Below are 70,308 nucleotides of genomic sequence, written 5' to 3' on the forward strand. Positions count from 1 at the left end.
TATTGATAAAAACTGTTTCATTAGGCCATCCACAATAGGAATAGCCCAGCAATAGCCCAGCAATAGCCCAGCCATAACCTAGCCACTGCCACATCATCAGCACTAAAAATCCTCCTGCCACATCATCAAAACAAGCAAATAGCCCAGCAATAGCCCAGCCATAGCCTAGCCACATACTATCCACATCACTATTAACAAATATATACAAAATGAAATAATTAACAATCACACAATATACGGAATTAAATTTACGACACAAAAACAAGAAAATTCACTAATATTAATAAAATTTAAAAAATACATTAATTAAAAAAAATTACATAATTAAAAAAAACTAAAGGCGGTCAATCCTCCGCGCCCATAACTCTTCAATTAAATCCTTTTGGAGTCGAATATGAGCCGTCGTTTGGCGCATGTCGGCATGTGCTTGTAGGAGGCCGGCTTCATCGTGAGGTACCCCACTCCGTAAGTTGGGGGCGGCCACGCCGTGGCTTGGACCGGCTTCATTATCGTCGTTGACCCAATTGGTCAGTTCGCCACCTTCATATTCGACAATTATGTTGTGCATGATAATACAGGCGTACTCCTCAGCATCCCCTCCGCTACCACCATCAGCGTTATTCATTTCGCGTTGTTGCTCTTGTACAGAAATTAAGATAGAGAGAGTACTCGTTAAAACAAGTGGTGCGAATGAAAATGACGAGCAAAACGCGTATATATAGTGTTTCGGAAAAAAAAATTTAAATTTCGCGCTAGGCGGTGCGCTGGGCGATCCGGGCGCTGCAATATCGCCGAGCGGATCGCCCAGCGCCACGAAACCGCCCAGCGCTGCGCGGTTTCTCTTTCCATTCGTCCGCTGGGCGACTGCAATAGACCGCCCAGCGCCGGCGCTCGGCTGGGCGGTCCGCTGGGCGCTATTGTGGATGGTCTTAGGGTTTAGAATCTAAAGGGTGTTTATACATTTATTCCCAAAGATTTTTCCACGGCGTTATTCTTCACCACACTGACAACGGATATGGCGGCTAGTACACTCAAATTTTACACATTTTTAAAGGTTAGACTTAGCTTGATTTGATTGAATATTGCATAATATTAGTCGAACATCTATTACTTTTATAAGTTTGTTGACTTTTGAAGGATAAAAAATTTAAAAATATTATGAGTTACAATTACTTTTAATGTTGATATTGTCTTCGTCTTTTTTAGTCGAACATCTATTACTTTTATAAGTTTGTTGAGTTTTGAAGGATAAAAAATTTAAAAATATTAATATGAGTCTGATAGTAAAAATTATGGTCATTTTGCTCAAATCTCTAACAAATTTCATTAAATTACTTTATTGTTGAATAGGATTAATGATTTAGATTGGATTATTAATGGACACGGTTTATGTGAATATTTCATGGTGAATTGGATTGAATTGAAAGAATTTTCATGAAGGTTGACGGGGCACTCGAAAATTCTTATGGTTAACTTTCTTGAATATGTTATGTGAGTTTCAGTTCTGGGAGCCTCCGCTCCATCTGAGAGTTGGATGGACTTGATTGCCTTGGAGAGCAAATGACCAACAAATTCTCGAAGAGTAGTTGTCCTCGGACAAAGAATCAACTATGTGGATAATAAATTTTAAGGTTTGTTTTCTAGTAATATTTTATAATTTTATTTGTTCTATAATTTAAAAATTAGCATAAAAATTATCAAAATTCGTGAAATGAATTATGACTGAAAATTAGGCTGCTTTTATTATGTATTTGTGGCTGAAATAAAAAGTATTGAATGTAACTAAAAATGAAGCTAATTTTTATGCCCAGAATGGAACTTGCTATGTCATTGCTGCAAAATGTGAAATGATTATTTTTAAATAATTCTAAGGAGATGGTTTACCTTCTAGGACGAGCAAGGACACGTGGTGTTCTTGAAGTCTGTATCATGAAAAGTCCATGACTCCTTTTTCCATATTCTATGCACTAATAATTGCTGTTGTTTTTTTGTTTTTTGCCTAATTTATTTTTGTTCTTTTTCTACAGATGCATTGATTGGAATTAGATAATTGCATCTACACGTGTCCAATGAAGATGTAACGCAATTAGTAAATGCTTTTCCACAGCTGCTCCAACTCCCTCCCTCTCTCTCTCTCTCTCCTCTCACCAGCTCAAAAATGAAAACGAAAAATTGAAAAATTAGCTGAGGAGGAGCAATATTGCTGAGCATGCTTTCAGCCCTTGAGTTATTGATTTGTTTGTGGTGTGTCAATTCAATATTTGTAAGTAAGAGCCCTTTCACTCGAATCTCGAATCCATTTTCTGAGTATAAAGATTGAATCTTTGCTGCGGCGGCATCATTCCCTTTTGTAGTTTTTGTTGTAATTTGTTGGTATTCGGAATTTATTTTTGCGGAATGAATCTTGATTGAGAAAAGGTGAATACTCAATTGAAAAAATGCGTTCTTTTTTTCAAGAGGCTGAGAGGGTTTGCCTTAGATCCATGAAATCCATATATATCTCCATGTGTCAAAAAAGTTGACATCTTTTGGGGGTTCTTGTGAATCTTGTGGGGGCAGGTTTTCCCTTTTCCTAGGTTTGTTTTCATGACTACTCCCTCGTTGCAGCTATGGATAAGGGTTTGACATTTTTTGTCCTTTTCTTGATTCTCGTGAGTATATAAGTGTTGGTGATTGTAGATTGGGATCTTGGTTGTTAAGTTTGTTGTTGTTTTTTTGTGGTCTTGATTCCAATCCTTAAAATTTCTGTTTTTGGAAGTATGTTTAATGCATCCTATGTTTGACTCCTAGATCCCTATTTACCTCTTTCACTTTTGATGAAAGGTCATTAGTTTCAATCTCTTCCTTTTGTCCTTTTTTGTTTAGTTCTTCAAGAATTGCTCCATTTTGTGGGTATTGATCCAATTGGTAAAACTTTTGATTCCTCTAAGGTTAGCTTTGCTGCACGAAAAGATCGATTTCGAGAACCTGAAATAGGTTTGTCGCCTTAAATCGGGTTGGTATTGCGATGATGGAAGAGATATCTCCTGCAGCAGTCGCGGTTACATTTGGTTTAGGCAATCCTGTGTGCGAGAATCCCGCGATTTCAAGCCATATGGAGATTGCTCGACTCAAATTAGTGACGGAGACAGCAACCTTGCTGTCTGATCCATCGTTCGGCTGGGATGCTGGTTTTAATCGTGTGAAAACTGAGGTGGATGGCATGTTAGACACGGCACTGGTTAACGAGAGCAGCCAGGCGGAAGGTAGTAATGCTCACGATAGTGAGGAAGACGAAATTATCTTGTTTGGTGCGGACACTAGCTTTATAGGTGGTGTAGAGTTGCTACCCCTACATCATGGCTCGAATATAGCTGTGCCGCTTGTTTCTGCTTCAGAGACAAGTGTGCCGATTGCTGTTGAGATTGAGGGCGTGGAGAATGGCCAGCTGGTTGCCAAGGTGATTAGTGTGGAGGAGAAAGGCATGCCAACGGGTGAGTGTTCGAGTGGACCTGCAATTAAAGAATCCCTCGTTTCTGTTAAACTGCCCTGCCAGAAAAACCCGGGCAAAGGCGGTGTTAAGAGTGTTTTTGAGCTGGACTGTGTGCCACTCTGGGGGTCAGTGTCGATATGTGGACATAGGCCCGAGATGGAAGATGCTCTTATGGTCGCACCACATTTCATGAAAATCCCGGTGAAGCTATTTATTGGTGACCATGGAAACGATGGAATAAGTCAGACTCTGAATCAACTGACGTCTCATTTTTTCGCAGTTTATGATGGCCATGGTGGATCTCAGGTGCAGTGTTGTTATTTGTCGATCAACACAAAAGATTAATGTTTTCATAATTGTTCTGTGGTGTGAAAAATGTGTTGTCTGCTAATTACTATTGGAACTTGATTTTGTAGGTTGCAAATTACTGTCGTGATCGTATTCACTGGGCTTTGGTGGAGGAATTGAACGAGTGTAAAGTGGTAGAAGGGAGCACCAAGGACACTAGGCAGGTCCAGTGGGAGAGGATTTTCACAGATTGCTTTCTAAAAGTCGACGATGAAGTTGGGGGCAAGCCGGTAGAGGGCAGCCCTCAAGTGGATATTGAAGAGGATTGCATTGTCGAACCTCTTGCCCCGGAGACCGTCGGATCAACTGCTGTGGTTGCAGTTTTGTCATCATCCCATATTATAGTTGCCAACTGTGGAGATTCAAGGGCTGTACTCTACCGTGGTAAAGAAGCAATCCCGTTGTCAGTTGATCACAAAGTAAGCTTGCATCTTATTGCTTGTTGTTCTTGAAGTCTGTTGGCGTTATGTTCTCATTTTTCGTTTAATTTATCTGCCAGCCAAGTCGAGAGGATGAATATGCTAGAATTGAGGCATCCGGAGGCAAGGTCATATCGTGGAACGGCCACCGTGTTTTTGGTGTTCTTGCTATGTCAAGGTCTATAGGTAGGTCTATTTTATTCCAGTTTTATGCCAAAAAAGATAATTTCTTGTGCCTTTTATAGAATTCTTCATGCTTTATTGTGCAATTTCTGGTAGTAAGATCGAATTGAGATAATTTTCTTAACCGGTGTTTGAAAGCTCTCAATAATTGGAAAATGAATATTACTCAAAATTGTATGTTCATTACTAGTATTTCTTAAGGATCTCACGGGGGCTTGGTTCGAATTGAACAACGTTAATTAGGGACACGTTCGACTTTCATCTCGAGTCTGGTTCCCGCTCTTTCTCGTGCATTATTCATGTAGTTATACAACTGAACTTTCACTAACCTCGGACGCTCTTCTCAGGTGATAGATACTTAAAGCCGTGGATCATACCCGAGCCGGAGGTAATGTTTGTCCCTCGGAACAGAGAGGACGACTGTCTCATCCTGGCCAGTGACGGGCTGTGGGATGTGATGACAAACGAGGAAGTGTGTGAAGTGGCGAGGAAACGCATTCTGATCTGGCACAAGAAGAACGGGACGGACCCGTTGGCAGATCGAGGACAAGGTATCGACCCGGCGGCCCAATCGGCAGCGGAGTACCTCTGCCAGCTGGCCCTGCAGGCAGGGAGCAAAGATAACATCTCTGTAATTGTGATAGACTTGAAGTCTAAGAGGAATATCAAAACCAAACCTTGATTCTCCATTTCCACTGTAGCTTTTTACATTAATATTTTCTCATTTTTACATAATCAGTCCATATTGTTTTTTGTCTTCATGGACTTGAAAAGTGTGCATGAGGATGGTTTTTAGTAATGTAATATAGAAAAAGAGAGGATTACTTAATTTAGGAACTTTTTGTGTTTGATTATTGTTACATTGGTTGTTACTAAATCTTACATGTATAGATAAAAATAATTAATTTAAAATCTTAGATATTATTGTCTAAATGAATGGTTGTCATTTAAATCATATAAATATCATAATTTTATAATTACAATAGTATACAAAATTATAATTTTTCAATTTTTTTTAGAGTAAAGGCCAAAATTGGTCCTGAACATATAGCCATTTTACGATTTTGGTCCTAAACATTATCTTTTGGATTTTTTGGTCCTGCACATATGGACATTTGATCATTTTGGTCCTCCGTCAATATTTCCGTTAAAAACTAACGGTCAACATTATCTTTTGGATTTTTTAGTCCTGCACATATGGATATTTGATCATTTTGGTCCTGCACATATGGAATTTTGATCATTTTGGTCCTCCGTCAACATTTTCGTTAAAAACTAACGGTCAACGGCCGATTTTTGACTAAAACAATGGGTTGGGTCGGGTCGTGTTTGGGTCGGGTTTAGGTTACACGTTAAGAGCAATCAAGAGCAATCACGAAGAGTTTACTTTATACAATATAATTACTAGTAATTTTTATTACTTCATATAATAAAAATAAAAATACAACATTAATTATAATTCTAAGCAAGGATGGTAATAGAGAATTAGTGATTACACACATGCTATTTCATGCTATGTATAAACTATAATACTATATATATTCAGATTAGAGTCCCGATTTGCTATTTTAGTCCATCTGCGATCAGGAGACTTAGGGTGGGGTAGGCTAGCAATGAGATGGATGAGGGAGTTTGCACTTATCAGGAAGCTGTAAGGCAAGATTAGGGTCTATTCCAAGGGATGGCAGCAGCTTTGAGTTCTTGTAGGAGCAAAGGCACCTTATATCAGCATGAGACAGGGCAGAGCAGCACTTTGCCGATGGCGGTGGCGGCCTCGGTGGAGTCACCGATGGCTTGCACGCCATCAGATCCTCCCCTGACATGTTGCATATGTTCTGACCATCTACATTTATGATCACCAACATCAACATTGCTACTACTACTCCTATCTTCTTTTCATACACTAAATTCTTCCTCATTTTCTTTTTTCTTTATACTATATGCTTTTGTTTCAATTAGTTTAGTGATGGTCATTTATATAGGGCTTCATGGCCGCCCTTTTAGACTTGTGAAATTATTTGAAAGGAGATAATTATTTTGATTTTGATTTTTCATGTATAGGTTCTTCGGTTGCTTTTTAATTTATTTTCCACCACAAATGTTTGTTTTGGAACTTTGTAATCACATAGTGTGTGATTGGATTTTATCTTCAAAAATAGTGTTTTCACTTTGTCAAGTTGACTCCCAAGTCTTCGTAATTAGGGTCGGTACTGTTGCTTCCAAGTCTTCATGTGTTCAAAAATCAAAATAGAGGTAATGAGTTCTTCTCGTATCATTTAATGTGGGCAAAAATGTGTGCCCTCGTATACCTTCACCATTATTACATTCAATTAGAGTTAATTCACCTATAGTGATGTGTCTATTCATGTAAAGTTCAAAATATTTTGGCCAATTCCACGTTAAAATTTGTATCGTCCACTCTTATAAAGTATTTTTTGTTGGTAGACATAGAATTATTGAGTGTCAAATCGGGTACCCGTGGGTATTCGACCCAAAATTTTCGGATACCCGATCCCAAAAACCCAAAATTTGCTACCCGATACCCGATCCGAAAATGATTTCGGGTATCCAGTCCCGAAAAACCGGGTACCGATCCCGATTAAAAAAAAATCTTTGTTTTTTTTTCATATTTTTCCCAAGTTCCAACTTGTTAAATACTTACAAATTGCTTAATTATAATGTGTATAATTCAAGTTCAAAACAGCTACAGGAATTGCTTAATTTGTTAATTAACTATGGCTATTTTAGAAAGTGTATAATTCAACAAATAAGCATAATGTAAACACATAAGGATAATGTATGTATACCTTCTTCAATCTTCAGATGGCGGCGGCGGGGGCGGGGCGGCCACTGCTTGGGCGGCGTGGGCCGAGAGGGAGAGCCGGAGAGGGCTTGGCGGACTGCGTCTGCGTGAGGGAGAGGGAGGAGCCGAGGAGAAGACGACAAGCTCGTCGGTGCAGGCGGTGGTGCTCGTTGGTGGGTCGTGGGTGAGTGGCAGCCCGCAGCCGAGAGAGGGAGACAGAGTGAGAGTCAGACAGGGAGCAGAAGGGAGTTTAAAATGTGTAGATCCCTAATTCCCTAAATTCAAATTGATTAATTGAGTCAAAGTCAATAAGTAAATAATAAATTGACAAATTAAATAAATCATTATTAAAATTATATATTTTTTCGGATTTTCGGGTAACCCGATACCCGAAAATCCCAATAACCCAATACCCGATCCCGATCCAAAACCCGATTTTTCGGGTATCGGGTATCCAATTACCCAATTTTTTCGGGTTTGGGTATCGGGTATCCAATACCCGATATCCATTTTGACAGTACCCGATACCCGAAAATCCCAATAACCCAATACCCGATCCCGATCCCGATCCGAAACCCAAATTTTCGGGTATGGGGTATCCAATACCCGATATCCATTTTGACAGGCCTAAGTGAGAAATTATAGGTATTGTATAGAATCATTTACATTTTAACTTATTTTCAAACCAAACATTTGTCAAAGCTAAAAAATCCCATTAAAGAGAAGCATATGATAATCCAACAAAATCTGGGGACTACTGCTGAAGCTAACAATAGATAATGCTATACCAAGAGAGAACCAGCAACCACAATGTCTGCATTTGCATTGATTGGCATTCACAGGTTAAAGCACCAAATGTAATACTTGAACAGGAGAGGAGTCTAGTCAAACCGAGGCGGTGGCCGGAATTGTTGGGAGGCGAGTTGAGAGATCAGTATTCCATCTCAGGGGCGAGGTCTCTTGTTGCTGCACGATGGGCACTTATATTGCTTGATCTGCTCGGCTTTGGCAGGAGTAATTTTGACACACTTGCCATGGAACCACTTCTCACATATGTCGCAGCATATCCAGAACTCATCTGATGCATAGTTATCCCCACAGGCGCCACACAATGTCTCCCCATGTTCGTCATCTTCTTCCTCGTCCAGCTCTTCCTCGTCTTTTGGCTGTGGCTTTGAAACTTTAATCTGAGAGTTGGTTGTGTATTTCATTAGAGCACGAGCAAAAATTGATACCATTAAGAAGTTTAACATTAACAATAGGAGAATCAATTCCATGTACTTGAATTCACCATTTATCGTTTATGTCTAGAACTATGCCATTGTGCGCCTACATGAAATAGGAACCTCATTCTTACAGATGAAAGTATAGCGATCTAATTCAATGAAACAAAGCAGTGTGGGATTTAGAGACCCCAACTATACTTTATTCCAGAAAAAAATACCAATATGGGTACATGTAATGCAGTTGAAGAATGTGGTTTCTAAACTACCAAGTTAACTCTACATGGGGAGCAAGTCTATAAAAATACTGCATGGGAGTAGGAAAAAAGAAAAGAAATACTAGAAACAAAGAATTGAAGACAGTACCGGCTTAGAATTGTTGGAGAACATGGTCAAACTGGAAATTGCCATTCGAATCATTAAAACAGTAAACATAGAGAAGAAAGAAGTAAAGTATTTTTTTTGTATTGATTCATTCAACTTTACAACTGATTCCATTGTAGTATCACTATATATACTATCCTAGAGAAGAGTCTAGAATCAACTCAAAACCTAGCATGACTATCAGACAAACTAATTACGAGACAAAATACTTTAACTGAAAACTTAAAGCAAATCAGTTCCAAATGTACTAGGTGCCACGAACTCTCTCCAGCTGTAAATCAAGATCCTCCAGTCAAACTTCCTTTCCAGATCGGATTGACTAATTGAGGACATGGGACCTTGCATGCTTCTGCATAATTCTTCTTCAGCTCCAACACATGATTAGTTGTAAGTTCTTCACTCTTCATCACTTCATCCGTTGAGCTTGAGTTGATCTCGTTAACACTTCCCCTCAATTCAATCGTGGATAAGGGACAAATGCTCATTTTGTTTCGAAGACGCGAGAAGAATTGGTATCCCAACGGTTTGGTTAGAACATCAGCAATCTGATCTGTCGTAGGAACATACCTCAGTTCCAATCTCTTCTCTTTAACTTTGTCCCTCACAAAGTGAAGATCAAGCTCAATGTGTTTAGTTCTCGCATGGAGAACTGGATTACTTGCCAAGGCTATGGTGCTCATATTATCCACCCACACCATGGGAATTCCTAAGAGTTCAACTCCCAATTCACCAAGAAGAGAAATTATCCATGCTACTTCACAGACAGCTTGTGCCAAGCTCCTATATTCGGCTTCTGTACTAGATCTTGACACAACAGATTGTTTCTTCGAACACCAAGATATCAGATTCTTACCAAAATAAACACAGTAACCACTCACTGATCTTCTGTCATCCATGTCAGCGGCCCAGTCTGAGTCAGAGAATGCAATTAACTTGAATTCAGAATTCTGCACATGAAGGCCATAGTCCATTGTTCCAGCTAAATACCTCAATATTCTTTTTACGGCTTTCCAATGTGTATCAAGTGGTGAAGCCATAAATTGACTTACCTTATTCACACAAAAACTAATTTCTGGCCGAGTTATAGTAGCATACTGCAAAGCTCCCACCGTGCTTCTATAAAGTTTTCCATCTATGAAAGGATCTCCTTCACTTTTAGAGAGCTTGAGGTTAGTCAGCATTGGAGTGGGAAATGGTTTAGAGTCAAGCATTTTTACCTTTTCCAACAACTCTCTGATGTAGGATCCTTGGCTCAAGTGAAGACCTTGAGATGTGTAAGCAACCTCAACTCCAAGAAAGTGCTTCACTTCCCCTAGATCTTTTAAGGAAAACTTATCACTGAGCTGAGAGATGACCGTCCTGATAGCAGATGGAGAGGATCCAGTGATGAGCATATCATCAACATAAATAAGGAGATATGTGATCTCTTTGCCACAGATTCTGTAAAAGAGAGATGTATCTGCTTTTGACTGAGAAAAACCAAGAGCCAAGAGAGCTGCCTGTATTGTGAGAAACCAGGACCTTGAAGCTTGCTTCAAGCCATATAGAGACTTTTTAAGTTTACAAACAAGAGTTGGATCACCTTGCTCAAAACCAATTGGTTGCCTCATGTAAATTTCTTCTTCCAAGTCACCATGCAAAAAAGCGTTGTTAACATCTAAGTGAGTTATCTTCCAACCCGCTGAAACAGCTATAGACAAGATCAAACGAATGGTTGTAGGTTTAACAACTGGACTGAATGTTTCAGTAAAATCAAAGCCAGGCTCTTGTGAAAAGCCTTGAGCAACAAGTCTTGCCTTGTGCCTAGCTACACTACCATCAGCATGTTTTTTGATCTTGAATACCCAAGTATTCCCTATCAGATTTTTGCCTGGTGGAAGCCGAGTTAGAATCCAAGTCTTATTTTGAATGAGAGCTAGGAATTCTGCAAGCATGGCCGCTTTCCAAATGGGGATCAAAAGAGCTTCTAGAGCAGATCTTGGAATACAGTCAAGGGTGATGATGAATGTTTTTGGCTTAAAAATTCCAGCTTTGCTTCTGGTTACCATTCGATGACATGGTTTAGCATTATGATTGGGAGTAGGTTCTGGATCAAGAGGAGAAGAACATGAAGATGGATGCTCAGAGGGTGAATCATTTGCTGGTGAGGAATTAGTAGAGATAGGGAAGACAGATGAATGATTGGCAGGTATATTTGGAGAGATTTCAGGAGGTCGTGGTGTACTGGGTGGAGATGTTCTCGAGTGAGAAGGGACAGATTGTAGTGAAGTTTCTGAAGGGGCATGAGTAAGTAGAGGAGAGACTGCTGGTGGGGGTGGAGTTGGTGATGCAGATGAGTGAGAAGGAATTGGATTTAAGGCAGGAACCTTATATGGAAAAACATTTTCATCAAAGATTACATCTCTTGTGACTATAACTTTACCGGAGGGAAGTAACACCTTGAAACCTTTGTGAGATGAACTAAATCCAAGAAAAGTAGCGGGACATGATCTAAAATCAAGTTTATGCTTATTGTAGGGCCTGGTGTGGGGGTAACAGAGACATCCAAATGTCTTGAGATCAAAGTAATTGGGCTTGCACTTAAAAAGAACTTCAAAGGGAGATAGAGAGTTTAAGATAGGAGTAGGCAAACGGTTTATAATGAAAGTGGCAGTGACAAAAGCATCATCCCAAAAATGTTTAGCAAGACCAGATTGAGCTAACAATGCCAAGCCCATTTCCACTACATGTCTATGCTTCCTTTCGGCGAGACCATTTTGCTGAGGAGTGTAGGGGCATGACACTTTGTGGATAATTCCAGATTCAAGAAGAAACTTAGATAGCCCTTGAAACTCTCCTCCCCAATCACTCTGCAAGATTTTAATCTTGGCATTCAATTGATTTTCTGCCATCACTTTGAATTGCTTGAAGACATGCTCTACTTCTCCTTTTGTTTTCAGCAAATACAACCAAGTGAATCTACTAGCATGATCAATAAAGCTTACATAATATTTAAATCCATTTCTTGATGTAATGGGGGAGGGCCCCCACACATCACTATGTATAAGCTCAAGAAAATTAGAGTGTTTAGTAATGGAATCCATATATGGTAATCTGTGGCTTTTAGAAACTGAGCAAGGAAGGCAAAGACTGTTTTCTTTAATAGAATCAAAAGAAATATTACAGTGATTGAGAGCCTTCTTTACTACATCAATAGCACAGTGACCAAAACGTTTGTGCCATAGATCTAAGCTAGAAGTTGAACTAGAAGTGGAAAAAACTGAATGAGAAACTGAACTAGACAATGATGAACTTGAAACAGGAACACTGCTTTTGTTCTTATTTTGTGGGGATGAATAAGCTTGGGAAATTCTTGAAGTCTTGGATCTTGAGGGAGATTTATGGAGAAAGAAGTGATAGAGACCAGCATCAAGGGTTCCCTTTAGAATGATTTCCTTGGTAACCTGATCTCTCACAAAACAAAAGCAAGGATGAAATTCAAAATAAACATTATTGTCTTTGGCAAATTGAGAAACACTAAGCAAGTTTTTTGAAATTTGAGGGACATGGAGAAGATTATGTAAGAACAAAGATCTAGATGTAGGAATAGAAGCTGACTTGAAAATAGAATTACCAATATGTGCTATATGAATTCCATTACCATCACCTAAATGCAGAAGCTTACCTCCATTATATTCTGTGGCCACATTCAGATTGGAGAAGTCATTTGATATATGGTTTGTTGCTCCAGAATCAGGATACCAAGAAGAAATGGAAGATCCATCTGCTGCAAACTCAGAAGGGGCAAGCTGTGAAGGCTGCTGGGCTCTGGTGTGAGCTATGTTGGCAGCAGGACCATTTGAAAAAGATTGTTGATTTTGAGCTCTCATTTGAGGTGGATTGTCGTACCTATGCCAACATTTGTCAGCTGAATGGTTTGGTTTTTGGCATAGTTGACAAATGAGTTTGTTTCCACCAAATCTGCCACCACCTCTTGCTCCTCTGCCCCCTCTTCCCCTGAAGTTGGATGATCTGCCTCCACCATCATTTCTGTAGCTGTAGGTTTTGGTTCCATCATCTCGGTAGTTAGAGTCTCTCTTCTGATTCATTGACTGAGCAAGGTTTGCAGAGGGCAGAGACCCATCTGAATTTATTGTGCTTGAGTTTTCTGTTTCAAGCACAGATTCAAAACTAAGCAGAATGGAGGATGCTTCTTGAATGGAGCAAGCTTCTGCTCTTGAGGTAATTGCCACTCTCACTGGGTGATAGTCAGGACCCAAACCAGAGAGAATATGCATAATATGGTCATCCTGCATCACTCTGCAACCTGCAGCACCAAGAAGATCACAATAATTTTTAACCTTGTTTAGGTAGGCCCTCATGGAGAGTCCATCCTTCTTGACTGTTTGGAGTTGCAGTTTGTACTGCATAATTTTGGCTCTTGACTGACTGGAAAAATTTGCCTCCAATGCTTCCCAGATGTCTTGGCTCGAGCTAAGGCCAACAACTATCACCATGGTGCTTTCAGAGAGAGAGGATTGCAGCCAATGGGATAAACGTTGGTCTTGCATATTCCAGCTTGAAAATGCTGGGTTTGGCACAACTTCTGTGGCTCCAGTGGGGGTTATCATTCGAGGGGGAGGGCTTTGTTCCCCAGTAAGATACCCCTCCAGACCATATCCTCGCACAGCGGATAGCACATGTTGCTTCCATATGAGGTAATTATCATCAGACAGCTTAATGGACATAGGGTGATTAGGGAAGATTTGCAGTGATGAAACATTGAATCTTGTGTCTTGTAGCACTCCAGCATCTGATGTGTCACTTTCAGCCATTTGAAAGAGATAAGGATAGGAGTAGAAAAGGTAAAGAATAAAAAAGAGTAAGGATAGGAGGAAGAGCCTAGGATCAGAGCCTAAGCTCTGATACCATGTTGGAGAACATGGTCAAACTGGAAATTGCCATTCGAATCATTAAAACAGTAAACATAGAGAAGAAAGAAGTAAAGTATTTTTTTTGTATTGATTCATTCAACTTTACAACTGATTCCATTGTAGTATCACTATATATACTATCCTAGAGAAGAGTCTAGAATCAACTCAAAACCTAGCATGACTATCAGACAAACTAATTACGAGACAAAATACTTTAACTGAAAACTTAAAGCAAATCAGTTCCAAATGTACTAGGTGCCACGAACTCTCTCCAGCTGTAAATCAAGATCCTCCAGTCAAACTTCCTTTCCAGATCGGATTGACTAATTGAGGACATGGGACCTTGCATGCTTCTGCATAATTCTTCTTCAGCTCCAACACATGATTAGTTGTAAGTTCTTCACTCTTCATCACTTCATCCGTTGAGCTTGAGTTGATCTCGTTAACAAGAATTCGACTTGGATTTGCTGCTACTGTTTGAGACTGGAGATTTTTCTTTCTGTAGTTTTTTTGCTGCCCCAGTCCCAACTTCAAATACAGTAGGAAGATCATTGATCAAGCTGAATAGCCGCTTCCTGCACAAATGATGAGCAAAAGGACTGATGGAAGCTTAAGCAAGCTATATGGAAAAACTACACAATACTACGTATAAAACAGAACAGAGAAATGACATACAAGCTGCACTGGTAGCATCTACAAACATTATGTGCTAATTCCAAACCACTCGAAAATCTAAACAATAACAAAAGGCAAAGCCAGGAAATACAAAGAGGAACCAGTTACTCCCAATGATAACAGTGTTGCATAAACTGACTAGTAATGACAGTGTACAGGCACTTTACTATGCAATAAATTGCATGCTAATATTGAAAAGATTAGTCCACTGCTGTTGTTTGTCTTAAGATTAGGTATTGGTAAGCACTAGTTAGAAAGTGTTGAACAAGAAATGAAAAGGAAGAAAGAGCAAAGGCTTACCTGTCAGCTTTATCAATGCTAAATCTAGCACCAAAATAAAAGGCAACGGAAAGCAGCCATGAGTCACTGTGGACAGCAATAAGAGCTAGCCAGTCTTTTTCTTGCATCCCATCTCTAGCAAAGTTGATGCCCAAAGCAGGCTCGGGGAGTTCAGGAGGCACCTCTTCAACAGGCAAATTGACCTCCCATTCTCCATGAGGATGTCCGTATAGGCATAAATTCTCCCTATCTATGAAGCAAACCCATGAGCAGAATCAATACCAGCAGCAGTAAGAAAAAAATACAAATAAGAAGATATTGTTAAAATTCTAAGAATAAGTAAAAGAACATTCTAAGATAGGATTATTTGTAAATTCTCATGCCTCCTGTAAACAAACGCAACCTAATGTTTTACAGGTAACAAGAAAAGGTGTAGAAGTTTTAGTAAATAAAAGTAAATCCTGAGAGACAGAATCATGTGACTGTGTAACACCAAAGCAGTTTCTTGATATGAAGCAATATATTGCAGACACACAATATATATTAGACCAAAACCAAGAACTCGGTAGAGCAAAATTCAATCGATTCTTAAAAATAAAATAACCAAAATCCAGAATACTCAGACGAGACATTCGAGAAATCATTTTCAATTCAATCCAACTAGGCGCAACACGAAAAATCCTAGAACAAACCAATGAATCTACAAATCAATACAAGACAAGTGTCTAACTAAAACGAATGGAACTTACTAGTTTCAGTTTTCTCTTGATACCGACGTGGGACAGTTATATATTATATTTTTAGTTTCAATTGCCAACCGCTAATACTGTCTACTTTAACCTAGAAGCAGAGAAAAAAATAGGAAACAAGGGAACCGGAGCAGCACTGCAATTAAAGAAGAAATGTGGAGACTACCAGGATCACACTGCTGGTAAAATTCTTCAACATCTGCATAAACAAGGAACAAACCTACATTAGGTAACTGAGCAATAAATTAAACCCAGGCAAAAACAAGGTAAAAAAATTACAATTGCATACCTGTGGTAAGGGCTTTAATAAGTGCAGCTCTTCGACCCTTGAAATCCTTGAAAACTTCCTCAACAGATCGAGGATACAACCTTGCAGCCATTTGTCACCTTTTAGTCTTCTTGAGATCAAATTCACGGTATGAAAACTGGATTATTGTCGTTGAATTAAGTTTAGTGGATCGAGAAATCGAAACTTTATTTTAGGTAGAGAGATTTTCTTCAGCTGGAATTGAGGGGGACAAGAATCAAAATGATTGTTGTTGCAGGTTTCAGTTTAGTAGATCGAAAATTGGAAGCATCATTAGTTAGAGAGAGAGAGAGAAAGAGAGAGGTTTAACTAAATTTGTGTTTGAATGTATTTTTTTATATTTGGATAAATAATAATTATACGAATTCGTTAAAGTTGATTTATTAATAACTAATTGACTGAAGTCTTGACCAACGTTAGCTTGATCTTGGATATAATTCAAATCTTGCTACATTCATTGCAGGATCATCTATTGAAATAGAAGCCTAATTTTAAAGCAATATAAAATTAGTAAGTATATACATTATACACTGTATTTCAATAATTTAGTAGAATAACTGAAGCAGAAGTCTTTTCACCCAATTTTAAAATAAATTATCCAAACCAACTAACCCAAGTGATATTGTGTAGATCGCTACTACATATATTACCTACATGCCTATATTATTTTAATCTGATTGTCTCAAATATACACAAAATTTGTATTAGGCACATGGATTTTAAAAACTCGTCTCAAAATATATGAAATTTTATTTTTCTCACAATCCAAATGAAATCTTGATTTTCTACGTAATCATATTAGCTCTGATTTTGATATATGAGGAAATAAATAAATAAATATATAAAAAGAAGAAGAAAAATTCGTGTAAGTTCGATGTTAGTACATGAAAACTGTTGAAATTTCCAAAAAAAAAAGAAACGAGATAAAACCATGTTTCTCTGGGTAAGTTTGAAAGTTGAAATGCAGAACACCAAAATTTGTGTATTTTGGAACAATTATCCTATCGTTTTGTCTATCAAAGCTAGATCTGCCCAAGGTTTATCGAACCGGCGGATAAAATCGAAACCGTAATCGTAACTGCCGATTACGGTTCCGAACCGAAACCGTGAATTTTAGAACCGTGGTTCGGTTCAGGTTTCAAAATTTTCAAACCGAAACAGCGACCAAACCGCCGGTTCCGAACCACCGGTTAACCGGCGGTTTCACGGTTCCGACACGAGGCACGAGGAATCGCTACACCAAGTGACGTTTCAGCTTTTTGCGCTCGGTTGGTTGACCAAAACCAGCGGTTAACCGCCAAAACCGGTGGTTCCAAGGTTTTGCACAAAATTGTGGATACGTACGTAGGAAACTCAACTTAAATTTGAAAAATCTAACTTTGAAAGTTTAAGTTGAGCTCAACCCTTTTCCTTTTTACCTTTTTCTCCCATTTCATGTTTTTTTTGTTTACGTTTAGACGAGTACGACACTTGTAAATTATATCACATGGTAATTTGTTTGCAAATTATATCACATTGTAATTTGTTTGTAAATTTTATCACATTGTAATTTGTATATGTAAATTTTTATCACATTGTAATTTGTATATGTAAATTGTAAATTTGTAATGCATTGAAGTAGCTGGATAAGTGAGTGTGCACTAGGTGTTTCTCAATCCAACAGGTCCAGAAGATTCACTAGATCACATGGTCTAGGAGATCATAAGTCTATCCGAAATGGTCGTTGGACACACTTTTCACTGCTTCAAAACCTGAACCCATCATACTATTGGCTAGTATATGGAAGTAAGGATCGTTTCCACATAGACGGAGGTGTTAGCAAGTATTTAGAGGGTTTGGGGAAGGTTGGTTGCTGCCACACAACTCATGTGTTAAGATTTCTTTAAAACTACTGGAGCCAAGAGAATTGAAAATACTAAACTAACTATCAAACCTAAGAAACAAGAAAAACACGTACTCATGCATGACTCGAGAGATTGTAAAATTAACTAAGAACAAATTAAGCAAACTACTAGGTCAAGTAAAAATGTTTCCCAAAACAGTTAGACAAAGATGTAAGAAAAGGCAATGGAACAGATTTCCCGATTTAGCTACTACGACAGATAAAGCTGCAAAAGCAAACAAACAAACGGATCTGAGTCTAACTACCAACGATCTTCATCTCCTTCAGCAGATTTGACATGAACATAAACGAAACAGGGCATCAAACACAGAAAAACAGGGCAACTCAGATCGAACTTCAAACATTACGATTAAGCAGGGAAAACTACCAGATCTACACTACCAGGTCGAGTAAATCGAAAGCAACAATAAAATAGCCATAACCATGCAGATTCAAACCAATACGTATCAGATCTATAACTTCAAATCACAATTCCACAACCGACCCGATCCAAACTCGACCACATCCAGATCCATATCCATTAAGTCAGATTCAACCGATTCAACAACAAAACGTCTCCGATTTAAATACCAATTGCGAAAAGCACCCAAATCAGTAAAAACCAACATCAAGCATCAAAACCAACATAAAACAGAAAACGTAAACTTCCATAGCAGCTGGTAAAGAGTTCAGCAGAGTAGCAGTCACCGAGCTTCAGGCAAAGAAGTTCACGCCGAGACAAAAACATCAGAAATGTAAAAACGATTGTATCTTCGCCCCGTGGGGACGGTGTTACACTACAAACTAAGCTAAACCGACCCAAATATGCCTAGAATTACCCCATTGAAGCCAAGTGCGTGTGTGAAATGAGCTAAACTAAAAGTGAAACTAAGGAGTGTGTTGAAGCCGGTGTCGAATGATTAATCCTCTTCAAGATAGTTGCCCCTTTTATAGTTGAGGGTAAGACCCCTAGGGCACTCCTTCTTCATGATTTGTCATTTTTGCCTTCCGAAAAAGGATCTTTTAGAATTTGCTCCTTGTTCAATTTTGCTTTCTGCCAGCGTTTTCATCATTTCCTTGGTCAAGTAAATTGCTGGCACTTTTTCACTTCACTTTCCTCATTTTCGTCTGCCCCAATTGATTTGTATGCATTTCCTAGGCCTAACAGATATTTCACGCACCTGAACTTACAAATACTTATTAGTTCACTGAAATCACATAATTTTAACCCCATAACCAATTCATGAAATGAGTCTTATCATGTATTATTGTCCGTTTCAACTCTAATTCAATGAAATTGATATCATTTTCACCTTACTCGTACACTTCAATTTAACTATCAATTTTCTTGTTCCAATTTATTTTATAATTTCAAACTACATGGCAAAAAAAGAAAAGGAAAAAAAATGTGAAAAACCTAAACCGCTACGAACCGTCCGAAAACCGGCGGTTCGGAACCAAAACCGCTGGTTCAAGAACCGTGGACAGATCTAATCAATGCCAACTACGCTTCCATTGAATCCTCCGGCCCTCCTCCTTCTGGATGCACTTCAACTTCTTGTTCAGGTATGCATTACAGATTCACATAGTCTCTTTTTACTAGCAAATTTTACAGTATGTGCCATTATTGCAGCAATTTCCAGGACCAACACACTCACTCCAACTTCTTGTTCAGGTATGCATTACAGATTCACATAGTTTCTTTTTCGCTTATCTGATGCCTATGGTGAGTTGGGACATTTGATGATAGATGATGTGAGTAGTATAGTATCCAAATGTGTATTGAATTAATATGAGATAAAAAGTTTTACCATCTAAATTTTAAAAATGTGATGATTTTTAATCAATAACTTATTTTCATGTATTTAAAAAAGCTAATAGGGTGAATTATTGAATCATCTCACCCTATCTGAAATCTAAACATATCAAAGATTTATTTGGTTGTGTTTGTAAATTAGTATTAGCAAACATTTTGCAGCCATTTAATTTGTTGTTCATGGCTGCGTCTTCCATGCTAAGTAGCACAACATTCATGTCTTAAATCTTCTCCTGAAAAATTCTCTGCCTCTGACGGTGCATTGTGCATTTTGGGTTTCAAAAATATATGATAAAAGCTGTTTATAAATTATTGAAAAAAGGGTGTACTCTAATATTTTGGATCACTGATATACTTCATGGGATTATATTAACGTTTTTCCGACACAACCGACTGCCGACATTTTCGATAGCGATGTTTCTTTTAATAACAATATCTCTAGCTTATAGTACTCATATTCTAACTACTTCTTGCACATTACCATCTCCCTCGCATCTTCTACTATTATTGTCAAATTTGTTTTCGTTAATACTAACACCGAAGAATTAATACCTCAAACTTATTAATAGGCCAACGTCAAAATCTTGGCTTTACCACTGCTCTTATATTACTATTAATCTTTTAATGGGTAATGATTTAAAAACATAATGTTTTATACCATAATATTCTTATGTTCTTTTTATAATGATAATATACTATATTTTTACTAATATACCCTAATACTTATCCAAGCAGGTATTATATCAAATTGGATCACACAAATAAAATCAAATTAGATATGTCTCCACGTTACTCTTTCCCAGATTTTAATTCACCGTGTGGCTTGTATATTTTGTATCTTAATTATATTCTTAATGAATTTGATTTTCGGTTATATTAGGTGCAGTAAATTTATCATTCTTTTCCTTTGCATAGGAGTATTAGATAGATTTTGTTATGCAGATATTCGGTAGAATTTTGATATTCTTTCTATTTCCCTTTTTTAAGTATTAGGTAGCTAGCTGTATATTATGTAGTATATTATTACTACTACTGCTATATTATTTTTACATCTTAATTAAATTCTTAAAGGATTTTGTATAAGTTTGATTTTCTTTCGATTTTTTAGATATATGGTAGAATTTTGATATTATTTCTATTTTCCTTTTATCAGTAGGCAGCTAGTATATTTACTTGTACTACATCTTAATTATATTCTTAAAGGATTTTGTATAAGTTTGATTTTCTTTAAATTTTTTAAATATTAGCTAGAATTTTTATATTCTTTCTGTTTTCGTTTTTTAAGTATTAGGTAGCTAGTATATTTTACTAATATAAGTACTTTTTCATTCTTTTATTTTTCCTGCATCTTACAATTTTTTTAGTTGAATTACGAAAAAAAAGGTTTTAAAAGTATGGGTCAAACGTGGGTCAATTAAGTGTAGATATAAAATATAAATTCAATCAAAAATAAAATGTACATAAAATTATTACTCAAAATCTATTATGATAATGTCATAAGGTTACAAAATTGTTTTCCACATTAAGACACATAACTAAGTCAAACTTATCATTATATGAGGTAAGATTTGTAGCATCTAAATCTTTAGGATTGAGTTAAATGCAATGTTAAATACGGAGTATCAATAAATGATTTATTGTTGCCTATATAATGAATTCAATGAGGTAAATTATTGAATTATCTCACCCTCTCTGAATTTTAACATGTCCAAGATTTACTTAGTTGTTTTTGTTTTAGCAATCACGTTGCATGCATTTGCTACTCATGGCTGCATCTTTTTTACTAAGGATAATAGGATTCGTATTGTAAATGTTCTTCCAAAAAATTCCCAACCTTTGAGGTTGCATTGTGCATCCGGCAATGATGATTTGGGGTTTCATAATATCAATATAGGTGAAGATTATGAATGGAAGTTCTGCCCTAATTATGTTTGGAAAAATACTTTATTCTTTTGCCATATTTGGTGGGGTATGAAGCAAAAAAGTTTCAACGTTTACGAGAGTCAACATTACGATCTTAGTAAGAAATTAAATGTGTTTGCAGTGAAAAGCGATGGTATTTATTTGGCACATGATCCTTCCATGTCATCTTTGAAGAAATATATTTCGTGGTAGCTTTAAGTAGATTGTATTTCTATTGTTCATCTACGTTTTTAGTGCCTATTTGAATACACAATAACGAGAATTTGTCTGCAGCATTACTAGTGATTAATTTGTATTCCAATTTATCGTTCATGCACATTTGAATACTCTAATATTTATTTTCTTTGATGCGAATTTAAAATGGTCTATGAAATTCAAAGTGTTAGAAAAGTACTTCATCTTCCCTAATAATTTGTCACTATTTGACCTGACATAGATTTTAAGAAATGTATTCCTTTCGTCTCAACTAAGATGACACACTTTCCTTTTTAGTTTGTCCTAACCAATATGACACATTTCTATTTTTAATAATTTTCTCTCCAACTAATACACTGATCAACTACTTCTATCTTTCTCTTATTAAATATTCAATTCTCTTTTTCTCTCCATTTAATACTTACACTCATTCATTTTCTCTCCAATTAACCACATTAATTAGACAACTCCTAAAATTCTGTGTCGACAAATAAATGTGTCGTCTCATCCGTGACGGGGGGAGTAATAGAAAGTGAGTTGAAAAAGTTAATGTCATGTGAGTCCTACTTTTATATATATTTTTTTTATAATAAAATGTGAGTGAGAATGCGTTAGTAAAATGTGAGGTGTACTACGAAAAATGATAAAGGTAAAATGTGATAAATTTTTGTAGACGAATAAAAATAGAATAAGTGCCAAATTTTCAGGGACAGAGGGATTATATAATTTCAAAGTCAACAAAGACCCATAATTAAGACTCTAAGACCAATGTACCTTTAATTTCAAGTTGGATCGTTGTCCTTCAGATTTAATACTTGATTTGATTAATTAGCATCTAAATCTTTAGAATTGTATTATTTTTAGCGTTAAAATTCAATAAATGCTTTATTTTTGCCTATATAATTAAATCAATAGGGTGAATTCTTGAATCATTTCAACCTCTCTGAATGTCAACTCGTTCAAGATTTACCAAGATGTTTTTGTAATAGCAATAATTTTGCAATCATTTGTTGCTCATGGCTGAGCTTCCAACAAAGGATAAACAATAAAATCACAAATTTTTGGCGATCAAGACCTACAACATCAACTCTTACGCGCGTTGTAGTTTATGTAGTTAGTATGACATACAATCTATAAATACAAAATGCTTCGTTGATTCTTCAAGTATCTAAGTTGGTGCTTGTTGCACCTAAAATATGTGATCCCTCCATTAACGTAGTGTATTAAAAATGTCAATACAATCACATTAAAATGTCAATGTCATCACAGTGTCTTAAAATATCAACTAAGTTTATATTGATATTTAAATGTCATCGTGTTGCCATTTTTAATACAATGCATTGTGAGTTAGCAGAGTTAGCGATTTAAGGAAATTAGCAACAAATCACACCCCTAGACACTACTTATTTTAACAAATATATATAATTTGAATGTCACTATAATAGTCTACGTATTTTGAATGTCATTATTCACCTATATTTTTTAGTGCTTATTTAAATGCACAATCACGAGAATTTGTCCACAGCATTACTAGTGATTCATTTGTATTCCAATTTATCGATCATGCACATATGAATCTTCCAATATTTATTTTCTTTAATGCAAATTTAAAATGGTCTCTGCAATTTAAAGTGTTAAAAAATACCCCGTACTTAAAAAACTTCCCATACATAAATCAACACGCTAATGGAGGATTGGATTGATTCCATTATTAAAGTAAATCTAAAATATAAAAAAATTGAAAATGTATAGATGCTATTTTTGTCTCATACCGAGTGAAACATTTGTTGTTCGATACAAAATTTTCCAGCAGTTCACTTTCGCGAATAAAATACGAGACAGATTAAAATTGTAGATGGTGTTTCCATTTGAGAAAATGGGCCAATTAGAGTGGATATAAAAAAATATGTTATTTTAAATGTATCGGATCAGAGAGAAGATTAGTTTTAATTTTATTAAATTGTTTGATAAATGATAAAATAAAATAAAATTGGGCTTCTTACTTCTCCACCACGTTGTGCTCGTAATCTAGCGTTGAATTCACATCATTAGATATCAAACAATGTGGCAGTATTCGTTGCACTATAGCTCCCGATTGCAACATCAAATATCTCTTCAAATCTCAATCTGATCAAACATGCCTAGTTATGAACTTATAAGTGTTATAGTGCTCGTTTAATAGTGTTTATAGATTAAAATTAATATTAGGATCGTGAAAAATATTGAGGAAAAAAAAAGACAAAATAAATTAATATTCTATTTTATATTTTTATTTAACAGACAAGATTAAAAGTAAGATAATTTTAATAACACATTAAATTATAGTAATGTAAAATTAGTAGTATTATCTAGGGCTGGGAAAAAATACCGAATTATCGGCCTTATCGTACCGAAAAAATACCAAAAATACCGAATGTTCGGTATACCGTGACTTTCGGTAAGATAACGGTATGAATTTTCATATACCACGGTACACCGTGGCATACCGAAATTCGGTATATACCGTAAATTATGGTATGTACCGTAAAATATAAATATAATTATATATAAAATATGTTTTATGTATTTTTAAATTATTAAATTATTAAAATCTGTTGTGAAATTTAGTTATAATTATGAATAAAATATATTTTAAATTATAAAATATACATAATATTTTAAAAACTCAAATATTCTATTTTCATCGATGTTGAAAGTAAGGTATACGCCAAGAGTAAGGTATACCGAACTTCAGTATGGTATACCGAGAATGAGGTACAATATCGATATGAAAATTTGCTATACCCAAAATAAGGTATACCGAAGTTCGGTATATCGAAAATTTTGGTAAGGTAAAGGTATGATTTTTTCATATACCGAATTTACGATAATGTATACGGCATGGTAGCTTTAGTAAGGTATACCGTACCTACCCACCTCTATTATCAATCTATATTCCTCTATTATAAAAATTTGAAAAGTACTACATAATTTTGTCTTTTCTATAGAAATATCATATTCTTCACATGTGTTCTTTTTAAGTTGGGTAAATTAAATAAAGAATTGGGTCGATGGGAGTGATTAAAGGATGGGGAGTCTAATTAGTTTATTCGGCCGAAGGAAAAAAAAAGGTGTTTGGGATTGGAATTAATAAGCTTGGGCTATTCCAATTGTGTTGGTCCGGCCAGTGGAATTAAATTATTAATGTGAAGGAGATGGTTTGGGCTAGAGTTTTAATTTGGCCTACGAATAAAATTCAAGAATGAAAAAGCACCGAAGGAGAAGGTGTTGAGAATCCAAATTCACTCCACTTTTTCCCTTTATGATCTCCAGGTCTTGCCATTCTCTTACGTCTTTCAAATTTTCCATCATTTTTCCTAGTGAAAAGGGAAAGTTTGGACTTCATCCACCTACCCAAGTGCCAAGACACCACACCAACTTTTTTTCTTTGAACTCCTAAGTTGGTTTAGATTCTTAGAATGTGATTTTATTTCTGATATCCCAAATATACAAAGATATCACATAAAACATGGATATCCACAACTTCTTGTCGAACTTCTTAAATGGTGCTCATAGCCATGAGAGAAATCAATCCATTGGTTGGATCAGTAGACATTGTTGGAATCGTGGCCCGGTCAACGCAAATGGACCAGTTCGTAAAAGTGACGGATTATTTAATTTTAAAATAATTAAATAATTTATAATCGATCTACGCTTCGAGTAGATGATTGTGGTATATTCACTTTCTCTAAACCGATTCCCGGTGAGTGAGAAATAATATATTAAAGTATGTGACGATATACGGAGATATGTAATTAATTAATTAATCTTATTTTGGACACGTAAATAAAACAATGTGACAAATGAGCATACGGAGAAAGCTTCGTAGAATGCGTGCACATTGATTGGGTCGTCCAGATATATTTCTGGAATGAACAACTACGTGAGAGGTGTCTAGATACATCCGTCCAGGTTCATGCTCTATGATTGACGTTTGTAACGTCTGTAATGTTTGTAACCGCCGACCTTTACAAATTAGCCTTAATGGCATGTTTGACTCCATATCCTCCCATGGCCTATAAATAGTGATGCATACTCTTGCATTCTTTACACCAAGACATTTCAAGACATACTTGAAATCTCTACACTCAAAGCATTCTCTGCATTCTCCCTCTCCCTTTTGTGCATTGTTCTTCTGTCGAAGCTCTGCCCTCACCTCCATCTAGTTCATCGGAGCTCTGTTAATTGCAGTGTTGCATCATCAGAGACGTAAACCGTTTTATCTTTGGGGACGACACGCCAATCCGAGAGCACTACCAGGGCGTATCTCGTCTTGCGGAAAGAGGCCTCCTCGACTGGGCTTTTTTCCACTATTTCACGGTTCATTGTTTCGATTTCTTCATTGTAATTTCATTTCAGTTTATTTTTCTTTATTTCTTCTTTTGGGTTGTATTACGCCCAACTAGTGTTTATCTTGTAATCTAGAAAACCAACAATCGCAAGACGAGATATACTTGCCTTTGAAGGAATTTGGACCTTTAGTTGAATCTAAAACTTTCGAAACCTTAATACATTTACTTGAGATGTCGACTGAATTCAACACTGTCGCTGCCACCACCTCCGCCGCAACTCCATCCACCATGTCGACCACTGCACCGGTCAACACGTCGTCGAATCCGACGATGATTCCAACCCCTGGGTTCACCTCTTCATCAACACTCTCATGGGGGTTTTCGAACCCCTTTGGGCCAACTATTGGATCCACCTCGAGTGGTTCGGTTGGTTCCACTTTTAGTGGTTCCATCGGATCCTTTATTGGATCGAGTGTTGGGGCCTTTAGGTTCAACACGGGTGCTGGTTCCTTCGGGTCCGGTACGACCATGGCGGGCTCTATGGCCAACCAAGTTGTTGGCTCCTTAGGGGGCAACATGATTGGTTCCTTCCATGGACCAAGTGCGACATCTTTGACACCAAGAATGATGCCACCTGCCGAGAAGCCACCAAAGTTTGGAGGATCTGACTTCAAAAGGTGGCACCAAAAGATGTTGCTTTACTTAAAGACATTGGGTGTTTCAAATTTCCTCATGGAAGACGAGCCGCCAGCGCCAAGTGATCAAGAGACAAGGATCGAGGTCATGGCGGACTATGAAGCTTGGCGAAAAGGAGATTATTTTTGTAAAAATTTTATTCTAAGTGCTTTAGATGATAGTTTGTACAATGTATAATCCGTTGTAACCACGTCAAAAGAGATGTGGGAAAATCTAGAAAAGAAATATAGTATCGACAATGCAGGTACTGAAAATTTTGTAGTAGCCAAATTCTTGGACTACAAAATGGTCGACTCTCGACCCGTTATGGAACAAGTTCAAGAATTCCAAATGATCATCCACGAACTCGTGGTTTAAGGGATGACCTTGCCCGACAACTTCACAAGGTGCACGATCATTGAGAAGCTTCCTCCTAGTTGGAAGGACTTCAAGAGCTACCTCAAGCACAAGCGAAAGAGGATGACTCTTGAAGACTTGATCGTGAAATTGCGCATTGAAGCTAATGTGCGCAAAAACGATCAAAAGGCTAAGGGCTGTAGCCAACTTGATGCAAAAGCCAACCTGTTGGAGCGGGACGGTCCCTCCAACAAACGCCCTCACCCAAATCGTCCAATTGAAAAGGACAAAGGGAAGGGAAAATAGTGTGCAATGAAGTTTGAAGGCGATTGCTACAAATGTGGCAAACCTGGCCACTTTGCCAAAGACTGCTGCAACAAGAAGAAGAAGCCGACTGCCCACGTCGTTGAGAAGGAGTTCAAGGACTGGGATGAAAGTGACCTCGTTGCTGTGATCACCGAAGAAGTAAACCTTGTAGATAACAAGGGTGGCTGGTACATTGACACCGGCACTACTGCTCATGTCTGCTCCGACAAAAGCAAGTTTGCCTCCTACACTGCTGTTGAAGGGAAGAAGATCAACATGGGGAATCAAGAATCGTCCGAAGTCCTCAGCATTGGAAATGTAATTCTCATGATGACGTCCGGGGTCTCAATCACTTTGAAGGATATGCTGCGCGTCCCGGACATCTGCAAGAACCTAGTGTCAGGATCAATACTAGTTAATAAGGTGTTTAAACTTGTATTTGAGTCTGATAGGTTTGCATTGTACAAGTTTGGAAAGTCACTCGGAAAAGGTTATGTAACCGATGGACTTTTCAAGCTTAGTGTGGCTACACGCCTTTTCCCAAAGCCATTGGCTAACAATAAAGCATCTACTTCCTCTTACTTGACTGAGTGTTCAAATTTGTGGCATTGTAGATTGTGACATATAAATTCAAAAGCCATTAAAAGATTAGTAAATTTAGATTTACTAAAGGCAAATGAAGTGGATACCCAAGAAAAATGTGAAATATGTCTTGAAGCTAAAATGACTAAGTTACCGTTTCACTCGGTTGAACGGAACACAAAACCCCTTGAATTAATTCACACGGATGTATGTGATTTAAAGTTGGTGCAAACTAGAGGTGGTAAGAAGTATTTTATCACTTTTATAGATGATTGCGCAAGTTATTGCTACATTTATCTTTTAATAGTTGTGGAAAGGAAGGAAACCATACTACAAATACCTCAAAGTGTGGAGGTGTTTGGCGAAGGTGATGGTTTCCCCGCCCAAAGAAGTTACAATTGACCCTAAAACAGTTGATTGTATCTTCATTGGATATGCACTTAACAGTAGTGCATATCCATTTGTTGTTCACAAGTTTGAAATATCGACTATAACAGTAGGAACAACAATCGAGTCAAGGATTGCCGTATTTCTTGAAAATACATTTCCTTGTAAAGACAAAGAAGAGTTCCCAACCAATTCTGAAACAAGAATTGAAGATGAGGCCACTATTTCTAAATCAGTGGATGAAGAACCTGAATCGCGCAAGCGTGCAAGGCCCGATCCAAATGATACAGTACTAAGATTGGGTCAGAACACCAAAACCATTTGGTCATGACTACATTGCTTTTATGTTAGATGAAGAACCAACATCAATAAAAGTAGCCTTTGATGGCCTAGACGGGCTACATTGGAGAGAAGCTGTTCAAAGTGAAATTGATTCAATTTTGCTAAACTACACTTGGGTGTTGGTTGATCTACCTGAAGGTGCGAAACCATTAGGATGCAAATGGGTCCTTAAAAGAAAATTTAAGGCCGATGGAACAGTTGATAAATATAAAACCCGACTGGTGGTAAAGGGTTTTAAACAAAAGGAAGGACACGACTTCTTCAATACCTATTCACCTTTAACAAGGATTACATCTATCCGAGTGCTTCTCTCGATTGTTGCACTGCACAATCTTGAGATTCATCAAATGAATGTAAAGACTGTGTTTCTAAATAGTGAATTAGAAGATGAAATCTATATGGAACAACCTGAAGGGTTTGTAGTACCTGGACAAGAGAAAAAGGTATGCAAACTCGTAGAGTCCCTATATATATGGAAACAAGCGCCGTTGCAATGACACTTGAAGTTTGATAATGTGATGTTATCAAATGGGTTTAAAATCAACGAATGCGACAAATGTGTCTAAATTAAGAGCATTGATAACGGTCATGTTATAGTGTGTCTATACGTCGATGATATGTTAATCTTGGGTAGTAACACTCAAGTGATTAACGATACAAAGGTCATGTTAAAGAGAAATTTTGACATGAAAGACATGGGTCTAGCTAATGTAAATCTTGGAATGAAGATTCTAAGAACATCTGACGGAATCATCTTAACACAATCACATTATGTTGATAAAATATTGAAGAAATTCAATGCCTATGATGGCGCGTCGGTTAAGACTCCTATTGAACTCAACGTTCACTTGAGCAAAAACAAAGGCGAGTCCGTTGCACAAGAAGAGTATGCACGGGTCATCGGGTGCATTATGTACTTGATTAAATTGCACTCTACCTGACATTGCTTGTGCCATGAACAAGTTGAGTCGTTATACAAGGAATCCAAGCAGAGAGCATTGGAGAGCTCTTGTAAGGGTTTTGAGATACTTAAAACATACTCAAAATTATGGGCTACACTTATCGAGATACCCCTCGGTACTTGAAGGGTACTGCGATGCAAATTGGATATCTGACAATAAAGACTCACTTTCAATAAGTGGATACGTGTTTACTATTGGGGGTGGTGATGTATTGTGGAAATCCACAAAACAAACATGTATAGCCCGATCGACCATGGAATCAGAATTCATAGCTTTAGATAAAGCTGGTGAGGAAGCCGGGTGGCTTAAAAACTTCCTTGAAGATATTCCATGTTGGTCTAAGCCAGTGCCACCAGTGTTGATCTAGTGTGATAGCCAAGCTGCTATTGGAAGGGAAAACAATGACTTCTATAACGGTAAGTCTCGACATATACGTTGACGACATAATACCGTGAGACATCTGATCACAACAGGGGTGATTACAATTGACTATGTGAAGTCAATAGATAATCTAGCGGATCCGCTAACCAGAGGGTTAAACCGTAATCAAATGAATAAGTTGCTAGATGGAATGAGTTTGAAATCCACAAACTAAAGAATTGTCATAGTGGTAACCCAACCATGATGACTGGAGATCCCAAGAACTTGGTTCAATGGGAAAACTAAGCTATGTGAAACACTCATCTATATATTTTCCCTAGAGAGCAATAGAGTGTTGAAAAACTTGCCTAGTGGTGAGGCTAAGTCTATGACTTTTAATGATTCCTAAGGATCTCGAGGAGATTGAGTTCTCAAGGAGACCGAGTAGGGCAAGATACTCGATTAGGAATCACCTATGTAAGTGTGAAGTGTGGCCGCTTCAAATAACACACTTATGAATCCAAAGTGGTGTCCAAGGCCGCAAAGGACACAAAACGTGAGAACAGATGAGGTTGGGGTGTTTAAGTTTTAACATCATTGTCTCGGTGCACGCCGTTGAGGAATAGTTCAAAGCATCGCGCTACTAGGCCGCTTGTGTATCCGATGGTGTTGACTATGGATGGTTCAAAGCCAACAACTACCTATCCTTATGCTTATATACCTCTTGAGGGTTGAGCTTGTGTCTGCCTGCATATTGCATTTGTAACATCCCAAAAATGACCCCAGACGGAATTCGTTATCTCAATTGAAAAATCGAAAGAAATAGTAAATAAATATAATTCATAATTATTATAAGGTTCGTTATGTCAATTGAAAAATTGAAAGAAATAGTAAATAAATATAATTCATAGTTATTATAAGGTTATATTGTGATGAGAATTGAGATTTTGAAATATTATATTTAGTTTTGTTTGTGTACGAGGAAATTTAGTATTGGGATTAATATAAAGGTAACATTGAAGAGTAGAAGAAATTAAATAAATGTTGGTATATGTTCAATTAGAGGCCTATAATTGAGGAATTGCATATGAATTAATTTAACTTTGCTCTTCTCAATCAAAGTGGCGTGTAATGAGGAGAAAATAAGCTCCAACTTGCAAACTTAATCTAGATTAGTCTAGAGATATTGAGTAATTCTTAAGTGATGAAAGAGTGCCATATGTCATAGGTTCTTACCATATGTTAAGTATAAGACTTAAAAAAAATACCAAATGCAACTTTGTCTCTCACTCCCTCTCGATATTTTCTTCCCCAAATAATTAACCATAGTACTTTAAACAGACTAAGTACTATGCTCTAGTTTATATTGCAGTCGAGCTCTGTCCTTTTGGGATATACTAATTCAGATTTTCAAGTTGATCAGGACTCGAGAAAATCTACTTCTGGATATGTGTTCACCTTAGGAGGTGGAGCCGTAATTTAGAAGAGTGTGAAGCAGAAATGCATTGCGGACTCTACCATGGAAGCCGAATATGTGGCCGCTTCAGAGGCTGCAAAGGAAGCAGTATGGTTCAAGAACTTTCTTATGGACTTAGGTGTGGTTTCGAATCTGCCCAAGAGCATCACCATTTATTGTGACAATTCTGGTGCTGTGGCAAACTCGAAAGAACCACGAGCTCACAAAGCGAGCAAACACATAAAGAGGAAGTATCATATCATTAGAGATATAGTGCAGAGAGGAGACATACAAGTGGTCAAGATTGCGTCAGAGAACAACCTGACAGATCATTTTACAAAGGCATTGGCGGTTAAACCGTTCGAGCGCCATGTTGAAGGGATGGGAGTTCGACTCTGTAATGTCCGTTTTTTTTAATTAAAGGGTGTTTGCTTTTTGTGAATATCTTGTTTAAGATATGGTGTGGTATGTTTTATTTGTTTTACCTTATTTATGGGTGTGAATTTTTAGTTTATGGTTTTTGAAAAGCAAATTAATATCCTAATTAATAAATTAAATATCTCCCTCTCTCCTTCTCCCTCTCGGTTCTCATCTTTTTCATTCACTCCCTCTCATCATCGTCTTGGATTCCTCAAGGTGATACCCCCTTCGTCGTGAATCGGAGTCGTAAGAGGAAGTAAAGCTTTTTCACTACGTTGAACTATCCGGGAAAGGTAATACAAGGCCTCAACTCTCGTTTAATTCGAAAAACATGCATGTAGGACGTTTTGGGAAGGTTTAGATGCTGAATAGGTTTTGTGATTATGTGTTGTTGTCGAGCATGTTTTGTTAGTAACTGACAGTGGGTTCCGACCCCGTTTTGACTGAGCAAACGATCTCCTTTTGGTACGAAATTTTAACCGTATAAACTTGGATGTGTCTTCGGTGTGGTGTGTAAATTTCAGCTTCATTGGATGTCGTATGATTTTACTATGATTTTTGCAAGTAAACTGCGCAGTTCTGCGTGTGGTGTGTTCTGGGTGTTGTTTGTGTGTGCTTTGGGTGTGTTTCTGAGTGTTGTGCTTTTGTGATGTATGTGGGTGTGTTTGGCCAAGAGATGGCTCGGAGGAATCAGTGTTTGGTTCGAGAGTTTTCGTGTGTGTTGGCCGAGAGTGTTGGGTTCAGCCTAGGGCAGTTTTGTGGAGAGTCTGGAAGGGATGATCCCAGGTGTTTGGGTGTGTTTTGGGATGTAGAATGCGTGGTGTGTTTGTCGTATAGGGTTTGAGAATCGGGGGTCAGAGGAAAAGGGGTGTAAACTAGGTGCCGAGCAGACGGCCGAAGTGGTCGGCCGAGGAGCCGAGCAGGCGGCCGAGATGGTCGGCCGAGGTGCCGAGCAGGCGGCCGAGACGGTCGGTCGAGGTGCCGAGCCGGACGGCCGAGATGGTCGGCCGAGGTGCCGAACAGGCGGCCGAGACGGTCGGCCGAGGTGCCGAGCCGGACGGCCGAGATGGTCGGCCGAGGTGCCGAGCCGGACGGCCGAGATGGTCGGCCGAGGTGCCGAGCTGTGCCGAGACAGGTGCCGAGCTGTGCCGAGACAGGTGCCGAGCTGTGCCGAGACATGTGCCGAGCTGTGCCGAGACAAGTGCCGAGCTGTGCCGAGACAGGCGGCCGAGCTGTGCCGAGACAGGCGGCCGAGGTGCCGAGCCAGGCGGCCGAGACGGTCGGCCGAGGTGCCGAGCCAGGCGGCCGAGATGGTCGGCCGAGGTGCCGAGCCAGGCGGCCGAGACACCGAGCCAGGCCGAGACGCCGATCCTTTTTCCGAGCTTTTTCCGAACCTTTTCCGAGCCAAGTGAGCCGTTGCACAATAAGGGTATGCCAGGAGTTTGAGTGTTGTGTGTGTGTCGTGTGCGCGTTTTGGGTACGTCGTATGCGTGTCGGGTGCGTGCGGGGTGTGTTTTCGGGCGTGTCTTTGTGTGTTTGGCTTATGAGATGTTGTTAAGTGTGTGTTCGTGTAACGTGCTAGATGTTGAAGTCGTCCACGTAGGAATCATGCATTGTCGTTTAAACATCGTCTACCCTGACTCTAATCATGTTTTATTTATCTTTCAAAAAGGGTGATCTTTTACGAGGAAAGTGTGGTTGAAGGGAACTGTTTTAAAAGCTAAGCAATCGAGGTGGGCTTTTCTACCCTACTTTTATGTGGGTTATCTTTAAATACGGACTTTGTTCCGGAAATGTTTATGGAGGTGAACTGTTTGTCTTGCCAATTGTTTTGTTTTGAAACCTATCTGAAGTGGTTTACCACATATGTTTAATCGAATTCGGGTCTGTTGGGCTGCGAACCCTCAGGCTAGTGTACACGAGACCGGGAGCCATCTGAGAGCAAGTTGGCGGGTCTAGTTGACCTGGGGTGTGGCCACGCCCCTTGTCATGGTTGGATCAGATAGTGTATGATAGTGGGAATAAGGGTGGCAATATCTGAAAATGACTGCGCAGTCGAATTTATGAAATATATTTTGTGTACTTGGGTTACTTTCTTACACTTAAAACCCCAAGGTTACACTGATGTGGCATGACAAACTATGATTTTGGCGTGTGTCCACTGAGTGCAATAAGTACTCAGCCCTGCATGTTGTTTTCTTAATGTACAGGTTGAGCGGCGATGGGGATGACGGATGTTGAGCAGTGGAAGCCAAATGAGTGTTTTACTTGGTCTTTGGATGGTGTCGTGTCGTCATACCCGGCATCATCTGTCTTTTGGTCTTTTCCGCTGCTTTGTAATCCGATACATTGTTTTTATTTAACTCTGTTTACATTAACTTTAGAAATGTCTTCTTAGTACAATGTTTGAAGTGAACTTCTTTTTAATAAATGCTTTTGGGTCAAATATTCCTGTTCTCCCCTTTCTTCCCCGCTTCTTTATTCCTCCCCTAGTCGCGGTCCACCGTACTTCCTATCCTTAGGAAATGCGGGCGTGACAGACTCGTTCAAGACCTCAACTCGCATTCAGTATAGGTGGGAGAATTAGACGTAGTGCACATTTATTTTGTATACTCGAAAGCTGTTTTGAGTATAAGTGGGAGATTGTTAGAGTTTGTATACTATAAATCACCTTTCGAGTGATTGAATACTGTAAAAACTCTATTTTTATTTTCCAATGGATGCGACAGATTATTTTTATCATAATGTTGTTATGTTTTACATTTAATAAATGATTGTTGCATATTTAAATGTATAAGTAACGCAACAAAGTCTAAGTCTTTGTTTTAATAGACTGGTTAGGCGTCGTCCACTTCAAGGTAACACGGTCAGTTCTGAACAAAGAAAAATAAGAATTTCACAACCCAGATAGGCCTAGACTACCTATCGTGAAAGGTTGCAATGTCAGTCCGCATATTTCTAAGCCTTACTGAAATAAGATGACATTGGTGTGGTAGAGCACTGAATTGAATCTAACAGCGAGACAAGTCTTTATGTTATCTACTGAAAGACGAGGTCTTGATAATTAATTTCTTAATCAATGTACGTTAGCATTGAGCATACGGTATTGATTATGCACTACTTTAACTTACCAAATGGTGCAGGTTTTTCGCAACCTAAGAATCCTGGTATATTGGGTAGTAGTGATTAATATCTAGCGGTGCTAGGATTGCTATTATATTGAATAGTGCGCGAGGTGAGTCTCGTTTGATAACGTCCTCAAGAGGAGCTTGAAACAAGACTTTATTATTCGGAACCTAGCTAGTTGGAGTTTGATTACTCTATGAATAATAAATAAACGTTTCTTACTAAGTCCACTCTTGGAATTAATAATATGTTAATTAATTAAGTTCATAGCAGACTTTAATTAATTAATGGACGTTTTTATCTTAAGCGCGGGAAATGAACGACAAATAAATAGAAACCCGGATTACTTATAATTTCAGATTTGGATGGGCAGTGCAATATTACTTCTGTAGTGGCTGCTCGTAATATTCCAATATAAGCTTGTATTAAATTGTGGGTTCAATTTAATTAGTAAAAAGCTAATTAGGGGTGGCCATATCCAAAACCTTCCATAGATTCCTGACTGGGCCCAATATGTGACTTAATATAAATAGGAGAATAAAGGAGACATAAAATACACATTAAAATTTTCGTCTCCCGCTCATTCTCCAAGAGAGATGATTTTTAGCTCCCTCCGTGAGCAATTTCCGTCTTTTTTATTTAAGTCCTAGTACTCTGGCGAGATCAGCCCACACTGATATCAGCGTACAGTCCGGGAACCAGTCAGAAGTTCCGTGGTTTAATACTCAAGATCTTCACGTGGAGAAGGCGCTAGCCATCTTCGATTCTTTAGAGAATCTACAAGGTAAATTGGCTAATTCCGTAGTAAGCATGTTTTAGGTTTCAATTACGCTAAAATATGAATTAAATTCAAGTTATGAACATGATACATGTGACAATTACGCGAATAGAATTTATCTAAATAATCTACTAAATAGATCAGAATTATTATGTGATCAATTTGATGCATGCTTCAGCTACCAACCCCTTCACATAGACCCTAGCTTACTCCTGAAGCATATAAATTGATGAAAATGTAGGAAGTGTGAATTGTATATATGTGATTTTTGGGATTAAGATAGGAAATGAATTCAACCTTCCATTTTATTGGTCAATAGAGGTTCGTTGTTGGTGATTTAGTAGGTTTTTATGTTGGAAATGGAAGAATGGTTCACTTGTTCTTCATGGGTGTAGCGATCGGCACCATAATTGGTTAGGATTTGTTTAGTAATGGACACTAGATTGGAAAATAAGTCTAAAGTGATTTTATTAAAATTTATTGTGATGATTTAGTATACTTTGGAAATTTTGTCAGTAGGCCTAACTTTAGTTTAGGATTTTGGTTAATCATATTTCTAAATCCAATTAACATATGTCAATGTTGAGACGAATTAAGCTTGACAATGGAGTTTGTTTTTTTAGTAGCAATGATTAGAGTTGAGATACTATTATTTAGTATAATGATCAAAATTAAGAGGAAACTAAGTTGATAAGATTAACGAGCTTAATTAGCAGTTTTGATCATGAGGATGTGATTTAAGTAGAGATATTGAGGTATCTTATTGAGAACTTTCTAAGCAAGATTAGTAATTTTAGAAATTAGTACATATGTATATACCTTCTGTTAATAGTGGTGTGAATATGATTTTGATATGTGCTTGAAATCATAATGTATATAAGGTGTGTGATTAATCTGGAAATTAATTGGAGTCTTTTTGTATAATTAGGGAATTTATGAAAATAACCCATTAATAGTAACTTGTGAATAGCAAAAGAATATTTGGTGTTTCTATTTGAGAGGTTTAATGAGACAAAACGGAAAAATAGTGAATATATATTATAAATGATGATATAAAGAATGCATATAATTAATATGAGTTTCTTGTGAGTAGTACACGAGGAGGAAGATTGTTGACGTCGCAAAGATAGGATAATGATCGGAAGAGAAAAATGGTGCGAAGTGACTGAAACATATTGATTTTAAAATGACTTATGCTCATAAGTTTGTCAGGTAGCATGCTCAGCACTAAAAGGCCTAATTTCTCTTATGTGCTTTAGTGTGATAATTAAATGACCTTATGTGCTTTATGTGATTATATGCAAATATGTAACTTGTGAACTCATTTAATTATGATTAAATAGTGTGATACAAGACTCATAAACTAAATATGAAAGTACGATGAATTGTTGAATGATTTGGTAAGGAAATGTAAAAAGGGAGTAATATACATGATTATGTGATAAATAATTATAAGAATTTGACGAGAAAATAAATATCATTGTGGCTGCAAAGTAGATTAGATAAATGTGGAAATGGACGTTAAAGTGAACGTGATAAAATATATGCTGATGAGATGTACACAAATATGATTATTTGTGATGATGTCTGATCTATTCGTTAGTCGTAATGATGTCATATCTGTCTGTCTGTACTGATGTGTGATGTTGGAAATTGTTGGAAATAAAGTATACTTGATTGGACTTATGCCCTGTGCTTGAGTGTGTTCTGTGGGTACAATTAGCATACCATAGGACAACAGCGCTGCATTATCTGTGATCACTCGTCTTCTGGACAACCGAAGCGAGGATCGTCTTATCTATCATCTGATTTTTCTGATATCTGATCTGTCTGATATGCACCCTCATGGGTCATCTGATTATCTGTCTGCACCCTAAACGAGTGGTATGTGCGGGGTCCTCTTGAGGACAAAATCTGCCACTGCATCTGGTTATGTTTCTGATATGGTCCGCGTACCCTAGTCTATCACTAAGCACTGAATGGGGCTATATATGTTTGGATATGTGAAAATGTGATTGAACTGTATATGTGCTATATGTACTAGTATGTGATGAATGTTGGTATCTGGTTATCATGTCAAATACTGGATGCTATGTAAATGTTGATAACTGTTGATATATTCTGCGATTAATATTGCTTATTGTTGGTTTCTAGGCGTGTGTTGGTATTGGAGAGATGCTGCCCAATTTATGTTAGAATTTATAAGATGATAATATTATGATAGTTGTGGTAATAATTGGTAAATAAAACAATAATAAGAATTTTTTTTAGAATTTTAAGTTTTACATGATTTTGCTTGAAGAGAATTTTTGGCTAAAGTGTTGAGTGTGCTATAGGTTAGTCGGCATTGGAAAGTATCGGTCGATGTTTCTTCATGTCTGTCTCAGCGCTGCATCTTTGGTGGGTCACTGAGATCAGTTAGTAATAGATGGTTCGAATTGTTAGTTGTGGCATGTTAGCACTAGATCTTATCGTCCGCTGTAATTATAAAAATAATTATTGATTTAAAGTTTTTACTTTTGAATGATTCGGAAAATGGAAATTTTAAACTGCCATACTTTACGGTACCGGAATTGTGACATCGCCTACTCGCCCAGCGGGCGATCGAGTGGGGGCGTTACAGCATTTGGCTATTTCCACTCATGTGGGGGATTGTTGGAATAGTGGCCCGGTCAACGCAAATGGACCGGGTCGTACAAGTGACGGATTATTTAATTTTGAAATAATTAAATAATTTATAATCGATCTACGCTTCGAGTAGATGATTGTGGTATATTCACTTTCTCTAAACCGATTCTCGGTGAGTGAGAAATAATGTATTAAAGTATGTCACGATATATGGAGATATGTAATTAATTAATTAATCTTATTTTGGACACGTAGATAAAACAATGTGGCAAATGTGCATACGGAGAAAGCTTTATAGAATGCGTGCACATTGATCGGGTCGTCCAGATACATTTCTGGAATGAACAACTACGTGAGAGGTGTCTAGATACATTCATAAGCTCCCTCTCCCTTTTTTGCATTGTTCTTATGTCGAAGCTCTGCCCTCATGAAGTAAGCTAGAAATAGTGTGTGCACTTGATGTTTCTCAATCCAACAGATCCACTAGATCACATGGTCTAGGAGATCATAAATCTATCAGAAATGGTCGTTGGACACACTTTTCACTGCTTCAAACCCTTAGCCCATCATACTATTGGCTAGTATATGGAAGTAAGGATCGATCCTATAGAGACGAAGGTGTTAGCAAGTATTTAGAGGATTTGGGAAAGGTAGACTGCTGCCATGCAACTCATGGGTTAAGATTTCTTTAAACTACTGGACTCGAGAGAATTTGAAGCACCTAACTAACTACTGGACCTAAGAAACGAGAAAAACATGAACTCGTGCATGACTCATCAGATCGTAAATTAACTAAGATCAACTTAAGAAAACTACCAGTTCAAGTAAAAATGTTTCCCAAAATAGTTAGACAAAGATGTAAGAAAAAGCCATGGAACAGATTTCCCGATTTAGCTACTGCAACAGATAAAGCTGCAAAAGCAAACAAACAAACAGATCTGCGTCTAACTACCAACGATCTTCATCTACTTCAGAAAATTTGACATGAACATGAACGAAACAGAGCATCAAACACAGAAAACATGGCAACTCAGATCGGACTTCAAACATTACGATTAAGCTGGAAAAACTACCAGATCTACACTACTAGGTAGAGTAAATCGAAAGCAACAGTAAAATAGCCATAACCATGTAGATTTAAACCAATGTGTATCATATCCACAACTCCAAATCACAATTCCACTCTCGATCAACCCGATCCACACTAGACCACATCCATCAACTCCGATTCAACCGATTCATCAACAAAACAACTCCAATTCAACTGATCTCAACTCCGATTCAATAACCAATTGCGAAAAGAATCCAAATCAGTAAACACCAACATCAAGCATCAAAACCAACATAAAAAACAGAAAACATAAACTTCCATAGCAGCTAATAAAGAGTTAAACAGAGTAGCGGTCGCCGAGCTTCCGAAAGAGAAGTTCACGGCGAGACAAAAACATCAGAAATGTAAAAACGATTGTATCTTCGCCCCCGTGGGGACGGTGTTACACTACAAACTAAGCTAAACCGACACAAATATGCCCAGAATTACCCCATTGATGCCAAGTGCGTGTGTGAAATAAGTGATAAGGCTCATTTCATGCATTGGTTATGGGGTTAAATTCTGTAAATTCAGTGAACTAATAAGTGTTTGTAAGTTTAAGTGCGTGAAAAATCTGCCAGACCTAGAAAATGCATACAAATTACCAGGGGCAGGGAGAAATGAGCAAAAGTGAAGTAAGGAGCAGTTCTAAAAGATCCTATTTCAGAGGGAAAAAGTGACAAATCATGAAAAAAGAAGCCCTGGATCTGAGCCTCAGCTATAAAAGGGGCAACTATCTTGAAGAAAAGGAGGGGATTCTAGACCAGCTCCACATACTCTTTAGTTTCACTTTAGTTAGCTCATTTCACGCATGCACTTGGCATCAATGGGGAAATTCTGGGCAGACTTGGCGGTTTAGTGTAGTTCTGTGGTGTAACACCATCCTCACGAGGGCGAAGATACAATCATTTTTGCTTTTATGTTATTTTGCCTCGTTCCTTGCCGGAAGCTCGGCGACTGATATTTTCATTTGAACCTTATTTCATTGGCTATGGAAGTTTATGTTTTCTATTTTATTTTGGTTTGTTGCTTGATGAGGGTTTTACTGATTTGGATGCTTTTCGCAATTGGTGTTTGAATCGGAGTTGAGATCGGTTGAATCGGAGTTGTTTTGTTGTTGAATCGGTTGAATCGGAGTTGATGGAGATGGATCTGAATGTATTGAGTTTAGATCAGGTTGATCCGAAGTGGAATTGTGATTTGGAGTTGTGGATTTGAAACGTACTGGCGTGGATCTGCATGGTTATGGCTGTTTTACTGTTGCTTTCTATTTACTCGACCTGGTAGCTTAGATTTGATAGTTTTATGCTTAATCATAATGTTTGACGTTCGATCTGATTTTGCTCTGTTTCGTTCATGTTCATGTTTATTTTCTGAAGAAGATGAAGATCGTTGGTAGTTAGATCCAGATCCGTTGTTTGTTTGCTTTTGCAGCTTTACCTGTCGCAGTAGCTAAATAGGGAATATGTCCCACTGTTTTCTCATGCTCTTTTTTCTAACCGTTTTAGGAAACTTTTTTCTTGGCCTGGTAGTTTTGATAAAATTTCCTTAGTTAAGTCATCTCTCGAATCATGCATGCGTACGTGTTCTTCTTGTTTCTTAGGTCTAGTAGTTAGTTAGTACTTGAGTGCTTTTAATTCTCGTGACCCAGTAATTTAAAATTCTTGACCCACTTGTTGCGTGGTAGCAGCCAACCCTCCCAAATCCTCTAAATGCTTGCTAACACATCCGTCCTCGTGGGATCGATCATTTACTTCTCTATACTAGCCAATAATGTAGTGGGTTGAGGTTTTGAAGCAAGAAAAATGTGTCCAATGACCGAATTCTGACAGATTCATGATCTCCTAGACCCTGTGATCTAGAGAATCCTCTGGACCTTGTGGATTAAGATATATCAAAGTGCACACGCTCATTTCTTAGCTACTTCAATAAGCTAAACTAAAAGTGAAACTAAGGAGTGTGTTGAAGCTGATGTCCAATCCTCCTTCCTCTTCAAGATAGTTGCTCCTTTTATAGTTGATGCTTAGACCCCTAGGACACTCCTTCTTCATGATTTGTCAATTTTGCCCTCCGAAAAAGGATCTTTTAGAATTTGCTCCTTGTTCACTTTTGCTTTCTGCCAGCGTTTCCATCATTTCCTTGGTCAAGTAAATTGTTGCCGCTTTAACACCCATTTTCCTCATTTTCGTCTGCCCCGGTTGATTTGTATGCAATTCCTGGGCCTGACAGATATTTCACCCACCTGAACTTACAAACACTTATTAGTTCACTGAAATCACAGAATTTAACCCCATAACTAATGTCTGAAATGAGTCTTATCACCTCACCACCATCTAGTTCGTCAGAGCTCTGTTAATTCGGTGCTACATCATCAGAGACGTAAGTCGTTTTATCTTTGGGGACGACATACCAATCCGAGAGCACTACCGGAGCGTATCTGATGCACTTTTTATTAGCACTATAAATACCTGCAAGTATACAGAGTACGAATAGTATAGCTAAAGGTTAGTACCGGATATCGATCACAGGGAAAGCAAACACAAATTTTCTATCTTCTACTAAAACTCAATTACTATTTGGAAAACCGGAAAATTGGAAGATTTTTTAAAACAATTAACTTTGAAAACAAAGAAACAACTAATCGCAAATAAATCACGGAGATAAAAGTATAGAGATAAGGGGAATTCCAGGGATGTGCTTTCACAATTATTTTTATACAAATTCCAACTACAACACCCTAGCATAGTTCCTAATTTGATAGAACGAGTCACCTAGTTTATGCTCATGCGATGCAAATGTTGATTACGAACATTAGGGTTGTCAATCCTAAATATGTAACTCCTAGAAGCTCCTAAGACACTTGAAAAGTCCACACTCTCAATTAACAGTGTCGTTTTAAAGAAAGCTAATTGTAGTGTCTATTAAGTGGATCTAACTCGCCAACCACCTCTCACGATTATGTAGCAAGTTATATTAAATCATCACCGTATGTGTCACTCAAGCGTTAAGTATTACGGAATAACTAAGGAAGAAACAATGTAAGAACAAACAGATTTTAAATAGAAATAGGAATTGTATAAACCAATAAAAGTTACTAACACATTCCTAAAATCCTATGAGTTTAGTTACACATGATTGAATAAGCTAAAAACATAGATTGAATGGAAGACAATGAAAACATAAGAACTAAAGCAATAAAACCAAAAGGTTGAATCCTTATAGCTTGATGATCTTGAATCCTTCTTCAACTCCTTGCACAATGAAGTACTCTAACTTTTGAACTCTGGAAGTATTTTGCAAAAAGAGGAACTTATTTTTTATGAAGCTTTGGGGGCTATTTATAGAGGAGAAATTGCCCCTTCTCAAATAAGGAAAAGGGTTGCAAAATATGGTAAATCTTGGAGAGAAAGTTGGGCAAATTCGCTCGCCGCTTTTTCCTGGCTGGCCGCTGCACCTTGGTCAGAGGTCGCCATGAGTTGGTCCGAGGCTTCTGACCTTTGGCTGGCGGTCGCTGCACTTGTTTCAGCGTTCGCCGTCCATCATCCCGTAACTCTCCGGACTCTCGGTAGCGGTCGCCACGCATACTCCAGCGGTCGCTGGGCGTGTCTTGACTTCATGCACAACTTTCTCGGAGCGGGCCGCTACTGGCTTAGCGATCGTTGGGCGCCAGAGGTTGCTGCCAATGTTGCAGCGGACCGCTGGACATGCAGAACAACTCTAGATTTCCAACTTCGCATTTTGACTCCCTTTTTAGGCTTAAATATACACATTTCTCACAAAACATGTCAAAATACCAAAATAGACAAAATATGCAAATAATGGACATGTAATGCGACTTTGACATTAAACACAGACCAAAAGATGACCTTAAAACCGTGCAAAATCCGAGTGTATCAGTATCTCATATTGCGGAAAGAGGTCTCCTCGACTCGGCTTTTTTCCACTATTTTACGGTTCATTGTTTCGATTTCTTCATTGTAATTTCATTTCAGTTTATTTTTCTTTATTCCTTCTTTTGGATTGTATTACTCCCGACTAGTGTTTATCTTGTAATCCAGAAATTTCTTCATTGTAATTTCATTTCAGTTTATTTTCTTTATTCCTTCTTTTGGGTTGTATTACGCCCGACTAGTATTTATCTTGTAACCCAGAAAACCAACAGACATAAGCCGGCAACAAGAGTACCAAAACTTTGACGAGACTTTGTTGCTGAAAAACAAATGTTCTATCGATTCTGGCTCCTCTCCACACAAAGTACATTTATCATCTTGGACTCCTCCAAAGCGTAATCTGAAAAGTCTTTCTTTTGTATTAAGATGTTTCCAATGAGTAATATGTTAAGATCATACTATTTGGCATGACGAAATGAAATAAAAATAAAATAGAGATGTTAATGGAATGACATATGGCTAATAACATGTAAAAAATTAAAATTTAATATGCGGTAGTATATTAATATTAATTGACTTTTACTATTGTGATTTTAAAATTTCCATAAAATTTTGATCTTAATTCTTTTGTTTTAAATTTTAATTTTTTAATTCTTAATTTTTGAAACGTTATAGTTGAACCTCGATCTAGAAAATAAATAACACGTTCTTAATTCACCTAAATGGTATTTTAAAAATAGTAAATTAAGTATTTTCAACATATTTTTTCATAAAATACTAAAGTTTTTATCTTAATACACTATAACATGTACTCCCTCCGTCCCGCTTTAAGAGTCCCGGTTGAGTCGGACACATGTTTTAAGAAAGTATTTGAGTGTGTAATAAATAAATGTTGTAGTGGATATTGGGACCTACTTTTGGCATGTGTTTTAAGAAAGTGTTTGAATGTGTAATAAATAAATGTTGTAGTGAATATTGGGACCCACTTTTAACACTTTTTAAATTGAATTGTAAGCATTTTTTATTATTTTGCCCCAACCGGGACTCCTAAAACGGGACGGATGGACTAATAAATTAAAATTTGATAATGGCCATGCCTATCTTAAGTTGCAGCTGGTTTTTGAATTCTGTTGCAAATCTTCTTTGCCACAGCTTTGTAATTTTTTTAACTATACTTAAATTTGCCATAGATTGCAAAGCTACATTTTTTTTAAGTTATTGACTACAAAAGATCTCTTATGATCAAGAAATATTTTTCTTTGAATTCGGCCAAGACTTTTTTTTCCTTTCAATAAAATCTATTTCTGAAGTAAACTCAGGATTAGTTTGTTTGTCAAAATTTATTTTGTTCGGGATACATCAACAAAACATATCCATCAAATTCCATAAAAATGAACCTTTGTTTATAATGTTAAGTGAATTCAATAGTCAAGAAATCATCTGGCCATTTGGGGATTTTTCATTTACTATTATTAATTGCGCATACAAGGCAGAGTTTTTTTTTTTATGATGATGATGATGATGATGATGATGATGATGATGCAACTTTCTACTTATAGAACCTACTCAATTCTGTAGATGGTCTCACTATTGAAATAATATTAAGTGATTTATTAGATAATTGAAAATAGATGATTTTGAATACTATTCGAAATTCAGAAGAACTGCGTGGGGGAGCCATTGAACAGCTGGAAAAAGCCCGGGCCTGCTTACGGAAAGTAGAAATGGAAGCAGATCAGTTTCGGGTGAATGGATACTTTGAGATAGAACGAGAAAAATTGAATTTAATTAATTCAACTTATAAGACTTTGGGACAATTAGAAAATTACAAAAATGAAATGATTCAGTTTGAACAGCAAAGGGCAATTAATCAAGTCCGACAACGGGTTTTCCAACAAGCCTTGCAAGGGGCTCTAGGAACTCTGAATAGCGAGTTCAAAATTAAACAATATTTTTTGGTCTAAGTTATACAGAGTGCATATATGAACAACAATTATAGGATCAAATATTACAGATCCATTTTCATTAAAAGTATATAAAAAATAAAATAAGTATAAAATAATTGAAAAGAATTCAATTTAAAGTGTTCCATTATTCAATTAAGTTGAAATAATAAAACGCTTCCACTTTTGAAGGTGACAATGTCAAGAATTTCTATGAATATTAAATAGAAAGTGAGTTGACTCAATAAAATTGTGTTAATTAAATAATTAGACATGGTTCCAGGAAAATTAGGTTGTTTATTTTTAAAACAAAAACAAGAATTATTTTAGTGAATTAGAAGAATGGTAATCATCAATCATGAGAAGCAAGCACATGAATAATGAAAATGAAAATGAAACAAGCCATTGCATTTATTGTATGTCCCTATTTCAAGTAGGGTTTTTCAAACTCAAAATGATACAAGAATTGAAATGAAATTTGAACAAAAGACATTTAATTTTAGGACAAATTGCTATAAAAATCATGAAGTTTGGTTAAATTTTGTTTTAGCCCGTAACCATAAAAATCAAGAAATTTGGATTAAGTCTCAATTATACCATGATGATTTTTTGGGAGAAATTGTGTGTTTTGAGAGCCAAAAAATCACACGTAGACATTATGATCAATGAATTAAACTGTTTTCTATTCATTAACAAAAATAGCATTGATGGGAAAATGTGAACAATAATGACTTGAATTTTTCATCATGAGATAATTGAGAAAACATACAACTTCAACAAAGCTGCAGCACAAACCGAAATTTAACCATTGTTTATGATTTTCTTAGAAATTTACCCTAAACTATATTGCGTACATAACTAGGCTAAAAATGGAGTGACATAATTGCATGGTTTGATATTGCCTTGTTGTCTAAAGCCCCAAAAAGTAAAAGTAAGCACCATAATTCAACTTATGTCAAAGGTCAACCTGGCTATGAAAGATTAACAAACTCTAATTGAGGATTAATTAATAAACCATCTCCCCCAAGTTCAAATAATTTATCATACAATAGAAAGAAACCAGACACAACACAACATAAACAGCTAAACCAAATAAAAAGGGGGGAGGGGGAATGAAGAGTGGAGTATTTTATTTACAAACCACAATAAAAAATAGTTGATAATCACAATAATTCAACAAGGGAAGACTAAAATCACAACAGGGTGAAGAGGAAAAAGAAAAAGAAAAAGAAAAGGGTATAGTACTCCATGCTTGAACATAAAGATACTCAATGTTACTGGTAATGTACTGACTTGTGAATATATGTTAATCCCACAAGCTAAGCTGAGCAGATGTTTTTTCAGCTGCTGAGCCTTGTCGGAAAAATCATTTCAGAGCAGCCTTTTTTGTAAACATAAACAGAAACACATAATATGGTTCGAGTAGCCTTCATCAAAATTCCCTCCCATTGTTGTAAGGCATTTCCTGCACAAATATTTTCAAGGAACAAAAACAGCAACCTAAAAGTCAGGCATGTGCTAACCCTAGACACAGAAGAGCGATGAAGATATGAAAAACAAACTTATCATGTATGCATAAATGTGCATGTGTCTGTGTGTGTGTGTGTGTGTGCGAGTACGGTTTCACAAAATGGAGATGGTTGAATTTTTTTATCTTCAGCATAAGTTGCTTTGGATAGAAAAAGCTTATGATGCACCATTTCCTTTTTCTAACAGCTTCATGATTCAAATAATTGAACGGAGAAGAAAAAATAGTAAAACATAAACAGCAACTGACAAAGCATAATGATGCAAGGAAATATCACACAGATAAACGAGCAATATGAAGAACAGAAAAAAAGATAATACAAATCTTACTGCTGGATAAGTTGGCATGTACAAGACTGGCCGATGTTGTCCAATCATCATCTGCTGCCCATACTGCATCAGATTAGGGTTAGATGTCTGCAGTACCTAGACGGAAGGAAGATTATTATAGGCAGAAGACACTAGAACAGCAGTATATAACAAACCTGAGGTCCGTTTGGATGATAGTATGGCTGTGGCAGTGGTGCAGCCTGTGGATTGAACATAATAGGCTGGTGTGTAGCGAAAGAAGGTCCAATCTGCAAAAGCACATAACCACCGTAAAACTAAAACACAAGCAATAGTAGTCATGATTCATGAAGCACAAGTAAGGTGCTTTATGGATTAAGCATCTTTATTTTTCAATTAATAGCAGTAAATAATAGATTTTACAACCTATCTGAGCAAATAAGAAAAATGACGAATGCATTTGTCACAACTTTACTAGCTTGCTCTTCCTTTTCATTCTCTCTCTCTCTCCCTTCTTTCTTTTTCTTCTTTTCTTTCTTGTTGGGACGGATTACCCAATAAGAATTGCAACTTCTACAACTGTTTTTTAATTATTGATGGGTTACACTAGCATCTCTATGAATCCAGATACTACAGCGACAATATACACTGCTTTAAACAACATGCAGAGGAATAGAATCACACTGTTCAAGTTGTAGAAGGTGCAACATTGACACAGAGTATGATCAAACCAACAAGCACTGGGAAATTTCATACTCACCCCAATATTCACAGGCATTCCATGCATCTGAGTCATTAGTGCCACATTAGCTGGATAGTAGAAGGGACCATCAGCAGCTGGGGAAGAAGGCCGGATAGACGACTGAGATGGGGTGAAACTCTTTGCATTGGGATTTAACTTAAATTCCTATCAAACAATAAGCGGAGCAAGAAGATAATCAGCATATTCGTGACTATAACTAAATTTTAGAAAAAGGGGATCTCCATTGTCCTTCATCCCACCTTAGCATATGGATTCAGAGATGACTTCTCTGATGACAATGAACCAACAGATGAACTAGATGACAATCCTTGGCTAGCAGAAGTTGAAGCAGCACCTCCACGATCAGAAGTAGATGATGCAGAACTATTGGGCCGGGCAAGAAAATGTGCTGCCCCTTGCGTTTTGGGAGGCAATGCACCCTCCGATAGCTCATTACTAGAGCTCGGCTTCTCATCTCCTTCGGCTGATACATGTGATGGATCAAAAGCTGTAGTATTTGGAGACAAGGTAGCGTTAGCAGCGCAATCTTTTTTAAACCTTAGCAATGAATCTGAGTTTGCCAACATAACAATTGATGTTAAAGCGGAATGTAACATATGACAATATTACTACAACAGAACAAGGAAAATGGATTCTATGTTGCCACAAATTAAGGGGAGAAAATAATGAGGGCAAAATAAAACCATATTTCATAATCGAGGGTACCCTAGAGAACGTTATCCTGTTTCATTCCACTATTCCATGTAGCACGTGGGTACGGCAAGGATTTTTCTTCATTAAAACACAAGGACAGTTCTCTGTGTCCGTGTATAAAGCCAAGGTGAATCCTCTCGGAACAAACCAGGAAACAATGGACAAAACAGAAAAACTCTTCCACTCCAAGGAAAAGAAATAGAACATTTATTTCTTACTTTCAAATGAGCAAAGAGAACTGAGTAAATGATAATCTCCAGATAACTATTTTGACAAACAATGAAAAACTATGCAGAACAAATGTAATCAGGATTAGTAAGACGTTTAACGTACCCTCGGTCTTTGATGCTCCACCTCGATCAAGCGGCTGCAGGAAAAAGAACTGGTTGTAAGATACCATTTACTCACAAGTGTCAACAGTCACAAATAGGAGACAGCTTCAGAGCAGTATAAAAACACTGACCACTGGCTTATCTTTATCATCCAGAACACTATTGCTTTCAGCATGTCCAGTATATTGGTTGTCAAGCACCCTGAATGAAAAATAATTCCACTTATCCACTAAAAAATATTCTTAGATATGATAGATAGCTAAACATCTCAAAGTTAGTAACAGAGTCTGTATGAGAAGTCAGAAACAAAACCTGCTCGCATAAATTCCAGAGGATTCTTTAGGAAGCTGTTCATTCAGTATCTGTGTGCCATGATCCTCAGAACCTGAACGGTACACATCTCTGCTACTGGACACAGAAGATTGCGCTTCTCCCTACAGCCACAAAAGCAGATAGTGACTAAAACTTGTACTCCCTCCGTCCACGGTTAACAAGGGTTTTAAGAAATATAGTGGAAAATGGGTTGAAAAAGTAAGTGGAATGTGGGTCCTACTTTTATATATTAGTTTTATAATAAAATGTGTGTGATAAGTTAGTGGAATGTGGGGTCCATTACCAAAAGTAGTAAAAGGAAATTAATTGTGGATGGACGAAAAAGGAAATTGGTATCAATTAATCGTGGATGGAGGGAGTACTTTTCACTGAAAATAAACAATTGGTGATATAATGAGATCAACAGACACAAAACAAAAGCTGAGATATAGCTAACTGAAATTAGACAATTACGTAATAAAATACCATAACAAAAGTAATAAAAGCTTTTTAAAGGTCACCAATCCCTGCTAATGCAGACTTATGCACACATTTAATTGGCTAACCACTATTTGAACAGACAAAATATATTTTAAGGCCAAGAAATGCAAGAAACAGTGGATAATTTTGAAATGAATCCGACATTACTAGCTGATTGTTTCTTCTTTCTAACCTAGCAAACAATATGAAGAACTAAAGAAAGAAGCAACACAAGGTTTTGGAAGAACACGCGTCAGAATTAGGAAATGATACTAACATGTTAACTCTAGAATTAGTTGGCATGACAACGAAGAAAAGCTATTTCCTATTAGGAAGAGAAATTACCAAGGATGAAAATCTTGATGACATTTGAGCCCCATATCTAGCTTTCCCAGGAAACGTGTCAATTGGAGGTTTACCAATAACAGGCCTCAAGGAATCACCAAATGTTTCATCATTTCGTGAATCCTGTAATATGTCTTCAATCTCATCATATCCACTGTCATCAACTGGCCGGATGACTGAGGAGTATCGTGTTTCTTCATCAAGTTCTACATTTTCGCCAAGCTGACGACCTCTTTCCTGTTGAAAATGATATGATTTAGGATGAAGGAACCGACTAGGAAAACTAAATACCAAAAGATAGAGATCAAAACTTAAGCTAACCTCTGCTAGATGAAGATCACCGGTATCCTCACCCTCAATCTCTCTAGCTATCCGCATAGCTTCTTTCTCCAATTCTCTCATTTGAGGACCTTTCTCAAGCTTTGTTGTGTAAAGTTCCTCGTCGAAGGTGCTCTTAACTCCAAATAAAGTTGCATTTGCTTCAAATTGATCCCAGCCCCTGATGAGAAAAGAAAGGTATTCGAACATCAAAAAAGCACCAATTACAAAGATGTTGAGCATCAAACCAAGGATCTCTATTAATGAACAAAGATTCTTGCAGACAGTTAAACAATAGAATCAGATATTAGTGTAACAACTAATTCATCGCTTACTATGAGAGACTATGTGCGGACATAATCATTTGCCACAAGCACTAGCAAATTTAATTTTGCACCCACTATCATATGATTCATAACTAGTCATACTACTCCCTCCGTCCCTGAACTGTCACATTTCATTTTCTGCACTCGTTTTAGAAAAATGATAATAAATAGCTAAAGTGGAGAGAGGGTGGTAAAGTAAGAGAGAATAATGTAGAGAAGCGTTATTCTCTCTTTTACTTTACCCTCTCTCCACTTTAACTATTTATTACTATCATTTTTCTAAAACGAGTGTAGAAAATGAAATGTGACAAATTTTCAGGGATGGAGGGAGTATAATTTATCATCACTACATTAAAATTTCTGAGAATAAATATGATTCTCCAACCTTTTCCAAGGGCTATCAAATATGTTCTCAAGCTCAGGGTAACTTGGATTGTTTTCATCAGGGATCCAGCGCTCCAATTCTCTACCCAAGTCAACATGCTGGGACTGTGATATGCAGGAATCTGTTAATAGCTCCTGCTGCCTTTCATATTGCTGCTCATCTGATAATCCATCCCTCATTACAGACACTCCCTGTTCAACTCCAATATAACAGCCACTTAATCACAGTTTCGGAAACCTAAAAATAGGCAGCACAATCATACCTTTGCTATCACTTGTATGAGATCGTTAGCTGGTATAATCAGTGTCTTTGAAGAAGGATTGCTAAGAGCATCTGAAATATCTTTTTTTCCTTGAGAACCATCTTTAATCAGGTGAGCCATCTTCAGAACAATTCCTGCACCAGAAGAAGGCATCTAGTTAATAAATAGTGCAATCTAATGAATATGCATAGTTCAAGATAAAGGTTCATAAAGCAAGAGTATTTTCCATGCTAAAACACTTTTCTAACATACCAAAATCCTCTGCATTTGTCGCATGAAATATTCCAGAAAACACAGATCCATCCATCACATGGACTTCCACTCGGTGTCCAATGAGACATGCAGTTAAATATATCAATCGATCACGTGAAGGTGACTCAAGTACCCCTCCTTTACCTAAAACCAAATGAGTTAGAATTTCGTAGTAGATTTATATCTTATAGACACCAAAAGGATAGAATGATTACCAAATATAGTCCTGCTATAGTTTGCTTTCCCGGTCTGAAATTTACTGTCAGGCCGCCTAGCTGCAGAATCTTTTTCAACTTTACGGCGACCATATCCATTCGATGAAGATCTGGACTGCACAGCTTGCTGCATATTCATCTTTAAAGATGAGCTAGAGAATAGGCAGATGACTCAACCCCTGGTTCAGAAAATAGCTGACAAGGTAGCATGTCATACAAATAGAAAGTCTCTGACAAGGAACAAAATAAAGGAGAATGACATAAAACTGAGTGCATGAGGTCAGCCCACAATTTCCAACGAAAAAATCAGATGGCCTAAGAGCAAGTACCATCATTCCCCCTAGAGCAGGAAGGCTACAAATAGGCCATTACTATCTATGTCCACCATCTATCTTATAGAAATTGAAACAATGCGTATGTGGTTATAACATGCTTCTTGGGAGTGAATCCATCTTACTTGTACCCTAGTTTAGACTAATGCTTCTACAAACATCAATCTTTAAACTATTGTTGCTGACCCATAGGTTCTAGGATCTGTCACCGTAATTTGAGGGCATTCGATTATACAATGACAGTAACAAGATAACCTGAGGTTTAATAGTCCCAAATTTAAGTCAGGAATTACACAAATTCAAAGGCCCAGAGATGTTTTGTCTTAGAAAATGTCTAGAAGACAGCAATACTCATGTACTACAATTGTCATGAACATACTGGATCACATAGAAAACAGAATATATCCATGCAATTGTAGATCACAAAAGTTTTACAATAGTACCATTCCTTTAGTAACCACACGAAAGTCAAACAAAGATCTAACATTGATTTCAGGGATGCACATTTTCCAAGAGATGCAATAATTTACCACTAATCAATCAGGTGGACATTCCTAAAGTTTGTTCTAGCATGGCAATGACATACACATAAAAACACGCTACAAGAGCTTGAATTGTTCGATGATAACCCAGGTCATCTAAAAGAACCCTCAAGAAAAACTAGCACCAAGGATTAATAACAAATGAGCACCTATCTGCTGTACCACGAACTTGAATTAAGTTACTTCAACTCATTAGTCACTAACAACAACAAAAACAGAAGAAAGCCAGTACAACAGCAGTTTCTAGCACCCGAACACCAATGATTAAAAATAAAATTATAAAAAAAAAAAGAAAAAAGAAAAGAGAAATTCAATAAACAAAAAGCACACAAGCTAGCCAAGTTAGCACATAGAGAAAATACAAACAAAATACAGTACAAGTTCACCGCAATTATACTCACAAGCGCTATTTAACCAAGGTTCAGCAGCGAAAAGAAAAGGACGACAATCAACTAAGTAGAACTTCCAGTACGGGAAGAAGGGGGGCCAAATTGTAAAAACCCTAGAAAATTTCTCCTCGAAAACCCTATGATCCGAACAATTCTATGAATACATAAATTGCATGCAGAAGAGTAGTAAAGATGCTCACAGTTGATAGGAGAGAGAGGGGGAGAGAAGATGCGATCTGAGAGAGGTAGGGTTAGATGGAAGTAGTTCCAAGCTGAGAATTGGGATTACAACGCCGGATCGGAATCAGACTGATGATCGCCTATTATATTGTGCGGGTTTTGTTTTACGCTAATTAACCCGACCCGATTATAACTGGGTTTGTTTGTTTTTTCCAAAATGTTTTGCCTTCCGATCTGAGTTAAAAAAATTTATATTTACTAGATAGTTAATACAGTAATATTTTTTGAACTGAGCTCATTTTATTAGCATTCTTTGTGATTTTTGTTGTAGTTCATTTTTCCTTTCTTTTTCTTTTTCTTTTCTTTTTTCTTTCATTTTCTTTCTTTTTCTTTCCAAAATATGTATGAAATTGAATTAATTATAAAATTCTAAAAATAGCAATAATTTGTTTAAAAAGAGATATTATGTTGGTTTAGCATTACCATGGTCCATGAGTACATTTCAAAATTAATCATTACTTAGTCTTTAACAGATTGTTCAATTAATCTTTTCTGATAATCAATAATGCTAATATTTTATTTACGAAAATAAATATTATGAATTTGATAAAAATAAAGAGTGCTTCACATGGTACCAATAACTTCATGGCACAAATTAAATCTTACGTTAGATTAAAATATACTCCTATGATACTAATAATAATAATAATAATAATAATTGTTAATATAGTATATGATTTCTATCCCACATCGGTTATGTAACATAGCCTAGCTTAGTTACTTGTATATATATGTGGCCTATGTTTACTAATGAGATATACACTACTACTTTTTCCATTATGTCTCTATATTTTACTGTTCTACATGGTATCACAGCGGGTTCGAATTCGTAGCTAGTTTTGTAAAAAAAAAAAAACGAAAATTAGGGTTTCGAAAATTAGGTTTTTTTTTCTGCCTCCGCTGCTCCTGCTCTGCTCCTGCTCCGGCTCCGCTGCTCTGCTCCTGCTCCTGCTCCTGCTCCGCTGCTCTGCAATTGTTATCTGCCTGCAACCTTATCTGGCTACTGTTCTACTCCTACTCCGTTGCTTTGCGCTATCATCTGCCTGCGCTGCTGCCCGCTACTTCTTTTTTATTGACTTGCACTCTTGCCTACTGCTCTGCATCGGATTTACTCTCGTTTTATCATGTCTGATTTTAGACCTCCAATTGGAACCACCATTAAGCTGAATGGTTCCAACTATATGCTTTGGTCTCGTGCTTTTCTCCTATTTTTGGGATCACAGAAGAAGAAAAGCCATGTTCAAACTGCCCCGCCTGCTACTACAGATGCCAACTACGACACTTGGTGTGCCGATGACTGCTCCGTCATGACTTGGCTTCTCAATAGCCTAGAACCAGCCATCAGTCAAAATATCATGTGCTTGGATAGTGCCAAAGCCATGTGGGATGCTCTACGGGAGATGTTCTTTAATGACAAAAACGTTTCTCGGGTATTTGAATTATATGAGAAACGTTTCTCTCATACTCAGGATACTCAGTCAGTCAATGATTACTTCTCTACCTTGAAAGGCCTTGCTGATGAGATCTTAGTTTATCATCCTCTTTCCTGTGATGCCACAACAAGAGCAAAACAATGGGAGGAATTCATGGTAGCAAAATTTTTGTCAGGTCTTAATGCTGATCTCCAGCCACTTCGAGATAGCTTAATGGCTAGTGATGACATTCCAACGTTGTCTAATGCGTTGTCTCGCGTTCTTCGTGTCTCCACCGGGCGTACGGAATCCACCTCGTTTGATAATTCAGCTATGTCTGCTCGCGGTCGAGGTTCGTATGGTGGACGTGGCCGTGGACAGGGACGTGGCCGAGGTCGAGGACGAGGGTTTCATGATCGACTATGTGATCATTGTGGTCGTTCGAATCATGAGTCTGATAAGTGTTGGAAGAAGTTTGGCAAACCAGATTGGGCTAATAACATTGAGTTTGCTGCGCCAAGTTCTTCATCTACTACTACTGATGCTTCTACCTCTGTAGCTGCGTTTGCTGTGTCTCCTGGTAAGTCTTGGATGTTGGATTCAGGTGCCTCTACCCATATTACTGGTACAAAATCCCTTTTGACATCTTTTTCTCCATATTCTCTCCCATCTGTTCGTCTTGCTGATGGCAACTATTCTCCTGTAACTGGCACTGGTGTTGTCAAACCCACTACTCATATTACCCTTGATAATGTTTTGTTTGCCCCAAATTTTCCAGTCAGCTTAATATCTATTGGTCAGCTAACAAAAACTCACAATTGTTCTGTCACTTTTTATCCTTCATATTGTATCTTTCAGGACCTGCAGACGAAGAGGACGATTGGTGGAGGACATGAGCGTGGTGGTCTGTACTACTTGGATAATGTTTCACCTGTCTCTCCTAGTGCTCTCTCTGCTGCTGTGTCTCCATATCAGTGGCATTGTCGTCTTGGTCATCCGTCTTCTGCTAGTCTTCGTAGTTTAGTTCCAGTTGCGTCTGTTGATTTTAATTGTGAGTCATGTGAGTTGGGCAAACACCATCGCACTTCCTTTCCTTCTCGAGTCGAGACTCGTAGCTCTTCTATTTTTGATTTAGTTCATTGTGATGTTTGGGGTCCGAGTAGGATTGAGTCCAGAGGGGGTTTCAAGTATTTTCTAATTCTTATTGATGATTATTCCCGTATGTCATGGTTGTATTTGCTTAAACACAGAAGTGAAGTCCCTAATGTTCTAAAATCCTTTTATCATGAAATAAAGACCCAATATTCTGTTGATCTGCGTGTTCTTCGTACTGATAATGCTCTTGAGTTCACACAACAGTCTATCTCATTTTTTTGTGAATTTCATGGTATAATTCATCAAACCTCTTGCTCTCACACTTCTCAACAAAATGGAGTAGCTGAGCGTAAGCATCGTCATGTTTTAGATGTTGCGCGTACTCTTATGTCTCACATGCATGTGCCTAAGTATCTATGGTCTGATGCTGTTCTTACTGCATGCTTCCTTATTAACAGGATGCCATCTAGTGTGTTGCATGGGGATATTCCTTTTTCGTGTCTTCATCCTGATAAACCTCTTTATCATATTCCTCCACGCATTTTTGGATGTACTTGTTTTGTTCATGATCTGACTCCTGGGTTGGATAAGTTGTCTCCTCGCTCTATTAAGTGTGTTTTTCTTGGTTATTCTAGAACCAAAAAGGGATACAGATGCTTTGACCCTCTTACCAAACGTCATTATATCTCTGCAGACGTTACTTTCTTTGAGTTTCAGCCTTGTTTTTTCCAAAATGTTTTGCCTTCCGATCTGAGTTAAAAAAATTTATATTTACTAGATAGTTAATACAGTAATATTTTTTGAACTGAGCTCATTTTATTAGCATTCTTTGTGATTTTTGTTGTAGTTCATTTTTCCTTTCTTTTTCCTTTCTTTTTCTTTTCTTTTCTTTTTTCTTTCATTTTCTTTCTTTTTTTCTTTTTCTTTCCAAAATATGTATGAAATTGAATTAATTCTAAAATTCTAAAAATAGCAATAATTTGTTTAAAAAGAGATATTATGTTGGTTTAGCATTACCATGGTCCATGAGTACATTTCAAAATTAATCATTACTTAGTCTTTAACAGATTGTTCAATTAATCTTTTCTGATAATCAATAATGCTAATATTTTATTTACGAAAATAAATATTATGAATTTGATAGAAATAAAGAGTGCTTCACATGGTACCAATAACTTCATGGCACAAATTAAATCTTACGTTAGATTAAAATATACTTCTATGATACTAATAATAATAATAATAATAATAATAATTATTATTAAAGTAAATTTATAAAATATTTATTATCATAAATAAAACCTATACATCAAAATCAATGGAAAACTTAGTATGAACTTCAAAATAGTGTTTGCGGATGTATATATCATTTTATTCAGCCCATTATTACTTTCTTACTCAATTCTTATTTAAGAGGTTAATAAATGTCAACTTTTTCTTGACTCATTTATATTTTGGTAAATATGATTGCGGTCATGTGTATATTAATGAGTAAAATGTGTACATTTTATACATTAGTAGTAACTTACAACTTTAGCTTAATCTTTTGAGACCACTCGAATATATCCGAGTACACACGATCGCCCCCGAGCTCGTCTCCGGTGGCACCGGCCGCGACCCTCATGATGTCCTCAATCAAGGCAAAGTTCCCCATGATATCAACATGGGCGCCACTCTGCGTGCCCCGGCCCTCGAGAAAGTTGGCCGGAGGGGCGTGTTCGTACTCCCTCACAAAGTTCTTCATCCCGGACGGGTTAAACCTTGTTACCCCACGCCACCCCTTAGCGCTCATGAAGCCGGCACTCAACACTGGCACCGTCTCGTCCCCCTCCACACTCAAAACACCATCCTTCAAGCACATATCTTCCTCTTCCTCGCTTGCAGACGTGTCAATCCGGAAAGGAATCTGGCATTCTGCCCAAGGAGCCTCCGTGTAGACGTAGGCTCGTTCGGTCAGAATGCCAACTCCATACATGGCGAAGATCTCCATGTCCGGAGCATTAGGCAACCTGCCAAGAAATAACATTTTTATGCAAACTAACAAATTTGATGATTGACATCCTTACCTCGTCTCCAGCGGATTCGACCAGTACTTGTAGTGCAAGTACTTTGGATCATCCAGATCGTCAGCTATCCCGTACGAGAAGTGAGCACTGCCACGCGCCATCATTTTTGGGGCAACGAAGCTCAAGAGGTCGACCAGATCTCCAGCAGTGTAAGCTTTGTACTCTGTAACAGCTTTGATGCCTCCAAATCCCATCTCTTGGTACTCTGTCCATACATCAACACACGTGTCGTTCGCCACGTTCCTCCCCTTCACAGCACCCTGCACGGACAAACGAGTCCTCACAACATGACATTTGCTACATTTCTTAACATGATTGATTCTTATGATTCCCACACACTCAAATTCATAACCAAGGAAAAACTGTTAGATGTTATCAGCAATTAGCATTGAGATAAATTAGAAATCTGACCCGAAAATTAACTCTGTTGATCTCAGATGAATCTGCCTCAGCAATGTCTTTCCCGAATGATATGATCCGTCCATAATGCATGCGTTTTCGTTTTGGTTCCGAGCTCCCATCTTTAGCCTCGTCAGTGGCATTTTGCCTCCGTTTGCTAGGTAAGTAGTCATCCTCGGGCGAGGAATCAAGATCGCCCCAAATGGTGTCTCCGCCTTTAGGTATCATCGACATGGTTGAGTCCCAAGTCCTCGTCATCTTCATCAGATGCTGCAGCGTTTGAATATGAAACAAATCTTGATCCAAAACGCCCGGTGCTATCGCCCTAGCACACAATCCAGTAGCTTCATTTTCAAGCTATAGACAAAAGCAGCACGAGTTCTATGCATAAGTGAAAAGTACCTAGCAACAGCAATATCCTTTGCTTCTGCAGAGAAAAGGCCAGAAACAGCTTTTGGGACGCCTAATAATGGCCCGCCAATGTTCATCACGGCCTTGATATGCTTAGCACACCAATCCGGCCCACCCCCTCCCCCCATGGGAGCAGGTGCCTCGACCCACTTCATAAAGTGCAAAAAATACAGAACTCCCATTGAATGAGGGATGATGACGGCCTTGTTGCCACCATTGGTGGAAACCATCAGTTCTATGTTACTCTTTATCCGACTCAGTGACTGGTCGCGCACCTCTGTGTTCTGAAATGAGAGTCTCCAATCATATGATGCCATGTACATGGTCTTCTCCTCGTATCCAATCTGAGCTAGGTTTTCAATCAGAACCGCCCACACGAAGTACCCTGGTGCAAAGTAATCTGCAGCTACGAGGCCGGTCACAGGCCTGACCCTCACACCGGGCGGATCCAAACCAGTCTCATTGTCCAACGACATGTGCTCCTCCCAACACAAAGGCCTGAAGGTTATGCCATCAGTAATACACATGCCCATTCAAGATATACGAACAAAAGCATTTATGTTGCATTTTTCTTTACCAAAAACTATATAAATCAAACCACCTCCCTAGATGAAAAAGACTAGCAAAATAAGGATTTCTAGAATGTTTTTTGAAATATGTAAAGTACACTCTCAGATGCACAAGTCATGTTGCTTTTTCAAAAGGATGGAATAGTAAGAACACATCAAAAATCATAATAGTTTAGCAACAAAGTTACTAAAACAAACTTGAGTTCAAGATTTTTGCATAGAAAAAAGTTCCTAAATTGTAGCATTTCGTAGCACAAGGTTCCTCTGAACTAAAAGCATGTAACAGATACATTTCCTTGCGTCAAGAATTTCCTACCAAATATTGAATTTTTTCACCAAATCAAATAACAGTTGGAACATCCTCCAATACACCCTCATGGACAAACAACCAATCTCAATCTTCCAAAAACTTCAAGAAACAATCTTGAAAACATCACCAAGAACTACATGTTAAGGGGAGGGTAGACTCACCCCTTAAAAGGCCTTATAATGGGAGGGTTATCCACACTTATAGAGATTAGATGGGATTTTCACCAAGTCGATGTGGGACATAATTTAGAGAATTTAATATGTAGTTCTTGGTGATGTTTTCAAGATTGTTTCTTGAAGTTTTTGGTGAAGATTGTTTCTTAAATTCTCTAAATTTTGTCCCACATCGACTTAGTGAAGATCTCATCTAATCTCTATAAGCGTGGATAACCCTCCCCTTATAAGGCCCTTTAAGGGGTGAGTCTGGCCCATTTCTAAAACTACACACACACTAAATCATTCAAGTGCCAAACTGCAGTCCCAAAAACACACATAATGTAAAAAACACTTAAAAGTGAAAATTTCCATGCACATTGGAAGAATACAATACCTCTTGTAAACAGAACCAAATGTGCCTCCCCAGAGCCTCTTCCGAAACAGGCCCTGAGCACACTGATGCCCCTCCCACAGCTCCAACCCGGCGGTCACAATCCCGGGCACAAAAACCACGGGATGCTTGGCAGCCAGGCCCTCCTTCCGCAGCTTGAGGCCGGGAGGGTCGGGCGGGGGGCCCGTTATCGCCTCGGTGACATACTGAGGAAAAGAGGAAGGCATCAAGTTATACAAGAAGAGCAGCATCCACCACGCAACGCACACGCACCCAATAAACCAGCAGCAGCTGTCCAAGCAAGACCACTTCTTCTTCTCCGCTCTCCGCTGCTCCGGCTTCTTCTCCTCCTCCTCCGCCTTCCCCGGCTCATGATCTTGCCCGCCCCTTCTCCTCCTCCTCAGCAGCGACATATCCTGATCAGCACTTGCTAGAAGGAGCTAGAGAAGGGGGGAGAGAGAGAATCTGTGTGACGTGGTATGTGTTTAGTAGTTGAATTTGAATATGAAATTATGGGCTCATTTGTTGTCGTTTTCCTTGTCGTTTCTTTATTTTATGAATTTTGAGACTATAAATAACAACCAACCAAATTTTTATTTTTGTTTGCTTGGTTTAATTTATACCAGCCATTCGTCTTTGATAACTTTTACTCCTATTTTGTGCCTCTCTATATTATGTCCACACTTAACCAAATTAGTTTCTTTTTTTTTAAGGTTGAGCAAATTGGTTTCTTGTCCTATTGTAATAGTGTAAGTTATTTTCTTATACATTAGAGATTTCATGATTGGTCTTTCATACTCTATCCGTTCTCTAAAAATAAAAAAAAAATTATAAAATTTCTTTCTCTTTAATGAGATGAGACTGATTTTTCCACTAACTTTTTTTATCTCTTTCATATTTTACCAATTTTACTTTAAAATTCATATTATTACAAATGTTCAGATTTTTAGGGGAGAAGGAAGTAGTATTTTTCTTAAATGAGTACGGTAAATTCAAAAGGACTAATTATAGTTTATTAACGAAAAATTTGTGCTTGTTTGATTTTTTATGACCTCAGCTACGAATTAATTTTTTTTGATCATCTAGACTTTCAAAAGTTTTGACATCGAAAATTTGAATATGATCACTCATAAAGTATGTTTCTCAAATTAACACAATTTTATCGATTTAAGTATATCCCTTGTGACGGCAAGGTGCATCCGCCCTGACGACACAAAGATTTGGGACAAAAAGTGATTAGCGGTGACCTGTGGCAGAGCTAGGATTAAAATCTTGGGGGCCCAACTTATTGTTAAAATTTATTAAGAATTTTCGGTGTCAACAACACGGAATCAACTCGAATATGAGTAATAATATGAGTAATAGAGAGATGCGCACGAGAAATTGATAATATAACAAATAATTGGAGGATGGGTAATAGTATTATACTACAAATAAGAGATACAGTGATAATATCAACGTTGAAATAATTAAAAAAATATAGTTTTATTAATAAAGAACATAGTATTGAAATTCAATTTGCTAATATATTTAATTATTTATGCGATTAAATAATTTTTTCTATAGTTTTAATAAATATCATATCATTAAATTAATTTTAATAATATTAGATGACAGATTTACATTATTTGGAATTAAAGAAATAATTAATGTTCTTATATTACGAAATCATAACAAAATAAAATTCTAGCTATAAAATTAGTATAGAAAATAAACATAATTATTAATCTAAATGGATAAAACACGACATCACGTGGGTTCAAACTTGTGAACTAACAGCTGCAAGTCTACTTTCCAAACCAACTGAGCTAGCAATTTACATTATTAATGGGTGAGGGCCCAAGGGCCCCCCGCCCCACCCTGGCTCTGCCAGTGGCGGTGACCATGGAATAAATTTCTTCGGCTTGAGTTGAGTTAAAAGCACGAAATGTATTTGCACCATCACCATCTTCAAATAAAGTATTTTCTACGGTAGCACCATGAATAGCGCATATCAAAGAAGCCCCCATTACACCGGCAACTCCCATCATATGAAATGGATTCAGCGTCCAATTATGAAATCCTTGAATAAAAGAGGATGAATCGAAATATAGCTGCTACACAAGAAACATGAGTATGAAAACAAAACAAAACAAAACAAAACTACTGGAGACACCTATTCTATAGTTAACCCCTTGCCAAATTTATAACGTCAAGGGATTTGTACAGAGTCCATAGTCAAACAATTTTACAGCATTTATGCTTTTATAAAGTACATTGAATTTGCATTAATAAATGGAATAAATGTTATTCAAATATTCAAATTTGGAATAGTATATGGCATTTCTCCACACAACATCATTAAAAATATGGCGTCAATAATTAGGTCACCCGGAACGTGTCTTGCGGGTGGCTCGTATCTCGTCCCGCCGAGCGAGACGGCGGTGAAAAGCGTTGCAGCGCCTCGTCTCGTCCCGGTCTCGCCGAGACGCCCGTCCCATCGAGACACCTCGCGGGTTGTCTCGCCACGCGCTTGCGCGACGTGGCGTGCTCCGGCACCATGCGTGACACCCACTCGCCGGCCAGCGAGTGGGCTTCGTCACGCTGACGCAATAAATCATTTTTTTTAAAAAAATTGAATTTAATTAAAAAATAAATAAATCAAAAATAAAAAATGGTAATATTACCGTTTTTCGACCGTTTTCCTTTTTTAATTTTTTAATTTTTTTTTACTCTATAAATACTCATATTTCATCCTCATTTCACAAACAAATACACATTAAATCTCCTCCAAACCATCTCCATTTCCTCTCCAATTTTCATCTAACCTCTCATCACAAAATGTCCGGCGACGGAAACTCTGGCGGTGGCTGCTCCGGCGGGTTTGACATCAACGCGTTTGGTGACTGGGGGGCATGTACAACGTGTTGGGTGGTTTCGGTTCCGGTTCGTCTACGCCGGGCACCCAGGGCTCGTCGACGCCGGGGGGCTACCAACCACCCCATTTTGATGTGGATGCATATGCTCGTCCCTCCACACCGAGGTATTCGCAGGGATTATCCCAAATTCGGGAGGATTATCCGGATGAACCCCATCCGGAAGGAGGACGAGGCAGTGGAAGCTCCAGGGCATTCGACGCCGTGGAGGAAGAGGCGGAGGCGGCCGAGGAGGATGAGGATGTAGGCCGACATTCGTTCAGCCGCAAGGACACGATGGCGGTGTACAACGCCTGGATCAACGTCTCGTACGATCCCATCGCCGGGAATCAACAATCCCGGAAGTGCTTCTGGGAAAAGGTCACCGAGGCCTACAACGAGATCAAGCCAAGAGGGTCCCGCCGCCGCACATTGAAGATGCTCCGCGCTCACTTTGACCGTGTTGACAAGGAGGTCAAAAAATTCTGTGGCATCTACAAGAACGAAGCGACTCATTACCAAAGCGGAGCCACGGGAGCCGACATTCTGAGATCGGCTTTGCGAGTCTACTTCGACGACACCGGCAAAGAATTCAGACATGTCGATGTCTGGGAGGCCGTCAAAGATGAGGAAGGTGGGCCGGCGGTGTGCGGTCCAGCTCGGGCTCGACCTCGAAGCGCACGAAGCACACGGCGGGTGGCCAATACTCGTCTAGTGGGGGCGGTTCGGGCAGCACCGTACAAGAGGCTTCCTCGAATGAGGTTGAGGGCACGACAGACGATGCCGGGGGGTCCTCCTGTGTGCGCCGTCGGCCGCAAGGGACCAAGGCGGCTAGAGGGAGGAGGGGCCGAGCCGAATCAAGTCAGGCGGGCTCGGGCTCGGGCTCGAACACCCTATTGTCCATGTACTTGACTGCCACGATGGCAGACACTTCACGCATGACGCCTCCACAATACCAAGCCCATCTTGCCGAAATTGAGTATATGGCAAGACAAATTGGTATTCTGCCTCCAGGTAGCTTGAGTGCACCGCCACCGCCTTCGGGAGATGATTCACCGGCGGAGTAGTTTTTTTTAATTTCTATAAAATTGTATTTTAAATTATGTTTTTTTATTTATTTTTCCACGAATTTAATTATGTATTTTTTTAGGATTTTAAGTTGTATTTTTATTTTATTTTATGAAGTGTGTTTTAATTGAATTTGTTGAAAAAAAAATAAAAAATGAAATTGAATGAATAGTAAGTTAAGAGATGGTTAAGAGACGGATAAAAGATGGATGGTTGTAGATTCTGTCTCTTAGTTAAGAGATGAAGTGAAAAGTACAGTGGGGCCCATGAATAGTTAATGGATGAGACGGTTAAGAGACGGATAACAGGCAGCGTTGCGGATGACCTTAGGTTCACTTTAATTATTGAGATCCACATTAAATGATTTTTGTAGAAGATACATCACTTTCTAAGTTATTACGCAGTAAGGGATCGACCCATGAAGCAATAAATTTTGTGCAACTACTCATAAACGTATATAGTGAGCTCCCCAATCAGTCTCTCGAGTCATGGAGAAATAAATTAGACTATTAGAGCATCCACATCCGTGCTCTTGCCAACGAGCACGGACGTGGGTCCAGACCCACTTTTACTCCCTGCTCTTATGCAAGAGCACAACATCCACATCCGTGCTCTTCCGCAAGGACATGCTTAAGGGTCCCACCATTCTATTATTCAATTTAAATAAAAATATTTCCACAATATTAAAATACATTAAAAATAACTGGAATGATATTACGAATTACAAAAAAATTAAAAATTACATAATTAAAATCCTAAAAACTAAAATTTTCATAATTAAAGTATTAAAAATTAAAAATTACATAATTTAAATCCTAAAAATTAAAAATTACATAATTAAATTCATAAAATTAAAAAAATCCACTACTCGTGGCCGAATTTTGCCCAAATGGATGATGAATGTGTGTATTTATATATGATTTTGGGATTAAATATTTTTAAAAAAATTTCAAAATCTGGTAATAAAATTTGTATATTTTTGGGAATCCAAAAATATATATATTTTAAAATTTTTGGTATTATTTTCGACTTTTTTTTAAAAAAAAATGCCAACGGCCAATAGAAACGCGCCACGTCGCCCTGCTCGCTGGCATGGACGTGCTCTTAGCTAAGAGCAGCGTCGTGCCAGCGGCAAGAGCGCAGTGGCGGACAGCGGTGCCTTGCCACTGGCACGGACGGACGGACAGCGGTGTGCTCTCCGCTGTGGACGCTCTTATATCGAATTTAGTTTCATGTAAAAAAATTATATTATTGACTTTACTATAAATACCAATTGCGATAAATGTGACTATGTGAGTATATTGTATTACAAAGAAGTCTATGAAAATTGTGATACTCACTCGTCCCATAAAAATATAAACAATTGATATGACACTGCATTTACGACATAATTAATAAAGTAATAGAAAAAGGAAAATGGTAGTTAAAGTAGTATTAGTGGGATAGTGAGACCCGTATTATTAGTTTGATGGTGGTATAAGTTGTAAAAAAGTTGATGTATAAGGGTAATAAACTAGGATAATATTCCATTTTATGTAATAAACTATGATAACTTTCCAAAAATGGAATGCACATATTTTTATAGGATGGACGAAAATGGAAAGTGCACATATTTTTATGGGACGAAGGGAGTATAATTTTAATGTTTGTTACCTTTTATTTTATTATTGAAATTTTATCTTATGATAATATTGTTATTACACTACAACGAAAAAATTGGATAATGACACTTTTTATTGTTATTAAAGACGTTAATTTGTGTGTCTAATTATACCATCAATGCTTCATAAAGTGTCCTTATTGTTAGTCCCAACTATAATTAGAGGACACAAATAGAAGCGTCCTAAAAATAAAAAGATTAAAATAATTTCCTCAACTTAACGACGCTTTCTTTTGCATCGTAAATTATGATTGTTTTTTAAAATCATCAAACACTAGTAAGGCCATCCGCAACGATGTCTCTTATGCGTCTCTTAACCGTCTCATCTCTTCACTATTCATGGACCCACTGTACTTTTCATCACATCTCTTAACTAAGAGACAACCCCTGCAACCCTCCATCTCTTAACCATCTCATCCTCTAACTATTCATTCAATTTCATTTTTTATTTTTATTTCCAACAAATTCAATTAATAAAAACACACTTCATTAAATAAAATAAAATTACAACTTGAAATTCAAAAAAACAAAAAAAACAGATAATTAAAACATAAAAAAATAAAAATTACATAATTTAAAATAGAATTTTATAGAAATTGAGTAGAACTACTCCGCCGGCGAATCATCCCCCGAAGGCGGTGGCGGTCCACTCAAGCTACCTGGAGGCGGAATACCAATTTGTCTTTCCATATACTCAATTCCGGTAAGATGTGCTTGATATTGGGGAGGAGTCATGCGGGAAGTGTAAGCCATCATGGCGGTCAAGTACATGGACAATAGGGTGTTCGAGCCCTAGACCGAGCCCGCCTGGCTTGATTTGCCTCGGCCCCTGCTCCCTCTAGCCGCCTCCGCCGCCTTGGTCCCTTGCGGCCGACGATGCCCACGAGAGGAGCCCCCTGCATCGGTGGTCATGCCATCAACCTCTTGTGAGGCATTGCCTGACCCGCCCTCACTAGACGAGTATTGGCCACCCGCCGTGTGCTTCGTGCGTTTCGAGCTTGAGCCCGTGCTAGACTGGACACCGCCGGCCCACCTTTCAACGTCTTTGACGGCCTCCCAAACATCGACATGTTTGAATTCTTTGCCGTTGTCGTCAAAAAAGACTCGCATAGCCGCTCTCATAATGTCGGCTCCACTGGCTCCGCTTTGGTATTGAGCCGCTTCATTCTTGTAGATGCCGCAAAATTTTTTGACATCTCTGTCGACTCGGTCAAAATGACTTCGGAGCATCTTCATGGTGCGGCGATGGAACTGAGACAACTTGTTCTCGTTGTAGGCGTCCGTGACCTTTTCCCAAAAACACTTGCGGGTTTGTTGATTCCCGACGATGAGATCGTACGAGACGCTAACCCAAGCGTTGAACAGAGTCATCGTGTCCTTGCGGCTGTACGCATGACGACCTATATCATCCTCCTCCTCCTCTTCCTCCACGGCGTCGTATGCGCGACCCCTGGAGTTTCCACCGCCGCGTCCTCCTTCCGGATTGGGTTCATCCGGAAAATCCTCCATAATTTGGGATAATCCCTGCGATTACCCATACCTCGGGGCGGAGGGACGAGAGTATGCATCCACATCAAAATAGGGTGGTTGGTACGTCGCCGGCGTCGACGAGCCTTGGGTGCCCGGCGTCGACCAACCGGAACCGGCAGCACCCAAGACATTGTACATACCCCTCAGTCGCCAAACGTGTTCAAGTCATATCCGCCGGAGCCGCCCTCATTTCCGTCGCCGGGCATTTTGAGATGAAAATTGGAGAGGTGAGATGAAAATTGGAGAGGAAAGAGAGATGATTTGAGAAGAATAGATGTGTGTATGTGTGTATAATGAAGATGAAAGAGGAGTATTTATAGAGTAAAAAAAAATACCGTTGAAAACGGTAAAAAAACGGTAACATTACCGTTTAAATTATTTATTTATTTATTTATTTTTAATTAAAATCGAATTTTTTTAAAAAATGATTTATTGCATCAGCGTGACGACGCCCACTCGGGGGCCGGCGAGTGGGCGTCAAGCCTAGCGCCAGCGCGCGCCAGCCGTCCCTCCGGGACGAGATACCCGCCGAGACGAGACCGAGACGTATCCCTGCAATGCCGTCTCGTCTCTCCGAGACGAGATAGAGACAACAACGAGACGCGTTGCGGATGCTCTAACTGCGTCTCAATTTTTGTGTCACTAAAAAAGTAGGTTTTTTTGGGTGTTATACACGTATCATGTCTTTATCTGTTACTAGATGAGTAATAGTTTTGTCATATGCAATTGATACAAAATCTGTAGTCAAACAAAATTTATACTAACTGATACTCTTAAAGATGGTAATCGAGAGAAGCGAGATTGGTATTGAGAGACATTGTAAACAAGCGTATGAGAGAATTGGTTTTGATTTCAATATATTTTTCATATACAATACATCCTAATTTATAAGAGAGGAATACAACATGAATATGGAAGAATATAATCCTATTTTCAGCCATACCAATTACATATTAATGCTCCAATCTTTTTCTCATATTCAGTGATTTGCCTCCTTCATTTACAGTAAATGATTTCCTTGATTATCTCTTGACACTCCCCCTCAAGTTAAGTAACGGCATCTCCGATACTTAACTTGTTCAGAACTTCCTTGAAGACTTTTGTGTTTACTGCTTTAGTCAGTATATCGGCCAACTGCTTCTCGGATCGCACAAATGGAAGTTCAATAATTCCTCCATCAATCTTTTCCTTGATAAAGTGACGGTCGACTTCCACATGCTTGGTCCTATCGTGTTGGACTAGGTTCTCTGATATACTGATTGCGGCCTTGTTGTCACAAAAAAGTCGACTTCCCTTTGTAGAAGGAAAACCGATTTCTGTGAGTAACCTCCTTAGCCACACGATTTCGGTTATCCCACTTTTTACCCCTCTGAATTCTGCCTCCGCGCTTGAAAGTGCCACTACCTTCTGTTTTTTACTCCTCCATGTTACCAAATTTCCCCCAACGAAAGTGAAGTAGCCGGCCGTGGACTTCCTATCATTTGGATTACTTGCCCAATCGGCATCAGTATACCCATCAACTTCTAGATGTTCCCCCTTTTTAAGCATTACACCATACCCAGTAGTCTCTTTTAAATATCGCACAATTCTCAAGGCTGCCTCCATATGATCTTTTTTAGGCTTATGCATGAACTGACTCACCACCCCTACAGCATAGGCGATATCCGGTCGTGTATGGGAAAGATAGATAAGTTTCCCAACAAGGCGCTGATACTTCTCTCGGTCTGCCAAATCTGCTCCATCAACAATCTTTAGTCCATGATTAACATCATTGGTGTTTCAGCTGGCTTACACTCTAGTAGCCCCGTTTCTGCCAGTAAGTCAAGGATATACTTCTTTTGCCTCAAAAAAATGCCCTTTTGTGATCTTAGTATCTCAATCCCAAGGAAGTACTTTAGAGCTCCAAGTTCTTTCATCTCGAATTCTTGGAACAAGATTTTCTTCAGGCTCTCGATTTCCTCAACATCATCTCCTGTGATAATCATGCCATCGACATAAATAATTAAACATGTTACCTTTCCACCTTTCCTCATTAGAAATAATGTATGATCTGCATTGCTCTGTTTGTAGCCATATTTTGTCATGGCCTGACAGAATCTCCCGAAACATACTCTAGGCGACTGCTTTAGTCCATAGAGCGTTTTCCTTAGTCTGCATACTTGCCCTTCTCCGAATTCTCCGGAATATCCCGGAGGAACTTCCATGTACACCTCCTCATTCTTCTTTAACTCCCCGTGTAGAAATGCATTGGTCACATCGAATTGATGTAATGGCCACTCTTTGCATGCTGCCACTGAAAGCAATGTCCTTATTGTACTCATTTTGGCCACAGGCGAGAAAGTCTCTTCATAGTCTATGCCGTAGGTCTGAGTATACCCTTTTGCAACCAACCTAGTTTTATACCTCTCGATTGACCCATATGCTCGTCGCTTAATTGTGAACACCCACCTACATCCTACTGATCTTTTCCCTTCCGGTAACAGACATTTTTCCCATGTCCCATTTTTTATTAGGGCATCCATTTCCTTCTTCATAGCTTCCCTCCAGTGTTTATACCTTCTTGCCTCCTCAACGGTTTGAGGTATATCTTCTTCCTCGTATAGGGCAGCCTCAAAAGCTCGAGCCATCTCTGTGAGGTGTCCCTGAGCAAGATTAGCTATTGAGTATCTGGTTTTCCGTCCCTGCCAATCTGGAGAGTATCTCTTTGGTGGTTTACCCCTTGTGCTCCTGTGAGGCAGTATATATTGCTCCGTAGCTTGGTCATCCTCAGTACGTTCCCCTTCTCCGCCTTCACTATTTCCCTGTCTCTCATTGTTAGTATTAACTTGAGAACCATTGTGACTAACCTCGGGATTTGGAGACAGAGATGATTGCTGGGTTGCGTCACCAGACATTTCGAATTGTACATGCGGGACGGATGGCTCGGTGTTGGTTACACTTTCCTTTCCATTTGATCCAGACTTTGGCATTGGCATTAGGGATCCAGACTTTGGCATTGGCATTAGGACAGATGAAGCTGATGGTATTGGGAGAGAGGATGATGTATGGAGCCAACTTAGGGAGTCGATGTTTTCCTTTTTCTCCCCCTGACTCCCAAGCTGGTGGAAACAATATTCTGTCTCCACAAACTCGCAATTCATGGT

At 38.2% G+C, this 70,308-nt stretch overlaps 3 protein-coding genes and 1 pseudogene across 5 annotated transcripts; 1 reads left to right on the forward strand and 3 right to left on the reverse strand.

Moving 5' to 3' along the window:
• Positions 1-2,074: 2,074 nt before the first annotated feature.
• LOC121745250 (protein phosphatase 2C 16-like) lies at positions 2,075-5,339 on the forward strand. The gene is made up of 5 exons (XM_042139076.1): positions 2,075-2,263; positions 2,931-3,778; positions 3,889-4,239; positions 4,320-4,425; positions 4,770-5,339. Exons 2-5 carry the CDS (start codon positions 3,008-3,010, stop codon positions 5,102-5,104), a joined length of 1,563 nt encoding a protein of 520 aa, XP_041995010.1. The 5' UTR covers positions 2,075-2,263; positions 2,931-3,007; the 3' UTR covers positions 5,105-5,339.
• Positions 5,340-7,917: 2,578 nt separating this feature from the next.
• LOC121744427 lies at positions 7,918-16,081 on the reverse strand (annotated as a pseudogene).
• A 30,250-nt stretch (positions 16,082-46,331) lies between these two features.
• On the reverse strand, positions 46,332-53,301 carry LOC121745242 (polyadenylate-binding protein-interacting protein 4-like). 3 transcript variants are annotated; one of them, XM_042139063.1, is made up of 15 exons: positions 53,166-53,301; positions 51,703-51,897; positions 51,488-51,631; positions 51,236-51,369; positions 50,974-51,164; positions 50,266-50,443; positions 49,945-50,181; positions 49,120-49,241; positions 48,939-49,008; positions 48,809-48,842; positions 48,022-48,269; positions 47,780-47,926; positions 47,217-47,309; positions 47,062-47,124; positions 46,332-46,669 (listed from the first exon to the last, which is right to left on the reverse strand). In XM_042139063.1, exons 2-15 carry the CDS (start codon positions 51,839-51,841, stop codon positions 46,637-46,639), a joined length of 1,833 nt encoding a protein of 610 aa, XP_041994997.1. In that variant the 5' UTR covers positions 51,842-51,897; positions 53,166-53,301; the 3' UTR covers positions 46,332-46,636. The 3 variants fall into 3 exon arrangements, with proteins under 3 accessions (XP_041994997.1, XP_041994999.1, XP_041994998.1); XM_042139065.1 differs by having other exon boundaries at positions 51,703-51,829; positions 53,166-53,279; XM_042139064.1 differs by having other exon boundaries at positions 51,703-51,881; positions 53,166-53,257.
• Positions 53,302-57,164: 3,863 nt separating this feature from the next.
• LOC121745022 (phospholipid:diacylglycerol acyltransferase 1-like) lies at positions 57,165-60,500 on the reverse strand. The gene is made up of 5 exons (XM_042138772.1): positions 60,017-60,500; positions 58,580-59,086; positions 58,190-58,502; positions 57,779-58,038; positions 57,165-57,721 (listed from the first exon to the last, which is right to left on the reverse strand). The coding sequence occupies exons 1-5, from the start codon at positions 60,424-60,426 to the stop codon at positions 57,238-57,240; spliced, it is 1,974 nt and encodes a 657-aa protein (XP_041994706.1). The 5' UTR covers positions 60,427-60,500; the 3' UTR covers positions 57,165-57,237.
• Positions 60,501-70,308: the final 9,808 nt, after the last annotated feature.

The sequence above is a fragment of the Salvia splendens genome, chromosome 8 (genome assembly GCF_004379255.2).
Source record: "Salvia splendens isolate huo1 chromosome 8, SspV2, whole genome shotgun sequence".
Classification (NCBI taxonomy): domain Eukaryota; kingdom Viridiplantae; phylum Streptophyta; class Magnoliopsida; order Lamiales; family Lamiaceae; genus Salvia; species Salvia splendens.

Bases quoted from the DNA above. Each gene is read 5' to 3' on its own strand.
- LOC121745250 (XM_042139076.1), top strand. From the start codon at position 3,008: ATGATGGAAGAGATATCTCCTGCAGCAGTCGCGGTTACATTTGGTTTA. The intron at 3,779-3,888 runs GTGCAGTGTTGT...TTGATTTTGTAG, and splicing joins ATGGCCATGGTGGATCTCAG to GTTGCAAATTACTGTCGTGA. The intron at 4,426-4,769 runs GTAGGTCTATTT...CGCTCTTCTCAG, and splicing joins TGCTATGTCAAGGTCTATAG to GTGATAGATACTTAAAGCCG.
- LOC121745022 (XM_042138772.1), bottom strand. From the start codon at position 60,426: ATGTCGCTGCTGAGGAGGAGGAGAAGGGGCGGGCAAGATCATGAGCCG. The intron at 59,087-60,016 runs GTATTGTATTCT...CATAACCTTCAG, and splicing joins TTTGGTTCTGTTTACAAGAG to GCCTTTGTGTTGGGAGGAGC. The intron at 57,722-57,778 runs GTAAGGATGTCA...ATTTCTTGGCAG, and splicing joins TCGAATCCGCTGGAGACGAG to GTTGCCTAATGCTCCGGACA.
- LOC121745242 (XM_042139063.1), bottom strand. From the start codon at position 51,841: ATGAATATGCAGCAAGCTGTGCAGTCCAGATCTTCATCGAATGGATAT. The intron at 50,182-50,265 runs GTTAGCTTAAGT...CATTTTCAACAG, and splicing joins GTGATCTTCATCTAGCAGAG to GAAAGAGGTCGTCAGCTTGG. The intron at 47,125-47,216 runs GTTTGTTATATA...AATCTGATGCAG, and splicing joins ATCATCCAAACGGACCTCAG to TATGGGCAGCAGATGATGAT.